This window comes from Alosa alosa, chromosome 21, assembly GCF_017589495.1.
Source record: "Alosa alosa isolate M-15738 ecotype Scorff River chromosome 21, AALO_Geno_1.1, whole genome shotgun sequence".
Classification (NCBI taxonomy): Eukaryota; Metazoa; Chordata; class Actinopteri; order Clupeiformes; family Clupeidae; genus Alosa; species Alosa alosa.
In genome coordinates this window covers 20,660,318-20,721,265 of record NC_063209.1, presented here as the reverse complement: position 1 = coordinate 20,721,265, position 60,948 = coordinate 20,660,318, and the positions used below count along the sequence as shown (strand labels likewise).

General features: G+C 43.4%; 3 protein-coding genes across 3 annotated transcripts in view; 1 reads left to right on the top strand and 2 right to left on the bottom strand.

Moving 5' to 3' along the window:
• The first annotated feature begins 2,307 nt into the window (after window positions 1-2,307).
• On the top strand, window positions 2,308-7,074 carry fbxl3l (F-box and leucine-rich repeat protein 3, like). The gene is made up of 5 exons (XM_048231341.1): window positions 2,308-2,542; window positions 3,008-3,377; window positions 3,833-3,955; window positions 4,242-4,413; window positions 5,364-7,074. Exons 2-5 carry the CDS (start codon window positions 3,009-3,011, stop codon window positions 6,005-6,007), a joined length of 1,308 nt encoding a protein of 435 aa, XP_048087298.1. The 5' UTR covers window positions 2,308-2,542; window position 3,008; the 3' UTR covers window positions 6,008-7,074.
• Window positions 7,075-7,077: 3 nt separating this feature from the next.
• Window positions 7,078-39,977, bottom strand: atp10b (ATPase phospholipid transporting 10B). The gene is given in 22 exon segments (XM_048231340.1): window positions 7,078-8,696; window positions 9,529-9,716; window positions 10,106-10,210; window positions 10,322-10,402; window positions 10,856-11,056; window positions 11,557-11,682; window positions 12,057-12,133; window positions 12,507-12,767; window positions 12,770-12,818; window positions 14,094-14,278; window positions 14,625-14,751; window positions 14,941-15,047; window positions 15,518-16,079; window positions 17,272-17,520; window positions 24,468-24,712; window positions 25,469-25,721; window positions 26,222-26,349; window positions 27,642-27,773; window positions 28,434-28,540; window positions 28,636-28,721; window positions 29,864-30,068; window positions 38,005-39,977. Coding segments are annotated over 22 exon segments (4,077 nt in total). The 5' UTR covers window positions 38,418-39,977; the 3' UTR covers window positions 7,078-8,506.
• A 5,099-nt stretch (window positions 39,978-45,076) lies between these two features.
• gabrb2a (gamma-aminobutyric acid type A receptor subunit beta2a) overlaps window positions 45,077-60,948 on the bottom strand; it is a 38,956-nt gene continuing 23,084 nt past the window's right edge. The window contains 4 exon segments of the mRNA XM_048232196.1: window positions 45,077-45,775; window positions 52,741-52,881; window positions 53,709-53,953; window positions 56,385-56,555. Of these exon segments, the coding sequence (XP_048088153.1) occupies window positions 45,410-45,775; window positions 52,741-52,881; window positions 53,709-53,953; window positions 56,385-56,555 (923 nt within the window). The 3' untranslated portion in view covers window positions 45,077-45,409.

Below are 60,948 nucleotides of genomic sequence, written 5' to 3'. Positions count from 1 at the left end.
TATAGCAAAAGACCTCAGTTGTGTTTGAATGTCAGATTGGTTTACTGTTGTTATAGCCTAATGCAAATGGTTCACAAGTGGCATCCCATATCTTTCATCTGGGAAAAAAAATAACTTTTTGAACAGTTTCTGATAATCAATGTTCAGACAAGAACAAAATATAGGCCTACAAATCATTCATCTTGACTCAGAGCCCTCAGGTGATGTTTTCTTCCAATCAGACCACATAGGCTACCATTTATTTTATTGCTCAAATGAGAACACTAAGTACCGTTTATTATTATTATTATTATTATTATTATTATTATTATTATTATTATTCATTTATGGCATGAACTATTTTTTTTTTTTCAGTACAGGCAGGTGGCTGACATGAGAATTCTTGACTTTTTTGCCTATTAAAGATCTGAAGTGTCTATGTGCCCATCGTTTCCTAGCCTTGGGGTCGGGACCCCATTGAAATTCAAATGGGGTCGGCTGAGATATTGGGTAGCCTATCTTACAATTGACCAGTACATTACATAAAAATTTATACATTAAATAAAAAATATATAAAACCTCTGATGATATCCAAGTTAAGCAACTAATCGGATTCTTCATTACAATCTAGCTATGTAAAAATGAGACATCCCACATGAGATCATCATAATGCTTGATCAACATTCCAAACAAAGTAACAAAACAACCAGGCGAGTTAGTCAAACAAACAAATTAGCTTGCTAGGACATTTGGGGAAAATACCGCTCTCAGCTGGATGTTACAGCATGAGATGCGCTCTCTCACATAACATGAATGATTGGGGTCGCCAACGTTTTGTGACATCAAAATAGGGTCACCTGCCAGAAAAGGTTGGGAACCTGGGGTAGCCTAACCTCATCAATTCTACACATCTTTACTGCCCCCTGCTGGTTCAATAAGTCCACTGCTAGCTAGAGTAAACAGAAGTGTAATCATGGAAGTGTAGAAGTGTTATCAGTTGAATGACTGCGGCCCAAAGGTCAATGAAGAGTGAATTGTTCTAAATATGGGCCAACTGACATCCAACTTTGTCAGACACCCTGGTCCACAGATTTAGTCTTGCAATTAGACTACAGATCATCTAAACATTTGTTCTGGCCTGGCTATAGCCTACCTTCTGTGTCCTATCCAGGAATGTGTTTATTGTTGTAAATTGGCCATCATTATGTTGCTGCATTGTTTCAGGTCCCTCTTGCTCATCATCCTCTGTGTGTGTGTGTGTGTGTGTGTGTGTGTGTGTGTTGTGTGTGTGTGTAGGCTGTGTGCGTGCAAGCATGCATGCATGTGTTTCAAAGCAGAGCAGGATGCAAGTTCATCCAGTAATTAATTGGGTTATCCTTGCTTATGATAACAAATAATATATCACACAACTGCACACAGGCAAATTGGCAGTAGCTTACATTAACCTAATGAGATTATTGTTATCAACAATCTATGTATAGAGACCTATGAGATATGTAGACATTTTTTCATGAAATATATTGGTTTGCAGGCTATGGTAGCGCAGTACAACAATCACTTGAGAATGCCCAAAACCACACACACGTAGACTATGCATTAAGATACCTACAAAATTGGTAGAATTTGGTAGAAAACTGGTAGAAAAATCTTGAATTTCCCCTTGGGGATCAATAAAGTATCTATCTGTCTATCTATCTGTCTATCTATCTATCTATCTATCTAAATTGGGGTTTCACCCGTCTACACCCGTGGGACAGAGATGTGAACCCTCTGATCGACAAACAGCTTTGCTTTCTATCATCTCGGGTGACTGATTAGCCTCGGCTTTGGGAGTAGCCGGTTTCTATGCGGCTCCGCTGTGTGACGTCTCTCTTGACACACTGACCTACTTTACAATTGCATGTGCACTACCGCCCGCCCTCTGTCGCTACGCTCCATGGAATAGTAAACGAATAGTAAACCAATAGTAAACCCTAGCGATTTCATTTCGACGCCTATTTCAATTGTAAAGTCTATTTCAAATGTACAAAAAAAAAAAAAACATTGTAAAAATACCATGCAAGTGGGGCAAAGGTTTTGAATGGCTGGTCTTGTTCTGTGAAGGGGTTGTTCAGACTCACGGCTATGAGGGTGAGTGCCCATATAATAAACGTTTCGAATCCACATCCAAAACTGCTATCGTATTTCATATGTGATTCATAAACCATGCTTGTGGTGTAATAAACCCTGACCAGGGGAGACCCAATGTAGTTCAGCCAAATCCATGTTTTTCCCTATTCACGTGCCACTAGAATCCCCCGCCCTCCTCCCTTTCCCGCGTCTGTTCTATCTACCAAGCTGTTGAATAGCCTAGCTACTGCCGTCTTAGTTAACACCAGAAGTTGGGCTTATAATGGGGCACGGCTGTTAGGTATTTGTGCGCTAACATTCAGGAAAGATCGACTGCGATGCCAACGGGAGTAAATGAGTAAACATAGGCTAGCCTACTACTCATAATAAGACCTTACGATTGATTTGCAATAAGATGTACCTGACGTTTGTCGAGGGACGCTAAAAAAATCAAGTGAGTATTTCCTTAGATCTCCATTTGTCTTTGGCAAAGTTTGGTGTCGTTACTTTCTATTCAAGTTGGTGTTAGCAAGTTGGTGACATCTTATTGCAGTAATAAATTTCTACAGTTACAATGTATGCGTTCCACTGGTAAGCTATGTCTGCGATATGCGTAGGCTAGTAACGCTAAATGTTCAACGTTAGTGACTGGCTGCTAACTCCGACCTACATAACTTACACTGCCTACATAACGCTAGCACGGGGTAGTTGTGGCATATCGATGCGATCCCATGTGAAATCACAAATGTTGGGAATTGTTCTGCCAATCCTCCTACAACGGACTTCTTTTTATACTAAAACCAATCTCTTGACATCTCATTATACATTGGTTAGCCCCGTGTGGGTCACGTGTTTGCCATCAGAATTGTTTTCAGATGTCGTCCTATGCAAACTCATTTTGTTTTGAATAATGTTACAGGATGATGAAAAGAGCAAGAGTAAACATCACATCAAAATGCCAAGGCTTTCCCAGCGCCGATGGCCGCATTAAAAGACAAAAAACAGAGCTCCTGGGACCCTTTTTGGCACAGAGACCAGCGGAGGACTGGGGCAATTTGCCACATCATGTGGTCCTGCAAATCTTTCAGTATCTGTCCCTAGTGGACAGGGCCAGAGCTTCATCGGTGTGTCGTCGCTGGAATGAAGTCTTTCATATTCCGGATCTGTGGCGGCGATTTGAGTTTGAGCTAAACCAACCGGCCACGTCGTACTTGAAGTCCACACACCCTGATCTCATTCAGCAGATAATTAAGAGGCACGCCCAGCACCTGCAGTATGTCAGCTTCAAGGTAAGGGAGATCACTTGTCATTCCAATCTTGAGACATCTTTGTGTCTCTGAGTTAATGTAGTTTAAGAGGTACGAAAACAACCTCTGTATCGAAGAAGAACAATTTCCACAAGGAGGCGCCAGTTTGTAGGAAAAAAAAAACCCACATACCATAATATGGTGTGTGTATGTGTGTGTGTATGTATGTGTGTGTGTGTGGAGGGGGCGGATGTGAACAAGAACTTTGTCCTTGGGTTTACTCAGCCCTATCTGTGTTTTGGCTGTCTGATCTGGTTGCTAAAACCATTCAGCACTGTTTTGGCAGTGGCCCGGATGACAATATGGAGACCTCATAAACATTTAATAGCTGTTGTCCTACAACCTACCCAAAATAGCACGTCTAACAGCAAAGTGAGTGCAATTTAAAATTCTCCAAACTGCTTTACGTTTACATCATTATTTTTTGTGACCTCTAGGTAGACAGCTGCACTGAGTCCGCAGAGGCAGCATGTAATATCTTGTCCCAGCTGGTGAACTGCACCATAAAAACACTGGGTCTCATCTCAACAGCTCGGCCCAGTTTCATGGACGTGTCACAGGTATTACACTTCAGTGGACCACACAGTAAATCATGTGAACATAATGTAATGATGGCAGTGGCAGTGCATTGTGGGTATGTGATTAACACAGTGCTTGTTGGTATAGGTTTCTGTTACTACATGCCTTTGTGCTGTGGACAAAAACTGTTTTTCTAGTTCATCCACAAAGGAAGGCTGTGTGACCGCATAGACACTTCACCTAGTTCAGGAGTGTGTTTGTTAAACGAGACTCATAACCTCAAGTCCGGGTTTCACCCTCCGACTGTTCCTCCTTCTCTTCTTGCAGTCACACTTTGTGTCGGCACTGACGGTGGTGTTTGTGAACTCCAAGTCGCTGTCTTCCATTAAAATTGACGACACGCCCGTGGACGACCCCTCCCTGAAGGTGCTGGTGGCGAACAACAGCGACACGCTGAAGCTGCTTAAGATGAGCAGTTGTCCCCATGTGTCCCCAGCCGGTAAGTGCTGAGATCTGGCCTCTGACTACTGCTGTGGGCGTGCTGTTAGGACACGCTATCAGGGATAGAGACAGAGGGGGGCATAGAGCCAGAAAGATAGAGGAAAGTGTGTGTGTGTGTGTGTGAGAGAGAGAGAGAGAAGCGAGGGAGCATAGGAGCATGGGTAATGGTGACTGAATGAGAACAACAGATTTGTTTTCAGTATGGAAATCTCAGAATCACTTTACATTACGCAGCTCTTATTACAATGTAACTATTTAATCTAATGTAGTACATCCAGGGACAAAGAGCAGCAGCACATTTAACACTCTGTAATTTAATAATTAAAAGTGACGTGAAGGATAGAGGTAGGGAGGTGGGTTAGGGTGGAGACAGTAGGTCATATCGGTACAGGACCAAACAGGACAGTAAGTGTGTTCCAGTGTTTGGGCAGGGTTCATGTTGTCACAAAGGTTGTCATGGAAAACGTTCTCAAACACCCTTTCACAGACCAGAACGGACAGTATGTGTTTGGCAGTATTACCACATACGCAAATGAGACAAAATTAAATGTATAAATATGATAACAATGTCAAAATCTACATGGCTGAGTTTGCAAGAGTAGACGCTATCTCCTTTTTAACATAAATGTCTTTTTTACTTTTTTACTTTAACTTCATTAATGTACTTTTTATAGCACACAAGTTAAAAACCAATAAACACACTCTTGGCTGTGTAAATAATCATTTTAAAAAAGTGGTTTGGACTGGATCATACACAATTCTAGTCAATCAACATATCCCGTCTGATACACAAAACAAAAGGGAAGATGATTTAATTGGCTATTGACCTCAGATATCAACAACCCTTTTGCTGGAATTGCAGACTGCACCTTTGAAAGTTATCATTATTGCTATTAAATAACGATCGTTCTGTCTGGGAAACCCCCCTTCCCCTCACACCTGTCTCAGGTATCCTGTGTGTGGCTGACCAGTGCCATGGCCTGCGAGAGCTGGCGCTCAATTACCACCTGCTGAGTGATGAGCTGCTGCTGGCGCTCTCCTCGGAGAAGCACGTCCACCTGGAGCACCTGCGGATCGACGTGGTCAGCGAGAACCCGGGCCAGACGCACTTCCACGCCATCAAGCGCAGCAGCTGGGAGGCGCTCGTCAGCCACTCACCCAAGGTCAACATCGTCATGTACTTCTTTCTGGAGGAGGAGGAGTTCGAGCCCTTCTTCCGCGAGGAGACGCCCGTCACGCACCTGTACTTCGGCCGCGCCGTCAGCAAGGACATGCTGGGCCGCATCGGGCTCAACTGCCCGCGGCTGGTCGAGCTGGTGGTGTGCGCCAACGGCCTGGAGCCGCTGGACGAGGAGCTGATCCGCATCGCCGAGCGCTGCAAGAATCTGACGGCCATCGGCCTGGGCGAGTGCGAGGTGACGTGCAGCGGCTTCATGGAGTTCGTCAAGAAGTGCGGGGGCCGGCTCACGCAGCTGTCCATCATGGAGGAGGTGCTCATCCCCGACAACAGCTACAACATGGAGCAGGTCCACAGCGAGGTGTCCAAGCACCTGGGCCGCCTGTGGTACCCCGACATGATGCCCACGTGGTAGGCCCGTGGTACCCCGACATGATGCCCACGTGGTAGGCCTGTGGTACCCCGACCCCCCGGTTACACGCACACACACACACACACACACACACACACACACACTCTCATGTGTACATGCGTACACCTTACATACTGTACATACTGGACATCCCCATCATCACACTTGGAAGACACAGACTATGACTTTGCTGTTCCGGAACTCCTTTGTGTGGTTGCCCTGTAGAAATTTGCAGAGATTTCTTTTTTTCTATTCATGTTGGTCTCTGTGGGTTATGTGTCTGTGAGATTGAAATGAAAGAGATGGGTTTGTGGACGTTTGATGGTCAGTGATGTCGGTTATATGTAATGACCTATTCTGTCTGCTTAGATAGAATTAGGTTCTGTATTTTCTGTCTTTTTCCAGTTATAATTATGCTTTGATATGCATCTGTTTACTATTTAATTAGACATTTCACTGTGTGAAATAATTGGTACGGCAATCTATCAAGTGGATTATATCTTTTTAAAACTTGTACATATTTATGTTATATGTCTTGTTTCATGAATAACATTTGATATTCTTGTTAAAAATCTTTTAACGGCAGACTTTTAAAGCTTGAGGTGTTAAAGAAATCTGTGCATTTACATTTTACAATTTAGACACAATGTCTATCATTAAAAAAAATGTCATAGAGGTTTATACTGCACCTTAAGCAAATGCATTTTTTTAATGTAAGATTTTGTATGTGTAGTTATCGGACAGTGCACTATTTTACTTGAAGCTGCCGAAAACAAAGCAAAGGGATGCTCATATTTTCTCTTTTGAAAAGGGGAGTCAGTTTTTAATATTAAGGGACACCTTTCTGTTTCAGCTGTTCCACCACATTTTGTGTTTGCCTTTTGTGCAAATGTGATGTTTGTTTGGTTGTGCCATGATCACAGAACATACTTTCTTTTTTTTACTAGGGTTTCCTACCTCCTTGTAATTAAGAAAATAAGTTTCTGTGAACTGACATGTATGTTAGTAGCTAGTCAGTAAAAGACCATATCTGAGAAACTGCAGAAAATAAAATTGTACTTTTGACACTGGACTGGGTTTGTGTTCACTTTGTGCCCCTACAGGGACGTTTTATTTCGTTAATCGCTTGCAGTACTAGCAGTACACAGTAGATGGCAATGGCGCTCTATCACTCCACTGAGTGACATCATTACGTAAAAATGCAATGAGTTCTGCAAATAGAATCAGCTCAAGAGTGAGAGTGTAGCCTCCTCGCTCCTTTTATTAAGAGTCAGAGCTACAGAGGACACTTCAATTACATTCTGCGAGGCCGAATCGTAAAAGGTGAGCCTTTTCCCAATCCATCACCAACACCGTTCCTTTTGGCTGCAAGAAAACCCGCGCGCTCATCATAGACCTCCCGCACTTGAGTGCGAAGCGCGTCAGAGCAACGTCAGCGGGACAATTAAGCATTCTGATGCAGGGGAGGATGATCTTTCATGCCTGGCCGTGGAATTTCACACTCGGCACATCTGTACGTCTAACAATTAAAAATGTAACGCAGAGCAGAATTAATCCATCCGACCCCACAACAAAACACACACCACACAGGCGCGCACATCCTAACTGGAAGAAACCTGAAACCTGGGTGTTTATTTTATTTTATTATTATTATTATTATTATTTGAAGGGGGTTGATGGTCTGTCACCATCCCGCGCAACATGCTCTCAATATGGATACATGAACCAAAAATACCAGAACATTACGTAACATCTGCAAACCGCAATTATTTCCTGAGCTGCTTGGAGCCCCAGTGAATACAAATTGGCTCTGCATGTTGCCGAGGGAAGAGAAGGAGCTCTGTAAGTGAGGAAGATGGATATGGCTAATGCCTCTGCCAAGCATTTCCTGTTCAAGTTTTTCTTATGTGTCAGCAATGAGTTGAATCGATCAATGGAGACAGATCTGTTTTTTTCAGTGCTTTGAAAGCTACTGGTGGCTTCTGAAAAAGCCTTAAGGAAGTAACAGGTTTCCTGTAATGCTTTTATCCGGGAAGACTATAACATTAAAACATATACAACAGGATACTCCATTTAAAATGGAGTGTCAGCTGCAGCAAACTGGCACAAGGCACAGGAATTAAATTAATCTTTACATAAATATTTTTTGCCTCCTTGTCCAAAGAAAAAAAAAAAAAAAAAAAGCCGTATTTGTAGTTGTCGCTGGTGGTATGTGCAGTGTAGCTCAGACATCCTTCAAAAGCATCTTTCCCTGTGTACAAAACATTAAAAGCAATTCTATATTTACCAGACAACAACAACAAAAATGAAGTCATACAAAAATAACGCTCAGCGTGTTTCCTCTCCCGTTCTTTCACTTCTTCTCCGTGTCCCCCTGGGGCTCTCCCACACCCCAGAGAGATGTCCTCCGGGATGGCGCCCCTCTTCCTGACGGCTGATGCCCAGTCCTGTCACAGTTTTTTTGGAGAAGCTGGGTGCCGATGGGGCTGGGGTGTGGTGGGGCTATGCCAGTGTGGGTGAGGGTGGGGGTGAGGGCGAGGAGAGGCTGGAGAGGGTGAAACGAGGGTCGTTCGGGGCTGCCGAGGCGTTGATCGGGATTGGCTCCTCCAGGGAGGGGGGCATGCGGTCCAGCTGCCGAGCGAACAACAGAGGGGAGGGCGCCAGCGTTCCCCTTAGAACCTGCACTATGTACCTGAGAGATGGAGGAAGGGGGGGAGAGAGAGAAAAGGAAGAGATGGTGTGAGAGATGGAGACGGGTGAGGGAGAGAGAGAGAGAAAGCAAGAGAGAGGGAGGTGGAAAGACAGAGAGAGAGTTATTGAAGGAAGAGAGAGAGAGAGCGAGAGGGATGAGTGATTTTGATAAGAAACAGAGGCAAATGGGAAGAGGAAACAGGGCAGTGAACGGCAGCAAAGAAATAGAGAAACAAAAATTGAAAGACAACAGGAGAATGCAAATGGAGTATATGATAGCAAGAGAGCAAAAGAGAGAGGGAGAGATGGAGAGAGAGAGGGAGGGAGAGAGAGATGGAGGGAGAGAGGGAGGAAGGTGAGGGGGGGGGAGAGCAGGTGAGAAAATAAGCCAGTGGATATGATGCTGGTCTGACTGCCAATGAGAAGCGTGGTGAACAGGAGGCCAGTGCTGCTCTGCATGCCTGAGAGGCCAAATCAGCCCCTCCTGACCTGGTCTACATCACACACACTTACGGGGGTGGGGCGCACATGCTCAGAATACACAAGCCAAGGGTGTGTGTGTGTGTCTGTGTGTGTTCACATGTGTGTGCCTGTTTAATGCGAAGGGGGGGCTGAGGACAACGTTCATTAAAGCTCATTAAAAAGGTCATCCCACTACAAACACAGACCTGAAGGTTATACCCAAAGGACTTTACATCTTTTGTCCTACATACAGTACAATTCAGGTTCATTTGCATCAAAGTAAAGAGACCCCCAGTGCCTGCTCCTTAAACAAAAACAAAAGCTCAATGTCAGCCAGGGGAAATGAGAGAAGGGTGGCGTAGGGAAATTACTTGGGCAGCAGAGCCACGACGATGGTGATGAGGCACGTGAGGTAGAACATGGGGTCGGCCATTTGCTGCTGCATGATCCAGTAGGGGTTGGACGGAGGGTTGCAGGTCACGCAGATGGCACTGTAGGCCAGCGTCACGCCAAAGTACAGCAGCACACTGCCCACCATCACTACCCAGTGCACCACCGTCTGAAAGAGGACGAGTCAAAGAGAGAGAGAGAGAGAGGGGGAGGGAGGAAGAGAGAGAGAGAGAAAAAGAAGGACAGAGAGACTGGGGAATCAGAGAGGATGTTTCTGATCGTTATGCAATCATCTTTTCTATTCCAGTGGACACGGAGTGAGTTGAGTTAAAAAGTTCAAAAGGGCCTTCGAAAATGAAATCTGGGATCTTAACACTGGTTTGCATCATACGGTGTCAGTGGTATTTATGTTTCTTTGTTTATCTCATCATACGGTGTCAGTGGTATTCATGTTTGTTTGTTTATCTCATGTTTAAGCTAATCACAGTATTTGACTCTAGGCTGGGAGCATTTGAGAGATTGGGTGTACTAAAATGGTTGATCCAGGAAGCTACTCACCCATGCATTTATCTCTATGGCTAGATGAAGGATTATAGTAAACAGAGACACTGTATTTATTGGGTTTCCGAATGCGAAGATGTCGATGTCAGAGCCCTGGTAGGTCTTGGGAGGGACAAACAAAAAAGACAAAATTAGAAGAAAAATGATGAAGGGGCAGAGATCAGCTGGGGATTGTCTGAAGAAACGCAACTTCATTGTTTTTCCCCGACTCACCAAATATGGGATGAAGAAGCAGACCAGGCTCTGATAAAAGGCATCCAACATGCCGATCCAAAAGGCGGAGCGTCTGTACCCCTGCAAATAAGAGCAGCAACCCCTCTGGTCATATCGTGTCCCACAGCAATATCGCACAGCTGTCGGTTGTTGCTAGTAATGTTATTTCCCTCTTGTTGTGTTATCTTTGCTAATTCTATTTCTGACTCGCTCAATTCAATATCTGGTGGTCTGGCAACAAGAGTTTGAGAGCAGGGGAGCATAATGGAACATGCAGACAAGGCCAAATGTGTTCAGCAAATCTGTCTTTGATTGCTTTTCCTTCCATTAATTGACAAACACCTGGATAGGAGCGTAGGTAGCAATTGTAGGGCCCCTGGAAATTCAGATTTCTGTTTTTTCGAAACCCCCATCCGCCCACACACACACACCCTTTATTTGCCCCTATATAGACAGCAATCAATAACAAAGTGTGTGTGTGTGTGTGCGTGTGTGTGTGTGTGTGTGTGTGTGTGTGAGAGTTTAACTACACACCGCAGAGTGCTGACCAATCTTGTACAGCTCAGGGATGGAGAGCAAGGTTGTCGCGGAGACGTCTTGGTCCATGATGCCGTGCATGATTGGGGGCACAGAGGTGAAGAAGAGGTTGAAAAAGATCATGAGCCAGTAGTCGATCATGGCCGTGCCAGAGAACCCGCAGTAGAACTGGTACCAGAACAGCAGGGCCACGTACGCCTGGGGAACCATGGCAAACGACAGGAGAGAAGGATGACGAAGAACAGGAGAGAGGAGGATGTTGTTACAGTAAACAAATGTGCTAGTATTGATGGTGAGAACTGATGGTGAAGAGCAAATGGACAGATGAACAGCACTTTTATGATGGAGAGAGAGAGAGCATACAAGTGCATCTGGAGAGAGAGGACACAGGTGCATCTCCAAACACTGGAACAGCATGGAACAGTTAATCTTTTCCTGTAATTTATGGGCTTTTTGAGATGCACCTGTATGTGTTTTCTGATTATGTTGTTTATGAGTTTTCTATGTATTTCTTTATAGTATATCCTGCAATACAGCAATACAGTATGTACCTGTAGCAATTTTGTTTTCTGGCACTAATATATTCCCCTAATTAGGTATTTTATGCTAGTGATATAAATACACAAAAACACATTTTTATTTATAATCAAACACATTTTATTTTCAAACTGATAATTATAACCTCTGAGGGCATTTACCAAGTTCTTGTAGAAGAAGTAGATGACCATGTTTGACAGTCTGGAATAGCACCAGTGCCCATGAACCAGAAGTAGCTTCCTCAAGTGTTTGAAGCGAGAAATCGCAAAGTCGCTGGCCATGACAGCCTGTGAACAAGAAGCCACATTATTGTTTTGTTTTTTTTTCTGTTATTTCCGAATCGTCACATGCCTTTTAAAAAAAGAGAGAGGATTTAAGATCTGGTGAATCATGGACAGGCACAATTAGAGCAGCTTCGCATCGGAGCATGAAAGCCTTGTGGGTGAGTCAGGTGATACACCCAAGCCAAGAAAAACAGAAGTATGTAAAAAAAAACCTGCCTCCCTGAGTGAAGGGATGTGTGTGTGTGTGTGTGTGTGTGTGTGTGTGTGTGTGTGTGTGTGTGTGTGTATATGTGTGTTTGTATGTAAGTGTGAGATGGGAGAGTGGTGGTGGTGGTGGTGCTGTGTAACTGCTAAAGGCCCCGAAGGTGAATACAAACCTGCATCCCCTCTTGACCAGATATTCCGATACCAACGTCAGCAGCCTGGATCATGTTCACATCATTCGCTCCGTCACCTGCAGATAAAGCATTAAAAAAGAAAGAGAGAGAGAGAGAGACAGAGAGGGAGAGGAGGGGAAAAAAGAAAGGTTTTAAAAGAAATCGTTGCCATGGCAACCTTTTCTCTTTTCTTCCTCTTCTTCCTCTTTTTTTTTCAAATTACACGACGAACACACAAACAGCTTGTCAGGGCTGGAGAGGGTATCTTCAAACGAGGCAGCGAACAGTGAAAAAGCCAGAGTAGATGCTCTGGCTCTCTTAGGCAGAGTCAGAACTCTAAGCGTCACTCTCCTTTGATCCCTCCAATAAATAAATAAATAAATAAATACATAAATAAATAAATAGAAACAGCGGGGTGTTTGTAGTTAGCACAGAGCTAACACTAATTACCGATGGCAAGGGTCATGACCTGAAGCTTGTCGCGCACCAGCTTGACCACGGTGCTCTTCTGCAGGGGCGTCACCCGGCAACAAAGCACCGAGCGGCAGCAGCGGCACAACTCCACAAACTTTGACCTCAGGTCCTCCTCCTCAAGCACCATGCCAAGCGTCCGTCCGTCAATCATCAGGCCAATGGTGGGGTCATCGCCCAGGCCCATGGACCCCTGGCCCCCGAAAGTCTCAGCAAAGCCCCTGCAGTCCGGCCCGGCCCGTACCTCCTCACCTCCTCCAGTGTGCACTCCAGGGTGGACCTGCACACGGCCTGGAAGACAAAGCAGCAGCACTTTCAGGAACTCGTCTCCCCATCGCCTCTTTACCACATGCCCGCCTGCCCACCCTGCGGATATTTGTGGGTTGTTATCGTGTCCAAATGGGAAATCCTTCTCCCTGCAGATCCCTGTCAATAATCACCAGTAAACAGTAGCGGCACAAAACCCTGAGTCTTTTGGTACAGTCTGGGTTGTTATCAAGTGATGCTCTCCCTCTAGACCCAGTCCGCTGCCGCTGCGCCAAACTCTGGGACCATTTATGTCCAATATAGCCGCAATGAGTGACGGTAGCCTAAGGACTTCTGTTGTAATGAAGATATTTGGGTTAGGTCTATTGAAATACTGTTTATTGCCTGACTGTTCTGTGTAGTCCAATGCCTCTGCAGATTAATTGGGCGTAGGACAAATACTTTGAGCTGTTTCTGCAGTTTCTAGTTCTCCCCCACAGCTGGTCCTCAGCAAAGGAAGTCTGGTCAGAAGAGGAGAGAGAAGAGCTGTGACTATTTGAACCCTGTCTGGACTGAGCTTGAGAAAAACGTGGCGAAAGCACTCCAGCTTTGAGTTGCACACAGTGTACTTTCAATATGGGACAAGGATTTAATTATATAATAACTAACAAACTGATTCAATTAGACCCCATCTCAAGTAAGCCCGAGAGGAATGCACTGTGTCTGGGTAAGAAAAAAAAAAGAAGACAAAAAAAGAAAGAAGAAGGGAAAAAATGAGAACAGTTTTCTGCTCTTCCAGATCTGTGGAAATGGGATTATGGTTCACCAAAATGAGAAGCTCATTGCAGCCAATTCTGCTTTGCTTTAGTCTTTCCATTAAAAGGCTTTGACGGTGACATGTTAGATTTGCCAAACGGGGGAAAAGGCTGTTACGGGAATATGAATGCATTTTAATGAGGAATGTATTTTAGTCCTCGATGTGACTCTCTCTTTAAACCAATCATCTTCTGACCCCCGAATCAACCAGCACCCACACACAGAGCGAGACTATGAGCTCGCTGTGCAACCACTGAGGCCACCGAGGAGGACAGGGAGCACTTTGGCTTGGCTATGGACATCAGACAACACTATTTTGGTATCAGCACAATTTCAAACACTCTCCATTAAACCTTTGCATCGGGGCCAAAAAATCAATACAGAGGGATGAGACGCAAAAAAAACGAAAGTGCAGCGGGGGCGCTTTTAAACAGAGCGAGCGAGCGAGGGAGGGAGGGGGCAAGGGAGGGAGAGACGGAGGGAGGGAGGGAGGGTGTGGGGCACCTTGTTGTCTGTGTTGAGAGTGAACACCAGGTCTCTGTGGTCCAGCAGCTTGCAGGAGTAGGCGATGTTGACGGCTGTCTCGGGCTTGTCCCCGGTCAGCACCCAGACCTGCATGCCAGCCTCCCGCAGGGCTTCGATGGTTTCTGGAACATTCTCCTGGAGACGATCTTCAATTCCTGTGGCTCCTGTGTCCAGAGTAATGCTTTTTTACTACATGAACTAACGACAAAGACATCAAGGTCTCTCTCTCTCTCTCTCTCTAACACAGGCACAGACAGACACTCACACACAAACAGATGCACAGACACACAAATACACACAACACACACACACACACAAAATAGATGGATGGACACACAGAGACACACACACACACACACACACACACCCACCACCTCAAGCACCCTACAGCCATGGAATTGAGGTTATGCAGAAAGATGACAGGTTTATAAAAGACAAACAGGCCACCGCACAGGACAGGAGCGAGGGCTGGATTTTGTCATAGGCACAGATATCGTGCCCTTGGTTCACCTATCAGAGTTAGGCTCGTCTCCAGCTGCACAGCAGTGTCCATAAGAAGCTCCTCTCTGTTCTCGATGGCTGATATCGCTTGCTGTCTTACCAATGACCAGTCTTCGTACTCCTTCTGACTTACAACCTGAGAAAGAGTAGGACGTTAAGAGTTTGGAGGAGAAAAAGCAGGATGGAGAGAGAGAGAGAGAAAGAGAGGATAAAATGCACAAAGATGAAAAAAAATAGTATGCTAATAAATACATTTCACTGTTGTGCTAATGGTAACACAAGATTTATACTGTTGACTCCATCACGTAGTTTTGTGTGAACTAACCTTTTTGGCAAAGCACAGAGTGCGCAGCCCATCTCGGGCATACATGTCCAGATGTCTCTGTGTGCTACTGCAGACACGCTTCCTGAGCTCACGCTGAGACACGCTCTCTGCAGTCAAGAGAACATTTCCAGTGAGAAGATATGGAGAAAAAAACTGTATTGTCAGTCACTGTACTGAAAGACATTTATAGGAGCTAAAAAGTCCCATAGACAACGATATACAATGATATTATAGCAGCAGCATAGACAAAGCAATGATCTAAATACAGGCAATTATGAATTTTACATTTGGATAAATTCCACGAATTAACTGAATAACGATCAGCATCCAAAAAGCCAAACAATAATTGACTTGGAGATGAAACAGCCAGCGTTGCATTTCAGGCACACCCTAACGATTCCAGCGAGAACTCCACAGGGACATGTTAAGACATCTTCACACAGAGCTCGAACAGAGAAGCCGAGTCGATAACCTAATCAGTGGTGTGAATGTGGCTACACAAAGCTCATTGGTAATCAATCGAGAAACCCTCTCCCTCAGAGGTCACGGTGAGGAGGCGAGGAAGTGTCATCCGTACCGCCAGCAGGCTCGCCCAGCAGCTCCATGACAGCGGAGTCGGCTCCTTTGGTGTAGAGGAGGATCTCGCGTGTGCGCGGGTGACGCACCAGCACCGACATACGCTTTCGGGTGGAGTCGAAAGTCAGGATGTCGATCACCTCGTAGGTGAGAAGGGCGCCGCGGGGCAGGCGGACGGTCACGCGGTCCGGCGTACGCTCCAGGAGGGTGAAGCCGTAGGCCCTCGCCGCGTGCACCAGGGCTGCCTCGTCGGGGCTCTGGGACTCGTAGCACACGGTGTCGGGTGACGCTGGCCCCGGCTCGGGCCTCTGTCTCTGGGCCTGATGGGGGGTCACCTCGGGCTGTGTTTTGGGGCTCCCTCCCTCGGGGGTAGTGGTGCAGACATCGGGCGTGTGCAAAATGTCGGGGGGCTCCTCGTCTGCGGCGAAAGGGTCTGCCAGGGGCTCCTGTTTGCCAGTGAACACTTTAAACATGCTCCGTGGGGACCGCATCTTCTTCAGCAAGCCACGCAGACGCCCCCCAAGAGTCTGAGGTGCGCAGGAATTGTGACGCCCTTTGATGACCTGCACCAGACAAAACACACGTAAGTAAACACATAAACAACAACATTACTCAAGTTACAGGAATGCAGTCAGTGAGTGTTTGGGGGGAGACGGTGTCCCTCTACAGGCCTTGTCTTAGTCTCACTGTCAGATCATTTCTAACATCTGAAATCAGAACTTTCCAACTTAAACAGCGCAGCTCGCTCTGAGGAATCAAATGACCCATAATGGCTAACATGTACTGTAACAACTTTACAAGTGAGGCCTCTTTCGCTCTTTCAGCTGTACTTTTCCACCACGGTCACAAAAGAACTGATAGTCCGTCTCCTGCCGCCCCAACAAAAGTGATATAACACTTCACTACCGGTAATCAAATTAATTAGGGGTGACCCTGATTCCACCGCCAAATGCCTGTGTGTCGCAGGTCTGTGGACAGAAGTGATTTATTCCTCAGACAAAGTCATTTGGTCGGAGTCCTCAACTGCAATTTGGGATATTAGCGTTGACCAGCCCTGAGAGGGAGTCAACTTGGCACAAATCTTCTTCGCCCGAGCTCGCAGCGGGAGCGTTGCGACGAGGAGGAAGTGGAAAGGACCATTAATTTAATTGGAGAAATTGCTCAAATGCACTGATCTCCCTGGCCCTGTCTGTATCTGTGAGAAAGGGAAAAAAAAAACTCCTGGCTCTTTTTGCAAAAACGTCTTTAGTGCAGGGCTGACAGGACGCAGCAATCTCAGCTGTTTAACAATAAACTGGGCACACCATTACAGTCTGCCTCAGCAATGGCAGCTGAAGATAATGAAGCTGGTCTGCTGGTGCTCCTGTCAGTTTGACATTGGGAAGATGCTGGTTGGGAGGGCTTGTGTTTATTCCATTCATTTTTCTTTTTGTTTAGTTTAGTTGATGACTCACACTTCTTGTGCATGTGTGTGTGTGTGTGTGTGTGTTTGTGTGTGTGTGCGCAGGTATGTGTGTGTGTGCGCGTGTGTGTGTGTGTATGTGTGCGCGCGCGAGCGTGTGTGTGTTTGTCGTGGGTGTGTGTGTGCACGTGCGTGTGTATAACACTGTTTGTGTGTATGCATAGCATTGTGTGTGTGTGTGTATATGTGTGTGTGTGCGTGTGTGTGTGTGTGTATAACACTGTATGTGTGTATGCATAGCATTGTGTGTGTGTATACTCCTACAAGGTCACGGTCACACAGTACATTCTCACCCTCTGTCTCTGGGCTGTTGCTGTGGAAACCAGAACCGTGTTGCAGATGGCGAGGGCCACAAGGAAGTCCAGGTGTGGGCTCCACTCGGGGCCAGGTGTGGGCGCCAGGTGAGGGCCAGGTGTGGGCGCCAGGTGAGGGCCAGGTGTGGGCGCCAGGTGTGGGCCCTGGTTGAGGGGCCCTTCCTCCCACTGGCGCTCAGCCTCCAGGACCTCCTGCTGGAGCTTGCTGTCTGGGACCACCACCGTCTCCTGCAGCGGGAGAGAGACACAGAGGGGTCAACACCAGAAAAAATATGGAAGTAGATGTGTGGATGTGTGTGTGTGTGTGTGTGTGGTTTGTACTTGTATGCATACTAGAATATGGATGGTGTGTGTGTGTGAGTGAGTGTGTGCTAACATGCATGCCAATATGTGAATTTGTGTGTGTGCCAGATAGTGTCTCTGTTTATATGTGTGTGAGTGTGTGTACTTGTGGGTGTTTTTTTGCACATGCTTGCGTGGATGCCGATGTGTGTATGTCAGGACATTTGCATGTGCACGTGTCTCTGTGTTTTAGTAGATGCCTCTGTGTGGGTGAGTGTGAGTGTGTGTGTGTGTGTGTGTGTGTGTGTGTGTATGTGGTGTGTGTGTGTTTGTGTGTGTGTGTGTGTGTGTGTGTGTGTGTGTGTGTGTGTGTGTGGGAGGGCCGGACAACACTGGAGCGGGGGTGGGCGAAATTCAAAAATAGCCAAACACTGTTATGGAAATCATGCGATCATGGCTTATCGACCATGAGAGTCGATCCAATAGTGGCTGAGCGCGCGGCAATCTGCACACCATCAGCGGCTCCTGTTTCATGCACCTCAGCAGGCCCATATGTCGGCCCACGGAAACAGAGCCATCCGGAGCCAGAATGGCTGTGCTCTTCACTGACACCAAACTGCTCGGCCATCTGCGGGCCAGACGGGCGTCATGACGCCGTGTGTCGCTCGGGTGATGAGGATGAGGAGGATGACGAGGACGATGATGGATCATGTGTGGACTCGTGCCGACCAGAGCAGAAGAACAGTGGGAAAGTTTTTAATATGGTGGGGTGTGTGTGTGTGTGTGTGTATGTGTGTGTGTGTGTGTCAGGTGGGGGGTTTGGTGAGGGTTGATCAGGTTTATGACGAGCACATGAGCCTGATTAACAGCACAGTGTCAACATGAGCAACTCATTTGTGTGTATTGGGGGCGTGCGTTTGTGGTGTGTGTGTGTGTGTGTGTGTGTGTGTGTGTGTGTGTCAGGTAGGGGGTATGGTGAGGGTAGATCAGGTTTATGACGACCACATGAGCCTGATTAACAGCACAGTGTCAACATGAGCAACTCATTCGTGTGTGTTGGTAATTGGTGTTGTAATGGTGTATGTTTGTTTGGTTTTAGAAAGTACTGTAAGCCCACTGCCGTATTTTAGTTAGAGAGAACAAAGCTTCAACATTACCAATTCATGCTAACGTATTTTGGTTGAATGCCAGAGACTATTTTTGGTTACTAGCTGCTACCTACACACTGGTGAATAAACTTAAAGAAAGAATCCTAACTCCTTTGTGTCCTATGTGGTTGAACTTCCATAGGCTATGTTGGTAATGTGTTGATAATACTGTTGGAGGTCCTTATGCCGACCCAAGCCAACTTGTGATGTCATCGTAATTGATTCGGCCGCCATATTGGATTTAATCAAAAACACGTACAAGTTTTCGCAGGTCACAAATTTCAGCGGATCCTCACCAAAATTGGCAGAGACCATCTTCAGACCATAGCCTTTCAATATGTTGCTTTCTGGAACAATTGACAAAAGCATTCGCCCGTAACAGCCAATCGAAATTGGTGGTGAAGCCGCCAAACAGGAAGTGAGCTCATATCTCAGCAACCCTGCCATGTATCATAACCAAACTTACTACATGGATTCATGACCCCATTAGGAGGACACTCAAAATTTCTTTTTTGATGTGAAACTGATGACAACATGTTCCATCCAGTTCATTCTAATGCGTGCGTGCAAGGGCGGGGCGTGCCAGGACGGGGTGGGACGGGCAGGGGTGATTAGGTGGGGGGCTGGCTGGCGGAGGCAGTGACAATACTCAGCCCTGTTTCAGCCCTACAAAATCAATTATGTTTTGATATTAAACTTCTTGAAAGTGTTGATGGCGGGTATCTGCTGAATTCCATCTTGTCACCGTGGCTACTCCGGCCTATACTGCTTGGCCCCCTCATTGCTGCTTGCAGCTATATTTCATTCTGATTTTTTGTCAGTCAGTATGTTTACATGCACAGGTAAGTCGAGCTACAGTTATTGCTCGGCTGGGATTTGACCATAGACCACTGTCATATTCGTAGACCAGTGTTTCTCAAAGTGTGGTCCGGGGATTACTGGTGGTCCGCAAGCTATCCCAAGTGGTCCACGAGCAGACGTGGTAAAATATAATATAGATGAGTTGTTTGCTATATTGAACCAACTTGTATGTAAAAACAGTTCTGCAACACTGTCTATATGTAAGATATGCCAGTTTAAATCATACAGTATGAATCCACACAATAAGCAAAGTGCAAAGACAACTAGACTGCATTTCCGGCGGGAACTGCGAAAGTGTGCTTGCCCTGGTCCGGTCAGCAACGTGAGCAGACAGTGGCATACGCTATGCTGAACCTGGCTTGATCCAGGCATTGTAACGGTGCCTTTCAGTGTTGGAGCAGTGGCAATATCCCAAAAGCTCTAGGAGAGGGCTATTCAACTATTGGCTTGCGGGTTGAATGTGATTCGTTGGATTTTACCTTTGGCCTGCCTTTGAATTTAGCTTCTATGACTGAGATCAAATCAATAAAATAAAATGACAGCAGTGACTGGCTGCAAAAATAAATAATGTCACGTGTCTTGCGCCTCTCAAACTGGGCTATCAGGTAACCTACAGAGGAATTGAAATTATGAAATATGACCAAGGCATTAAAAGCTACTTGTTTGTCAGGATACTTTTTCACTGATTTATTTAAAAAAATATGAGCTATGAGTGTGAATGTTATATATTCCATCCCACAAATTATGTTTTACTGGTTTATTTGACAAATAATCTATATGGATTTGCTCTATAAAGACCGTGATGTCTGTTTGGGATTGTTTTGTGAGCCTGGGGTTGTTTTGAGAGCCTATTGATGTAGCCTATCTCAGAATAAAGGAATACTTCATATTACTCTAAACCACCGTCTGTAAATCAACTGTATACTACTGTCTACATTGCACTATATTTCTTGACCTGTCTCTGTATGTTTCATCACCTTTCTATACTTTGCCTCACATTGCAACACAGCTCAGATCTTTGGTTGCTATGAAGGCCAGTCGCTCTAAATGGATGGTTGATATGGCCAAAGGCCAGTTCTATCTCTGCCGTTGTCAAGCGGGCATATAGTAGAATTCTGATTAACCTTATCTTATTTAAAACATCTCTATTTTACTTATCCCACTTCCATACAGTGGGTCCCATTAAGAAGTGGCCACTTCATTCGGCTACCGTGATTCACACAGCAGCATTAATAAATTAATCTGTCACCATATGCCTATGCTTACGCTTGCAAAGAAAACATTTTAATTTGATCCACATGAAACGCTACATTTCATTTACATGTTGACAATGAGTAGGCTAGTTTTGATTGTTGGTGGTGTTATTGCATGCCTACAATGCAAGTTCCCTCGCGATTGGAAGCTCCTGTAGACAATAGTAGACGATTTCAAAACATCGCGTTAGGGAGTCCTTAGGAGTCCTTGCCACTTCTTTTTAAGCCGTCACAGACGTGGGTGCTACTTTTAGGGCTAAAGTGCTTCGTGAATTACTGTTGGTAAAAAAAAAATAGCAGTCCTAAAGTTACACGATCTAAGTTACGAAAGTGCAAGCATCTCATATCAAATGACCATGGCATTACGCTAAACAACATAAATCCCAATTAGCAACATAGCACTACATCTCCTCCTCCCTATAGCTAGCCACACAAGAAATTAATGATACTAAATCTCTACTTAGCATGCTTCTCCGCTTTAGCATTCTAATAACAGAAGGGGCACATTTATGTTGACCACTACAACATGACTCATTATGTCTGTAACGTTAACTGTATAAAACACTTACTTTCATAAAGGACGACACCATCCAGCACATGGAAACCGATATTTTAGGTTCTTGGCCACAAACTCAAAAACGTGTCTCTCTGGCCCTGTTCTAGAATCTTTGCTCTGAAGGCTGTGTTGCTAAGGCAACATCAAATAAACTAAAATGATAGTCTTTCAGTATTAAATGTGTACGTGTGATTCAATGGATGTGTGTGGTTTGCAATTAGAATAAACAAGAAATAACATTTCCAATAATTTCCCATGATAAATTACATAATATTTGCACCTTCCTTACTTGGGAATCTCACAATCGTATTTCAAGTAGGCTACACTAGTGAAATGTAATACAACGTTGCCACCTAGCTGCCCAGATAGTTCTAGGCTATTTAACATTAACGTGACATTGATTGTTTATTCTTTCGTCAACTCCATGCTTTTAGGAAAACAATCTTTTATCATAGTACCCTCTTCAATGAGCGATTACCAGCTCGTTTTTGTAACAGAGATAGCTGTTTATTATCCCTAGATTTACAGAAACACCTATTCATATTAATGTCGTAGCCTATGGAGTGCTGCCGACCACTGTTCATGCCTTGCATGTCTTTACAACAAAACAACACAGTAAAACCTAAATGCCCGTAAACATATGCATTTGCATACTTGTAACATTTTTAATAATACTCTCCCATCATGATATTTAACAATAATGAAAAATTTAATTTGAATACCAATCAATGTGAAAACAACTCTATTATGTAAGCTATATATAGCTACTGTTCTCCTTGCTATTTCAGTTCAGAAGTCCATACTATCCCATGGCAGAGCAAGGATTTCATGATAGGCAAGGTTGCCTGGAGACATTGTGCATACATGGAAGACATTGTGATAGAAGGTGAATGGTGTGAGTTACCAAGTACCCATGGGTGGTTTGCCAAATGATGGAAACTTTTGGAATATTTCTTTTTTTTTTTTTTTGCCTATGCACCCTCACACTGGAGTCCCCAGTTCATATACAAAATTTGGTATCGATATGTGACAGTGTTCCTGAGATATGGATCTACTTCCTGTTTCGAGAGCTTAAATCCGATTTCGTTTTGTGTGGCTTAACGCTTTTTTGAAAATCAAAAAATCCTTCTGCTAACATTTGTGAGGCTTGGTCCAAGGATAATGTACGTCAAGTTTCGTGGCTTAGGACCAAATTTTGTGACCTGTGAAAATTTAGTTTCGCTTTCTGTTCAATCCAATATGGCGGACGAACGGCACGCCCCCTGATCGCCATCTTCACGACCAACTTACACCGGTACTGACCGGACGTTTTAAAAGTTGGAACGGTGTCTCTGTCTCAAAGGGCCTAGGTGCTAGGGCTGACAAAAAAATTAGGAGACGGGAAAAATAATAATAAAACTTAAGAAGAACAATAAGTGTGCTGCTTTGCAAGCACACTTAATAAGCATGGTGGTTCAGTGAGTAGGCCTATTGTGTAGACTAATTATAGGCTACTGTTGAAGTAGGTCTAATTTTTTTTTTTTAGCTAGGGTTAGTTAAGTGGTCCTGAAACTGAAAAAGTTTGAGAAACACTGTCATAGGCCAAAGTATTAATGTTTTTTACTCCGCTTTGCTAGATGGCGATATGCTTCAAATACAACACATTCCCCAAACAGACTCTCCATCTTAGCCATAGCTAACTTGCTAGCTTAACTTTCCATATTAGCTTACTTTTGCTAGCAAACTTTGCATCATCAATCTAACTAGTTAAATAGTTGACATTACATGATGAACATTTTCGTATGGACATTCTGGGGATGTTAATTTGTATGAGAGAAGCTTCAACTTCTGGGTATGTAGCGTTGTGGTAGAGGGAGCCTTAAAGCTTAGGTAGTTAGCTTGCTAACTCTGGCATAAATCTCCAGTGTTCTTGTTCCATGTAGTTTCGCGGTTGCAGCCACAGGGTTACAGCAACAGCGTGACTAGCCTACAGGAAAGCAGTTGTATGAACTCATTCGAATATTTTGAAAACGTAACAGCTAGATATTCTGTCTTCTCATTTTGTAGACTAAAATGAAGAGAGATTTTATCTTAGTTTTTTTTTATTTCATGCAAAACATTTTAGTCTCGTCTTTTTTCGTCAACAATAATGCATCTTAAGATAGTCTTAGTCAGTGTTTCAGGACATTACTGCCGTCTCGTCATCGTCTTGTCTTAGTCAGAAAAAAAAAGGTCGTTGACGAACATATTTCCTCTCGTCTCGTCTGACGAAATTAACACTAGTGGTGTGTGTGTGTGTGTGTCAACATGAGCAACTCATTCGTGACTGTTGGGGGCGTGTGTTTGCGTGTGTGTGTGTGTGTGTGTCAACATGAGCAACTCATTCGTGTGTGTTGGGAGCGTGTGTTTGCGTGGTGTGTGTGTGTGTGTCAACATGAGCAACTCATTCATGTGTGTTGGGGGCGTGTGTTTGCGTGTGTGTGCGTGGTGTGTGTGTGTGTGTCAACATGAGCAACTCATTCGTGTGTGTTGGGGGCGTGCGTTTGCGTGTGTGTGCGTGGTGTGTGTGTGTGGTGTGTGTGTGTGTGTGTGCATGGTGTGTGTGTGTGTGTCAACATGAGCAACTCATTCGTGTGTGTTGGGGGCTCCCACTTCGTGTCAGCTACCCAGGACCCAAAATCAAACAATTAGTCTGCCAGGACGCCAAGCAAATCACCAGTTAGTGTGCTGTTGTGCTATGCTGCATATTTGTGTGATATGTAAATTGCTATATTCATAAATGTGCGTGTGTCTTTGACAAAGTGTCTCAAAGTCACTTTTCAAGCACTGAAGTCAGATTATTCTGGCCTACACCACAAGACAAATGATGATGCTGCAGCACCATGGCATTTCAAAGGAATGGGAATAAACAAAGCATTTGTCCTGTCTACAATTAGAACCGAGTAAGAAGGCCACAGTGGAAAAAAAAGCAAGCTAACTGTCTGATGAAGCACCAACTCTGTCCACGTTGTCCGTCACGTTAATGCCTTGTCTGGAGGGACGGACGCTGTTTGTGCCATCTGAGCTGCTGTCCCACTTTTCCCTGCATCCACTCACCAGGGGGCTGCTGAAGGCCAGGTCTCCGTGAGCCCCCGCCGCGTTGACCTTCGACCTCTGGTTGCTGCCAACATCCGCCTTGGCGCCATGAGAGCGTCTGGTGGCCTCTGGGCGGCCCTCCCCGGAGCCCTTCTCCTCCTCCTCCTCCTCCTCGGCGAAGAGCGAGGGCTGCTTCTGCCGCTGCTGGAACAGGGTCACCTCGTCGCCTGTCGCCTCCGTCTCGCTGAGGACGGCCAGCCGGGCAGCTGTGAACCCAGAGCGAGAGATTAGCGGCCGAGAGGAGAGGCGCTGACAAGGAGGAGGGTGTTAAAGAGACTCTGGAGATGATAGACACACCACAGACGCTCACACTCACACAAACACATACAGTACACACACACACACACACACACACACACACACACACACACACACACACACACACATACAGTACATAAACACACACACACAGTACCTAAAAACAAACACACACACACACACACACACACACAAATCGGATGGCTACAAATTGTTCTTGTTAGTGTATTTGAGCACAAAGCTTAACACACACACATACACACACACACACACACACACACACACACACACACACACACACACACACACACACACACACACACACACACACACACACACACACACATATATAGTACATAAACACACACAAACATATACACGCATATACATACACACACACACACACACAAATCGGATGGCTACGAATTGTTCTTATTAGTGTATTTGTGCACAAAGATAACACACACACACACACACACACACACACACACACACACACACATACATCAGCTACCAAAACAACAGCTACCCAAATACAAACCACTACTAACCGTTCTCACTGTGAGTACTAACACACACACACATACACACATACAGTACATAAACACACACACACACGCACACACGCACACACACACACACACACACACATATATACATCAGCTACCAAAACAACAGCTACCCAAATACAAACCACTACTAACCGTTCTCACTGTGTGAGTACTCAGTGGCCATGATGGTGCAGCGGCGGAACACCATCTTGTTCTCGGTCAGTGTGCCGGTCTTGTCGGAGAAGACGTACTGGATCTGACCCAGGTCCTCTGTGATGTTGAGCGTCTGGCACTGGACACGGGTGTCTGTCTCCTGGTCGTACAGGTCGACGTCATGCGAGATGAAGAACACCTGGCCCATCTTCACCAGCTCAATGGACACATACAGTGAGATGGGGATCAGTACCTGCAGAAGGGGAGGAGGAGGGGAGGTGGGGAAGGGGGATCCGATTTGGGGCGTGAGAGGAGCAAAGACCAACGCAGTTTCATCTTTACATTTTCAATTTCAATTAAATTTCACTTATAGAGCACCAAAACATTACACGTGTCTCATGGCGCTTTACAGAATGTTAGACAATCAGAGAAAAGAAAAGAAGGCCCATTGGTAACAGGGGCGAGGAAAAACTCCCTTTAAAGAGTAGGACAGATTGACTGAGAGATTCACTGTTGCAATCTTGTAATTGTTTACATTTATTCATTTTAGCACTTTTCATCCAAAGTGACTCACATATGTCAATTATATTACTGAAATGAAAGCGTAGGCACTTACAGAATAATAACAAACAACACAATCCTCTGGGTGGGTGAGGTTAATGTTTTGATGCAATTTCTTTCTTAGATTAACTTGTTCTCTCAAGGCTATGAGGAGTGTTATTAGAGAGAGGCTCATTAGAGAGAGGCTCACACCTGCAGCAGAATGATCATGGTGAAGAACATGTAGAAGCCTGCCACGGTGGAGGGGATGAAATGGCCGTCACTGTCAGGAACCAAGTACGGAGGAACACTGGAGAACGACTCCAGCCAGATAGTATGACCTGTACAGAGACCAGGGACAGACAGAGAGAGAGAGAGAGTGAGGGAGGGGGAAGATTAATTATAAGTCCATATTAGAGAGGGGGTGAGAGAGAGAGAAACAGAGTGAGAGAGAGAGACATATGACTGTGAGTGAAAGAGGGATAGAGAGAGAGAGTGATTGAGAGAGAACTATTCGTGGTTGGTGTGTCGTTCTTTTCTTAGCCAGCAGTCAAACAGACAGAAGGAGTGCAATGACTCTCTCCAAGGTCACCCTATCCCTCTCTCTAAGGCCACCCTGTCCCTCTCTCCATTGTCACCATGTCCCTCTCTCCAAGGTCACCATGTCCCTCTCTCCAAGGTCACCCTGTCCCTCTCTTGAAGGTCACCATGTCTCTCTCTCCAAGGTCACCCTGTCCCTCTCTCCAAGGTCACCCTGTCCCTTTCTACAGGGTTTCCGGGCACTTGCCCTGGATCATGACAAGCTTAAAGGGAGAGCTCAGGCAAAAAGAGACACACCCTCACACCTCACGTCTATTCCAAATAGTCAAAAAACAGTCAAGAGTCACTGGCATCTCACTGGATGGGAAAAGAGGTGCTGACATCTATCCTATCCAGAGAGAGAGAGAGAGAGAGAGAGGGAGAGAGAGAGCCAGAGAGAGATGGAGAGGGAGAGACAGAGAGAGAGAGGGAGGGGGAAAAACTGTTTCTACAGGCTCATTTTTCATCTATGTGTGAACTATCCCTTTCTGAAGGCTCTTCAACAGCCTAATGGTGGCTATTTCAGTTATCCAACAGTGATCCAGCTGGATAGCTGAAAAATATTGGACAATGACCCATACAGCCTTGTAGTATTGGTACCCTTTGGTCATGATTGAAAAGGCTTATACAAATCTATCTTAATCATTATTTATCATAACATTATATAGAAACTCATTCATTTTAAGGTTAGCCAAAAATTCTTTAGAACACCATGTCTGGTTTAGTATGAGAATAAAGCAATCATCACTGAAGTCACCTGCTGACCATTTACCAACATGTCCTACAGGGCATCATACAGACACCAGGGTAAACATCTCAAATCTGCAATGCCATGTACTTTTTTGGCTCGTGTGAATGGAGTAAATACTGTCGACAGGAAGTGTCAAAGACTGTCCTCATCACTCACACATTACCAGAGCGCAAAACAACCACAAGCACAACAACAACAAAACAACAACAACAACAACCCCTCCTCACAGAGCGAGCGCTGTGGATCAGCCCACAGGTGCGGATCAATGAGACGAAGGTCAGTGTCAGTGTCAGTGTTCCGTACCGAGGGCTCCGACGAGACACAGGGTGAATAGCAGCAGCACGCAGTACAGCACGTCAGAGTTCAGCTTCCGCTCCAGCTTGCTCCGCTTGTTCCTGGCGCCGCTGTTGTTGAGCATCGACTTGGTCTCGTGGCCTGTAAATAAGTAGAAATCAGCCGGAGGAGAAAGGGTGGGGTGAGGCACAGAGTGTCTCTCTCTCTCTCTCTCTCTCTCTGTGTGTGTGTGTGTGTTTACATGCATGTGTGTGTGTGTGTGTGTGTGTGTGTGTGTGTGTGTGTGTGTGTGACTTAAACACAGCACCACAGGGGTTGGCGCTCAGAGCAGCATAAACACACAAATATAATCGACTCTTCTGACCTGACATGACTGCTTATAGTACTGGCTCTCGTGTGCTTTTGCTTTGCTGTGTGTAGCTATACAGTATCACACGCATGAGACAGGAAATGGTATTCCTGTTTTCTGGTATATGGTCTATTGAATGTTGAAAATGTGTTTATTCAGTGTTGGGTCACCCCGTGTGATGTAATGTTAACATTTGACAACAGAGTGGAAGCTATGATGTTAGAAAGAAAGAAATGAAAAAGGGAGAGAGATGTTGAAAAACAGAAATCTGAGAAAGAAAGGGATAGACAGAGAGGGGGAAAGAGTGGAATGAGAGAGTGGAAGAGAGAATTTAAGAACCAGAGATGAACAAAAAGAGAGACAGAGAGGATGAGAGAGAGAGAGATAGAGAGAGAGAGAGGAGAGAGAGATAGAGAGATAGAGAGAGAGAGAGAGAGAGAGAGAGATGGTACCTGCATAGACCACAATCCCCGTAGCCTCGTCTGTATTGCGTATAGTGCATCCACGTAATAAAAGACTATCAATTCCAAAGCCCAGTTTCTTCTTATCAGGCTTCTCTCTACAATATTGCAAATGACTCTGGTCAGAAATGTGTGCATATACTTGAGGTTAATAAGAGGGAGAGCACTTACAGATGTTTTGCTTTGTACTCACATGTAACCACTGAAATGATTGAGGTCATTGTTTGGTTTCTCACAGACTACTGTGCTTTTGAAGCCAGCAGGCTTAAAAGGAGAATCCTGAAAAATAAAAATAAATTATACACTAATAAAATGATACACTGACTAGTTTAAAACTTAAAACCAAACAACTAAAACACAGTGTGACACAAGGTATGTACAATACATTTGGTTTCAAATCTTTGTACCGGTGTCTTTCATGATGAAGCAGAACAAAGGTGATAACAGCTGTTTTACCAGGTAGACAGGGCAATGAAATGACCTAAATAGCCTCTCCTTTCTAGAAATTGTAGCCGCACCTATAAACACCACCCCTTCCATTTCCGTAGGTTGGTGTACAAATGTCATCCTAATTGCTGCTATTACATGCTGTGTGACGGGTTTATCAAGAAAGGAATTGCCATTTTAGCATTGTAAAATACTATCAGGCAAACAACTGTCAGTACAGGTGTTGAAATCACTGGTACACACATCAGACGTGTTGAAAGGAACCGGTACAAAAAAGCATTCCTGCAACGTGAGCATTCATACTGATGTAAACAAATAACTGGTCATTCCAGAACATTCCACATAAACACGCATGCTGTGTGGCTGAGTGTGTGTGTGTGGCTGAGTTTGTGTGTGTGGCTGAGTGTGCTGCTCACACACAGGAGAGTCTTCTCTGAGATGCAAACCTCAGGGACTGGTTTGTATGTCTACAACCCCCCCCTCACCCTTCACCACCATGCCCCCAAAACTGTTTGCCACTGGACTGGGGATAAGGAGGCCATGACAAGAGCCATCACCCAGCACAGTAACAGGCACTCAGCAGAGACTGCACCCAACGCACAGATGAGCATGATCACCATGATGCAAAGGGGGAAAAAAACACCACTGCTTTTCAACAGAACCTTTTTAAATCAGCTGCATTTTTTTATAAAGCTTTTATAAAGCTGGAATGTGTGGGGTCATTCTCTGGTTTAAAATTTATTTTTAAATGAGTTTCTTCAAGATGGGTCTTTCGACTGAAACATGGCATTTCTATACAGATATAGAGCAGTTTATTCATGTTTGTTTGAGATACATTACTTGACATGTCATGATTATCATGACTAATTATCATGACTACCATTGTGTGTGTGTGTGTGCGGGCGTATGTGTGTTTTAAGTTTGCTTAAGCTTAACATCTTCTGGCAGTGAAGGCAATCTGATTGATGTCTTACCGGCGCTGGGAAGCCTGGCACCACTTTCCGCTGCTTCAGGTTGGTCTCCCCGTCCAGGTTGGATGTCTCCATCAGACACACGCCGTTGGGGTCGGACGTGTGGAGGAGGAGGATGTCAGCGGGGATGGTCTCGTTGGAGACCACCTTGACAAAGTCACCCACCCGCATGTCCTTCCAGCGGCGCTCCATGAAGCCCATCTCTCTCCTGGGGGGGGGGGGTCAAGAGATACATGACATCATCATCAGTGCTGAGGCAGACACTGATTTGCTCTGAGCATGAATGAAGAATGAACGCATCGCATCTCATCAAACTGATAGTAGAGGAGTTTGAAGAGGTTTCAAATTAAGTGTGTGTGTGTGTGTGTGTAGATGGAGGATAGATAGAGAGACAGACAGATAGATATTAATGGATGGATAGATGGATGGACTACAAAAAGAATCCAATAGTTATGGGATGTGGGTTTTATTGTATCTTTAGTTTTTAAGTTGGGTTTTATAGACCACATTTTCTTTTCACTACATACTGACAGAGTTGACATTCAGTTAATTTTCTGTAATTAAACATTGAACTGAAGATATCAGTTAGAAAATAAATGCATATAAAGATTTTAAGCTTTACCATGCAGGGCTCCAGACTAACTTTTTGCACTGGTTGCACTGGTGCGCCTAACTTTTTTTCTTAGGTGCATCAGCACAAAAGTTAGGTGCACCCAAATTTTCAACCACATTGCATTTAACACCGTAGCAGGTTCACTTTTTTCCTTTAATTACTGTCCTATATAGGTTGTCCTATGACTTATGATTTACAATTCTACAAGAAAAGTAACTTAATGAAGTGTTGGTGCTTTAAGTGCTTCACTGAGCTGAAATGTAAACTTAAAACATCTCAAGATGAATTAAATAAAAATAACAGTGAGTAAATTAACAGTGCACGTCTTTTAAGGGCTTCAAATCTCATGGCTCAATGTCTTACATACCCTTCATGATCTTTAGGCCTTGGCTAAACCAGCTCGCCATGCATCTTCCATAGAAATGTATTTGAGCACAATTTAAAGAGATGTTCCAAGTAGCCTGGGGGATTTTTATGTGATTTTCCAATGATGATTGCAATAATCATTTGACAGCACCACAATGCAATTTACTTTTTAATTTTAGTATTTTTACATTTTCAATAAGAACATCACTATGGTTAATGCAGTAACGAAATGGAAGGCCTATTATAATAGGCTTTTGCAATGACTTGCCATGCTAGATCTAAATGTGTCCATTCAATTCACCGTACACAGTTATAGATGCAGGGAATATTTGGGCTTTAAATGTAGCAGCGATATTCGGTTTGCGCCAAATACCGGATTAAATTGATTGATGCCATCAGAATGAGTTTACACAACTCGCGCGCAAAACGAATATTGCTGTTGAAAACCGGGTTACTCCCTGCATGTAACTGCGGTCAATGACGCACTCCTTTTCGGCGATATCTGTATCTCTGTCGTTCGGGAAGGCCTTGTATGCATTGTTCGCAATTTTAAGACGTCTTTTCATCTGCAATGACTCCTATAAATTTGGCGCAAGTGGCATTCCTGTACGTCGGGTTTACGTTCAAACTATTTTTCTGGTGAATAATTATTTCGGACTGAACTTGGTGAAGGGAAGTTTCACTAGGCCTATCGTAGGCAACGATAAACTTGATCATCATCTCGGGCTCGTCTGATCGGTTTGCTGCTGCCAGCCGCCGAAAGGCAGTGGGGAGAGGGGACATTTATCTCGGCCTATGTGACCACACTGTAATGCAACTACATCCACACTGTTTATCTGACGGGTCTCTGACCTCTCTCTCTCTCTCTCTGCAGCACACGCATTTTCAAATGTACACACAGGCACTGGGCCACGGCCAATCAGAGGGGAGGTCCCGCCCTTCACTATCTGTGATTTGTTTAAACCACGATATTGGCCAAATATGTGTCTGTTATTGAACCAAAGGTAGAGTTTCAATGTGGACACGTTTTCCTCTCTCGAATAGCTGATCGCACCGGTGCGACCTCCGATTTTTTTTAGCCGCACTTTTGAAAAATTAGGTCGCATATGCGACCAAATTGGTCGCACTCTGGAGCCCTGCCATGTTATAAAGTAGATGTGGAATAGATGTACGGCGAAAAGCTCTTTCATGTCTTTGATTAAAGGCAAGGATGTCTAATTGCCCCAGATGTCTACCCACCCTAGTTATTGCCCATCAATAAGCCCACGATAACCCAACATATCAATTACTCACTTTATAAATATTATAATTACTATAAACTATTATTCAATTACGATGCACCAAAAATTCTTACAGTGATCATATTACAGTAGCCTACAATACAGCCTAAACGTCATGCGCCCTGCCTTCTCCGATTCAGGTCATGAATCCCTCCAGGTGTATCGGGATGCTGGAGACTGGTGCATGTGGTCAGGCAGGGTTGAAGCGGACGAACGTAAGAGGATGAGGATCAATCCTGGTCCCCCGGGGACAGACCGAGAGCCTCCGCCTGAGGGCATACGGCCCATTGACCATGTCCTTATACATGAACCCAGCAGACTCTCATACAGTGTCCACGGCTGCCAGGCCTGACATCATAATGATGCTTTGATGCTTTACTGGACTTCAGTAATATTCGGATGATTTGTTTTGCCTATATCTATGGCCTTCTGCCTGTGTAAGCTATTTGGCTGGAGGTTGTGTTTGAGCAACGCGTGGGGTTGGGGGGTTGCCTTTGAGCGGGGTGTGGGGGTGGGGTGTGCTCCAGTCCTCCTGGGAAGAAAGAGCAGTGTGTGAGCCTCTGCCCTGATAGTGGGGTACGAATTGTATTTCCGTAGGATTTTTTGCTAAAATTTATATTTTTGTTTTATTTGCTTTATTTGGGGTCCTACTGTTGAAAAAATGATGGGGTGCAAATTTTCGGACTCCGTTTTGCCCCCGGGGGGCCGCTTTGTCACCTTGGCCAGGATACTGACCACACACGACATCTACTAATAATGATCACATTTTCACAATCTTGGTGTCAATTTAGGGGTTATTGAGGATGCTGAGTCCATTTATGACAGTTTCATTGTGATCAGAAGTTGTTATGACTCATTTTTTGCAGTAATAAAGGCAAATCCAATGGGGCAAAGTCGCCAAACAGTAAGTGAGCTCATATTTTGGGAACACTTTGATGTATGTTTACGAAACTTGGTCACATGACAACTGACCCCCTCCCAAGGGTACACAACACATTTGGTGTAATTCGGCCACTGGGGGCGCTATAATTAGCAAACCTGCGTTTAGGGGTTACAGTATATCATGATGATGTAGGGTTAGCAAAAAAAAATCCAATGGCTAGTCATACTCTTCATTCTGATATTGATGATCATTGCAAATTTTCCCCACTCATTATAAACAATTGGCCATATTGGATTTTTCTTTAAAGAGAACTTTATTTGGCCCCCTCACTGCTGCTTGCCATTTTTTGTCAAAGATAACTATTTCAACACAAGATATATGTGTTTTAATACTGTCTAATGACACAAAGCTGAGAATCACATTGCTAAGATACAGACAGAAGATACAAGAAGACAAAATTATTATTACTCGGACCAGTCTTTAAAGGACAAAACACGCAAGAAAAGAGCAGCAACATCAAGGGAGTTTGAAATTCATCTGGAGATGAAACTCACAATGTCTCTAAAGGAACTTTTGAAGAGGCAGATACACTTATTGCTCATCAAGCAATGGTGTGTTCAGCTGAGACTGGCTGGAGTGAAGTTAGAGTTTGGTCACATACTGATGTCCTAATCCTTCTGCTTGATCTTGTTGCTGGTAAGCACCTTGGACCTCACACTCATCTCAAGTTTCTTACTGGTAAGGGCACAAAATATAGAGAAATTGATGTGGTAGAAAGAGTGCAGATTATAGGACATCAAAAATGTCAAGGCCTTATCGGTCTCCACAATTTCTCTGGTGCTGACTGGGGTGGTAAATTTGTGGGCGTCAGCAAAAAGACCTGGGTTGATGCCTACATAAAAACTTGATGATGATGATCCTGTCATCAGTTGCTTTAAGAAGCTTGGTGAAGGTCCATTGCCATCTAATCTCATCAATGGTGAACTTCCCCAACAAGTCAGAGGTCTAGAGCAGTTTGTCTGCAGTGTCTATAGGTCAACTGGTCACACAACTCTACCAAAACTGAGGTGGGAGCTATTTCGGACCAGGAACTTGGAGGGAGAAATGTTACCTCCATCACGAGCTGCCTTGTTGCCTCATATCCTTCGTGCCAATTACATTGCCATGTGTGATAAATCCTACATTTCAAACTGTCCAGTTCTTCCTCAGATTGAAGAAAATGGTTGGACTTTTCAAGAAGGAGTTTATGTTCCTGTGACATGTCTTACACTCCCTGCCCCTAGAGCTGTGATAGAGTTGACAAAATGTGTGTGCAAAACCCAATGCAAAACACTCAGGTGCACTTGTCACAGACATGGAATTCCCTGTACTCCTTTTTGCAAATGCTTTGCTGGTGACTGTGAAAATGCGACCAAGCATACTACAAATGAGGATGATGCTGATGAATGATCGATTTATGTAGAAGTGTATTTCTAAGGTGTTTTATTTCCTGTTTATGCAACTTTATATTAATAATTAGTTCATTTATCAATTAGTTCATCAATTAGTTCAGTACTTAGTTAATGTACACTGCCATTGCAGTAGAGCTATAGTACATTTTGTATTAGTTTTATTTCAAAGATGTTAAATGATTGATTGCTTTATTAGCTATTGTAAAGGAAAATATCAGATTGTTCACCAGATTGTTAAAAAACACAAAAAAACAACAAAAAGTATCTAAACACATATCTGCTCACTGAGGCCTTTAGTCTCTAACTCTTTCTAAAGCCGCTATATCTAACAAAGTTATTATTATTATTATTATTATTATTATTATTATCATTACTATTATTATTATTATATAAATTACTCTTCAAGTTTATAGTGTATTAACATCTTGAGTGCACATAACTTAGAGTGTATATAATCAATTTGACCAAAAAATATGATAAAATACCCTAGAAAAGCCTAAACCACTACCAAAAAATGAGACATAACAACTTCTGATCACAATGAAACTGTCATAAATGGACTCAGCATCCTCAATAACCCCTAAATTGACACCAAGATTGTGAAAAGATTGTAACTAAGATTGTAACTAAGATTATTAGTAGATATATGTGTGCAGTCATTATCCTGGCCAAGGTGAGAAAGCGCCCCCCAGAGGAGGGGCAAAATGGGGTCAGATGGGGTTTGCACCCCATCATTTTTCAACAGTAGGACCCCAAATAAAGCAGATAAAACAAAAAAATCAATTTTAGCAAAAAAATCCTACGGGACCATTATTTCATGACAATTCGTACCCCACTATGAGGGCCAGGGGCCCTGTGTGAGCCAGCCGCCTCCAAACACAAAGCCACAGCGCACCGCCGCGCAGAGTGACAGGGGCCGGCAGGTATGCTACTCTACACGTAGAGCAGGACTGGGCGGGGGCCCGTGGGCACGCATACTAACACGGGGCCGTGTCCTTCTCACACCCTGCGCCAAACAAAAGCAGACACGCACCAGCAGCCTCCACTGTGGCTCGCCCACGGCCCTTTAATAGAGTCTTTAATGCTACGCTACGCTAATGCTACGCCACGCCAGGTGTGCGCATGTTACATAAACACGCAGAGTGAGCGAGTAACTGACTGCGTGTCACTGGATGTGACTAAACAGCAATCTGTGACTCTTGCTGACTCATTGTCATTGGTGCAATGCTATTAGCGATGCATTGAGGTACAATGACGTGGACATTTAGCTGATTGATAAAGCTATTTTGTGTCTCACTTCTGCTGGTATTAAGGGATTAATGAACAAATGTATGATTCATACAAGTGAATAAAAAATAGGAACTCTCATAAAAGGCAAAATCAGCACATTCTAACGCTGGCTTTTCTCCAGCAGGGCTATGCGATGTCTATTTCAGATAGAGCTCTTCTGATATTGAGATAAGGATATCTTCAACTAAAAATGGCTCCTTGAAGCATAAGTCACCTGACTTTTTGTAGGGCACAGCTGTCAAGGTATAAATATGAGCCTAGAGCATTGTGACATCATAGTATTCCTGTTTCTTACCTGTTTTTGTCGTTGTTCATATATTGCCATTACATTTGCCTACATAATATACTGATTACATTTTTAGAAATTATATGAACCTTAAAGGAATGTATACATAAACAGATGGTTAGGGGTTCCATTAGTGACATGGTGTGAATCATTCTAGCCAATAGTTTTGATGATGTAAGAATGTCAAGGATTGGTGTTTTGAAACAACAGCTGTTCATGTGATATCCTAGTCACCATGTTGTTAAATCACATTGAAAACGTGGATTGTATGAAAGAAATCAATGTGGCCTATGTTACTGAACACCTGAAGTTGAGCCCATCAATATATTACATTACATTACATTTAACAGACACTTCTTGACCAAAGTGACTTACATAAGTCAGCTATATTACAAGGGATCCCATTGTCCCCGGAGCAACTTGGGGTTAAGTGCCTTGCTCAAGGGCACAACGGTGTAAGCCGGGAATTGAACTGACAACTTTCAGGCTACTGCACGCTAGCCCAGGTCCTAAACAACTACACTACCACCGCCCCAATATATGACGAGGCCTGTGCATTTTAATTTTAACATTACAGAAGTATACAATCCAATGTGCAGACATGACTTAATGGAAAGAAACAAGTTGTTGAAGGCTTTGGCAAAGCCATTCACAATTCACAAAGCAAGCACGCTAACTACATTCCACAAAGATGACTGAAATGTGGACCAGCAAGATCTCACAAAGTCAATGTCACCAGGCCGTGTCACTGGCCGTTCTCCAGGAAACGTTGGGAAAACAAAATCTTTGAAAAGACAGAGAACTTAATGTGCAGAATGGCTTACAAAAGTGCTGTTTCTGTGAGTCATATGAATGACAGCATCTCAACAGATGCAGAAAAGGGCTTTGACAAAGCTCCCCTCAGAGAGGTACGCATACTTGCATATGCTTACACCACTTTAGTGCCAGCTTAGCACACCTTCCAGTAAGCCGTCCGGTGGTAAAGAGTGTAACACACGTTTCTATGCCCCTGCATAAATCGATTTAAGCAGTTGGTCATAGATTAAAGGTACATCTGTTAAACCCCCATGTCATACCATGAGATCTTTTCAAACAAGTTCTAATCTATCACACCATAAGGGAATCCACCTGTCTGTTGCTAATCAGCTATAGTGAAAAACAAACTGTAATTTAAATATATACTGTATAGAAAAGTGAACAGTAGAACTGCATAGGGACAAATAGACAACACAAAGCATAAAGTCTGTCTGTGGTCCCTGTCATTTATCAGACGTTATGTTTAGATACCGGTGTAGTGTTTCAGCTGAAAGAGAATGCCTGTGTTTTAATGACAGCACAGGAAGAAGTGTTTTGGGTTGCTCCTTTTTTTCCGCTGTTTCTCCTAGTTATTCCGTTTTCACATTTGGTGTTTCTAAAATAGATTTAAACGACCTGCACACTGCCTTGCCTATGATGCAACACAGAGATGGGGATTTCATCAAACCTGCTCACAATGCGTTGGTTGCCAGACATTGTTGTGAGGCTCTTCAAAAGGAGAGAAATCTCCCACTCAAATTTTATTTCTAGGTCAAAAATTCCCATGGGGTTTTGAAACACAGATGAAGTAAAACACACACTCACACACACACACACACACACACACACACACACACACAGAGAGAGAGAGAGAGAGAGAGACATACACACACGCTCATGCACACACTAACACAGAGAAAAACAGAGAGAGACAGTTGTTCACACATGCGTACCCAGTACTTGTCATGAGCAGACTAGAAATGCAGTACGCTGAGAATATAAAAAACAGATACACAATTGCACAGATAGGCTTCTGCTCCGTAGCCAATCTACTCCAACCACCTCTTGTACACTGATACTGTAAAAGAGCCATAAGATGTCCAAGCAGCCAGCCCTCTCACTGCTCTGCGTGAGACGGGAAAAGAGGAGAGGAAGAGGGGGAGGGAGCATTGCCGTGTACCTGCTGTAGACGGAGCATGGCAGATTGTTGAGCTTCTGGTCAGTCTGGTACCTCCTGAAGTCCTCCCAGCCGTCCTTGATGGCGGTGAGTGCCAAGATGACACAGATAGGGATGAGGGCCACCTCCGGCTGGAAGGCGTTCACCACCGGCACGAAGTTGAGCACGGCCAGGCCCACGAAGTAGATGTTGGCCACGCGGTGGAACTGCTCGTAGAGGTTCTTGGGGACGAACGACCACAGGGTGTACTTGGTGGTCTTGACGGCGTTGCCTTTGTACTGCCGATTGGGCTGCTCTTTCTTCTTCAGGTCCTCGTAGGGCAGGTTGGACACCAGCGTCCGTACGGTGCTGTCCTGCTCCTGCCGCCGTCTCCCCCATCGCCGGCCGAGCAAGGCCATCGGGTCCATCCACCTCATGGCCGCGGCGCCATCCCTGCACTGAGGGGTCACTGCGGAGGTGTGGTGTAGGTCAGCACCCTGGGGATTAGGTTAGTTGGGGGAATCCACAGCACAGCACAGCTCTCTCTTTCTCTCTCTCTTTCTCTCTCTCTCACACATACACACACACACACACACTACTCCACGTGCACAACTGACGACTGACAGGAAAGCCAGCCTGATGGCACACCTGAGCACGCCTTGCTAGCCTGTTCTTCTCCACCTTAACTCAGGTATGTGGTTTAAGCCTGCCTGTCAAAAAGCCTGCTATAGTTGTGGGATTGACGACGCAAGGGAAGATAAGATGTAAATTTGATATGAAATTTAAATTTGATATGAAATAGTTGAGGATAAGGTAATGGCCTAATAACCCAGTTTTAACAGGAATGAGTTCATCAATCACTAATGGCCCTATAAGGTGAGATTGTTTCATCACATGCTAGGAGAGTGTTCAAATGTTCATTGGTCAATCTGTGAAACACATTCTAAAAATCATTATTTCAATACAGAAACCAAGGTAATTCATATGTATCAGACACATATTATAAAGTTTAGAAAATGTTGACAATAGCACTCACATAGAGAACACATGTGAACACTAACTATCCTGTTGTTAATGGATGGATATGTTGCTAGACCTGTTCTATAACTTCTGCAAGTAACATGGCATGTCTCTGAGAATAACTTTTTTTCTGAATCATACTAAGAGAATGTTGGAACTGTCGGATGTTGGAAAATTATATATGTTTTAAATTATCCAATATACTTCAGCTTTACACAATTGCGTAGCAATTCGAGCTTAAAATGAGCTAGGCATAAAAAGGCATAAAAACATTTGAATAGTCTCTCTGACGACTATTCCACAGCACAGCAGCTGCAGTCTACCCAAGAAATGTCCGTGAAATCTGAGTAAAATGACTACTAGGCCCATTCAAAGAGGTAATGACTGTTCCCCATCCTAAACCTACAGTGGCATCAATAGACGTTTAGGAGTAATAAGCAGACAGGATACTGAACCAATATAGAGCAGGTGAGAGCCATGGGAGTATCGTATTAACCGTACTGGAGTGGCTGGCCCTTCTGCTTGGCAACACGGTGGCGCAGCTGCGACAACCACAAAGTCTCTTCCCCCACACGCTCTCCTCCTCTTCAAGTCAGATGATGCAAAGGGTTGTGGAACTTTATTTACGCCAGTGACATGAAAGCATTAAAACGCGGAGAGCATCTGTTTTTTTTGTCTCTTACATCTCCCCCTAATGCCCTTTCAAGAGCGCGAGGGGAAATGAGGCCCTTCGCGTTACCGTACTGCATCTGTGTATCGTAGCGTGATGATGGCAGCGCTCTCGTTCGCTGATGGGTGAGAACAGGCCCGCGCCGCTGTTGCGTTTGTCTTTAACTATGCATGGCTAAACTTAAGACAACGGAACACGTATCAAAGAGCTGTACCGTACGGTCGCAGTTGTTCCCTGCTGGCTTTATGATTGTTATTGCATGGGGGACTCGAATGAACAGAGTCGCCTAAAGCTGACTCTACCCCCTGTGACTCATTTGGGTAACAAGCCACTCTCAACTCACCTGTGCGGTTTTCACTTGCAGAGCTGTGTTCCTAGGTTGTGGCCACTGCGGAGTCCTATCAAACCTAATGCCATGTTACATGCCATGGGAAATTTAACAGTAGACTAGAACAAGAAATAACAGCTTGTGCCTAGTTCAAATTCCAAGGCCCGTTTCAAATAAAACACAGAAAATGTGCTCGTTGCTAAGGTATCATTCTTGGATTGTTGCGTGGCCGTCTTCTTTTCCCTTCCTTCCCTATTTCTCATATCATTGTTCCGGGTAATCTTGACCTTTGCTGTTTTTAATGTCCCCCCTAACCACAAAAGGAAGAAAAAAAAAAACAACTACAAAGGAATAAGATCTATTGGAGCATTGGCATTTGGTATCATATGGACATAGAGATACCATCTGTGCAAACTAACTAGTGATCTATTTATGGAAACAAAACGGCTTAGCCCTTCCTGGAGCAGAACAATAAACAGCAAGACAATAAACATTAGGCCTAGCCTACATTTTTCCAACACCAACACAGCTTATTGACGTCAACAGAGGAAGCTCATAAACATTGATGTATTAGCCTATAAGCAGCTTCATGTGAAAACTATTACAAGATAATGTTAGCATTCATATTTAGCTCTCGCCTCTCCTGTAAAGGTGATTTATTCATTTTTGTAGGTGAAAATTATTACTGACCTATTATAATGATGAAAATATAATAATTCATAGTATGGATTCCTTGTTTCAGACTTTTTTTTTTACATTTTTATTCTTATGTATCGGATGGACCACCAAAATGCATAACATGAACATTAACTTTTTTAATTATTGTGTCCAAGTTACAAATTGAGTCTGGTCGTAGAGTTCTTTCATTTTCTTTTTTTCATTCTTTATCCAGACCAAATGCTTGCACTGACAAACAAAAGCAATTGACTAATCCCAAGCCCCGCTTCCCACTCAGTCCCACTGTTGCCACAAACAAACTCAGTTACCATATGCCACTCTGGTCAAAGCCCCATGAAGTTTAGTTGTTAAGAAGTTCTTACTCACGATCTCAGCTGTTAGGCCTACTTTCATTTCTTGGACCACTTGCAGGCCAATTTGATTAGCCATTGGTTTGCCAGCGCGTCTCGTCTGATTGGGTGTCTAAGGGAACCCCAAGGACATAATGTGAAATACATTGATTTCTTTTTTCCCCCCAACAGGGATGTTCCATGCACTGGTGACTGCCACCAGCAATCCAGTGTGCCATAGCTGCCACTGCCGGTTTATAATCTTAACGGGAAGATGACGCAGAGGATGCTGATGCTGTATTCCACATGACCAACTAGACTTGAGCATCCCTTTAGCAGTAGCATCACCATGGTAACCACCCTTCAACGCCCAATCGGCAGATTGTAGGTTTCTTGCACAATCTGATTTAAAGAAGAAAAAAAAAAACATAGGCCTACTGGAGTAGTGTTTTGGCCTCACTAATGAAATACCTTGTCTACCTTTCTTCTGAGGCATGGGCTTACCGGCAGATTGACTGTCAAATATTGGATGTAATTTTCACCTCATAGCAGAACGGTGTTTTTCTCTCTTCTCCCCCTCCCTCAAAAGCAATTCTCACAGTCCCCTAAAGAAGGAAAAAAGATAATTAAGATTTTAACACCTTGCTTCCCACTGCTATGAATAGGAGGCTCCTGGCAATCCTCTTTGCAGTGCACAAAATGGCTTTCACTGCAATTTAGAAGGTTTCATCTGCATCAGATTCCCAAACCTAGGGGTTGGAAATATCACCCATTGGATCAGTCAACACAGTGATTAAGGTGACATTTTCAAATACAAGCTTCTGGCTGTGGTTTATAGTGGCAATCACATGGCAAAGTGAATTTTCCTCTCTCTCTCTGCATGTGCATGTGGGTATGTGTGTGTGTGAGAGAGAGTGTGCATGAGAGTACGTGTGTGTGTGTGAGTGTGCATGAGAGTACGTGTGTGAGAGTGTGCATGAGAGTTTGTGTGTGAGAGTGTGCACGTGTGTGTGTGAGTGTGAGTGGTGAGGGGGGCTTAGAATTTATCTCTATTTCTGCCTGGCTTTCATGTTGCAGTCCCAGTGGCCTGCAGGGCCTCTCCTCAGCTCCAGGTCCAGGGTGTGCTGCACGTTCATGCCTTCCTGGGTTAATGTCCCCCGTGGCTAACTAACTACCGACTAGAACTCACATTTTTTCTCTCTCTCCTCTTTTTTCAGACACACACACACCAAAACGCACATTCTCATGCACACACACAAAACGGATATTCCCATACACACACACACCAAATATGAAAGCCAATATACACACACATGCATACACACCAATACACACACACACACACACACATAGAGAGAGAGTGAGAGACGGATGTGTTGCCTTTTTCATCCATTATGCATTCTCTGGGTTCCATCTGCATCCGCTGTTATTCAGTCAGTCATGAGGCTCACAAAATACCCACCGCAGCATCATCCCCAGACAGCAGTGGACTGAGGCCCATGTGTGGCCCTGATCCGGCTCACTTGTGGCCCGAGTATGGGTCTGTGCCAGCCACTATCTGGGTCAGCATTCATGAATACATTTTATGTTTAGCGTGCACCATCTCTCATTCTTTCTTTCTCTCTATTTCTCTCGATCTCTCTCCATCCATTTCTCTCTTTCTCTGTATGTCTCTGTGGTTCACCACCAGTATCTTCTGGCAGATTGTAAACAGACCATATGGATTTGTCTGTAATTAAAACATCCGGCACTGGATGCTTGACTGCATCATCAGATCGAGATTATATTATTATATTATACACCCCACAACTTCAACACTGCTATTGTCAACAGAGAAAAGAAAAAAAAACTTCAGTTTTCAGGTCTTTCAACATCCGTTAACCTATCATGAGAACCCAGACTGACAGGGGTCTCTAAACTGGGTGCCTTTGGGGCCGATGATTGTTTGCCCCCTCACCATTCACCAGAAGGCTAAAATATCACACATACACTCAATGATTTAATCTAGATTTGAGAATATATACAAAAAACACCTACATGAAATACAAGGCATTAACAGGCGATTGTACTTGAATAGCAATTGTCAAGTCCATAGGTGCTTCAGATGCATTGCAAGGGACCTGCAACAGCTAACAACCACCTAGACACCATCTTGTGCTCAGTAGGATTACCACACAGTTGCCTGTAATGTGGGGAGGAGCATTGAAATGAAGTTGTATTGCAGACCATTTAGGTCTATTTATATTCTATTTAGGACTATTCATATGTCAAATCCATGTCAACTCACCAACACTGTGACATAAAGACTGTTAGCCTACATCCAAGACATCCAGATCCAGGACCAAATCTGGGACATTCCTTTCCCAGAATTCGCTTCCCATTTGTGGAAATTTCCAAGAAATACATTGAAAACAGGCATGGACTACACAGTCATTTCACCATTCTAACATATGATAAAAGCTCAGAGTTCAAATGGCTAAACAACAAAAATAGAATTTGTTTCATTTTAATAATTTAATTTAGATACATTTTTTTGTAATTGTTGACAATCATTACATAAGATATATTTACAGGTCATTATGAAATATTGTTATAATTTACAGGAGTTTATACAAAAAAATGTTTGACAGATGTCTTGATTATAGAATCCTGATGCTGTCATATTTTGTGATGGTAATTTGAGTGGATTAAGATCTATTTACACATAAATTCAGTATTAGATAAATCTTATATTTTTCATGTACATATATGTGCTCTTTGAGGCCTTGGAAAAAATGTTCTCAATGTTGGTTGATGAGAATACTGTACTTAGTTCCCTTTTTAAACCGAAGTAGCCAACATTTAGAAACTTAATACACAAAAAAAAACCTTTAAATAATGATTAATTACATTAACATTTGAGAATACCTATATAATTATAAAATTGTGTACCTTTTTTTAAACATCATCTACGGTTATGAAACTTAAATCTATCGATTATGACAATGGTTTACAGTTGATACCAACACACCTTCTTGGCCTGTGCTTTGGCATGGTCAAAGGCCGAAAACACGACTCCTCTGTGTCTGTTTCCAGCTGTGTGTAGCACGATGTGAAAGGGGACACACTGAAGATGGAAGGGAAGCCATGAGAGGCCTCAGGGCTACGCCAAACACTGGTATGGTTGTTTTTTTTGTACAGAAGAGAGGTGAGGACTGCAGCGATAGATTCAAATCAAATTGGCCAAAAAAAAGGGACTAACGTTCTGGAGAAGCCCAACTGGACCATGAGTCCAAACGCAGAGAGAGGTGGGAGGGAGGGTGGGAGAGGTGCCAATTTAAAGTCCGGGCAGTGCTTTGTTTATCAGTGTGAGGGTCGTTTATGTCCAGCATTTCCATAGCTTGATGTCTCCTGTCCAGTAAAAATGCCATGGATAGTCAGGCGGCCAATGGCAAAGAGTTCTTCTCGTTGGTCTTTAAACATGACACCCTGCTAAAAACCAAACGTTTCTCAGACTCCGACCCTGTTTGTCATTGGGCTCTGAGGCAGTGATCTGCATGGAATTTGAAAGAACTCATGTGAAAGAATAAAATATATTTTTTTCTCAAAACTAGTTAAAATTAAAAATGCATTGTGCTCCATCTCAATAACCGAGATTTAAATTATATCAAACCGAAGCATGCTTTTCAAAAAGATGTTTGATATATATAGCGACTATAGGAAAAAAAAGGCTTTCAAGGAGGACCCCTTAAAAGATCAGTTAGTAACCTTTCCTGGATGCAGTTGGCTTGGCTACGAAGTAAATAGGTATACTAACCCGAAAAACAAAGTTTTAAAAGTATATGCAAACACAAGCATAAATATTTGAACCACAGAATATGCTACGAATGACAAATATACGTGATATACTGGAACTCTGGAACAGGCTTTGCAATATCGCATGTCTTTAAAATCTCTCTTTCCACACTATCCACGCGCTTCGTCAGTCATTCCAGCATTCTCAGGATAAATTCCGTTAATCCCAACTCCTGCTGTCAGATCCTTCTTCCAAAGGGTCTTTCCTCCCTCATCGTTGTTGTTTTCATTGTTTTGAAACAATAAGCAAAAAAAAACAAAAACAAAAACAAAAAACTGGAAAAAGAAAAAGAAAACGTCAGTGCACTGTTCTTTTTCGTTTTTCCTTTTGTTGCGTCCCCCGGCCACACACACACACACACACACACACACACACACCCACACACACACACACACACACACACACACACACACCACACACACCCACACACACACACACACACACACACACACCCACACACACACACACACACACACACACACACACACACACACACACACACATACATACATACACACACACACAATTTCTCAGTTCAGCCCCAAACCGCACAACTCCTCCTACTCCTCTTAGTGGACGTAGTAAAGCCAGTAGACTACGTTGAAGAAGGAGAAGACAGTGGGGAAGATCATCCGAGACCACTTGTCGATGGAGTTGACGTCGGACAGGTCGGGGATGTTGACCTTGAGCTGGGAGGCCCGTCGGCGCAGACGGCTCTTCTTGGTGGCATGGCGCTCCAGCGCGCTGTGCCCGTAGTTCTGGCGGGCCAGCGCGGCGCGGCGGTACTGCAGGGTGGAGCTGTCGTACGCCAGCATGGTGCTGCGGGGGTCAACGCCGCCTCCTCCGCCGCCGCCCAGCGCGCGCGACAGGTCGGACGACACCATCTCGTTCTTCATCTCCAGGGTGCCGAGCAGGATGTTGTCGTCCGGGTTCATCTGGAGGGCCAGAGAGAGAGAGAGAGAGGTGGAAATGGAGAAAGAGAGAGCCAAAAATAAAGAGGCAAAGGAGGAGAGAAAGAATGACAAGGAGAGATGGATAGAAAGAGATACAATGAGAGAACAAGAGAGAGAGAGAGAGAGAACAAGAGAGAGAGAGAGAGAAACAGAGGCAGAGGGCACTGTGGGTGTTGTGCTAGATGGGTCTTTTGTGGCAAATTTAGTCATCGCCTGTGGACTGATGGGTGTCTGTCTGAAAGTGTTTCTTTGGCTTTGTACTTTATACAAGTGTGACAGCATTTTATACTCAATTTTTAAATTGACTGTTCAGGAAATATCGGCAGAGTAGGAGTCTGTCGTTCATAGAATCAGACTATCTGGAATGTGATTACATGTTAGAAACACAGTGTATATAAAGTATACATAAAAGTATAATAGTGTTAAGATAACTAAAGTGCAAGACCCTAAGGAGTTAAAGGATAATTCCGGTGTGATTTTGACCTAAAGTGTCTTGAAACATGATACCGAGTGTGAACGTATGTCTCATAGCTCACCTCAGCTTGTCCCCTGCACTCAGAAATCTGCCGCTAGTTAGCCAATGCTACCAGCAGTGTTTCGTTGTGGTGCCTCGGGCATCGGCCTAGCCATGCAAATAAATCACTGTTTTACACCATTTATGAGGCTCAAAGTAGCTCCATACTTCATTGGTAGACTTCCGAGGGCATTGACATTTAAAACGAGACATGGAGAACTTTTAAAAAGCACTGGTAGATTATTTACAAGACGATTTATACAGACAGTACCTTAAGGAATTTTACCGTCTGACGCCATCTTGAATTTAGTCACGACTCGAAAATATCATGCTCAAAGTTATCAATCCAGATCAAGCAGGATTTATTAAGGGAAGATACTCCACGGACAACATTAGAAGGTTGCTGAACATTACTAATTACTTAAAGGTGAATCAAAGGCCTTCTCTGCTTCTATCTTTGGATGCAGAGAAGGCCTTCGACAGAGTTGGGTGGAACTTCCTCTTTAGTGTATTGCATAAATTAAATATGGGAGATGACTTTATTGAATGGATCAAGGCAATCTACCAAGCTCCAAAAGCAGCAGTTATAACTAATGGTTTGACATCTGTTCCGTTCAACTTGATGAGAGGTACGAGACAAGGGTGTCCACTGTCAAGCTCATTGTTTGCAATAGTGATTGAGACATTAGCAACATCTGTACGAGATAATATCAACTTAAAAGGAGTACACATTGGCAAAGACGATCATAAATTATCTTTATATGCTGATGATATAGTCTTATATATTGAGCAACCAGAAAATTCCTTACCACACTTAGCACAATTGAACAATTTGGAAAATTCTCTGGATATAAGATAAATTACAATAAATCCAATGCATGTCTCTTACATATGAACCCAACAGAAGAAATGCAGAAATTATACCCTTTTAAATGGTCACCAGAAGGTTTCAAATATCTAGGAGTACACTTCACACCACAACTAGTTGATTTATTTAAAAAGAATTACATTCCCCTTACTAATGACATTAACAGCGATCTATGTAGATGGGCCAAACTACCTTTATCTCTTTTAGGGAGGATAAATGTCATCAGGATGGATATCCTTCCTAGACTGAATTTTCTCTTTCAAAATGTACCTTGCTACTTGTCTATAACATTCTTTAAAAAACTGAACAGTCACATTTCAAAATGTATATGGTCCAATAAGAAACCAAGAATTAAACTACTGACCCTGATGAAACCTGAACCCATGGGTGGTCTAGGTCTCCCCAATTTCCAACACTATTACTGGTCAGCCCAACTAAGAAACATACTATCATGGTCATTGGGAAGACCAGACTCTCATTGGGTACAAATAGAAGCAGGATATGTTGACCCAATACCTTTACACTCTCTCATATTTATCAAACATTTTAAAAAGATAAAAAACATAGGGCAATATTTTACTGTTGTAAACACATTATCTGTTTGGCGAGGCTGTTTAAGAAAGTTTGGCACTGCTAAATTCATTTCTGTATACTCACCTATCCATCAAAATCCTGATTTAAGAAAATGCTTGCATTTAACTGATAGATGGAGACAATTGGGGATAAATCAACTCAAAGACATGTTTCATAAAAACTGGAAATTCAAAACATTTCAAGAACTAAGTTCAGAATTTAATTAGCCTAACTCAGATTTTCTCAAATACATGCAAATCCAGAGCACTATAAAATCGCTTATTAAAGAAAACAAGTTAAATTTCGAACTGACTGAATTGGAAGAGAACCTAATAACACCATCTACTATTAGACTACGTTTACACGAAGCAGGGTATTTTTCTAAACGAATATCTGGCCATCTACGTTTGCAAATAAAACTGCATTTACACAAGACCGTTTTTTTGTGTGTTTACACGAACCCGTGTACATACATGCTGTCATGAGCACGCCAAACCACAGTGGCAGTCTAATAGGGCTTTGACTTTGGCCCAAAAATCATATTCGAAGTTCGTTTGTTTATTAATATTAAAATTTGAATATATTCGAATATGTATTAATAATATTTTAACCATTAAATGTCTCCAGTAAGACCGATATTGGTATCAAACTTAAGTTCTGTATGTTCTGTCCACCAGAGGGCAGTGTATCAGTCAATGTCAATAGACTATGTGCACGAGGTTAAAATTGTTAAAATTGTTATTGAGATAGGGCTGGGCGATAAAACGATAGCGATATGTATCGCAATAGACATGTAATCGATATCAATAAAAATATGTTCGATAGAACATTCATAATTAAAAGCAACACACACCTCCTGCCTTACGTTGTCCATAAATAAATAGGCCTAGGCTAAATATATCTTGCATTGTAGTATGTCAAACTCTACCAGAGTAGGCGATAGAAGTAGGCCTACCTCAACACAGACTCTCCTTACCCCGTACACTCTCTCTCTCTCCCTCTCAACAGGCGCATCCCTCCTCAGCATGCACAACATGTAATCCAAACATTAATCGTGCAAGATGACTGGCTAAATTGCTATTAAATCCGGTTAGCATCATTAGCAGGCTGCACGAATTTGTTTAAAACTGTTGCATTGCACTGTTCTAATCATCTCAATCCCGATGCAAATGGAAAAGTATTTTCCAAGACTCAAACGGGCCTGTCCCAAGGAGAAAAAGTATTCATTTGAAACTTAAACACACATAGGGAAACTGAACAGTCTAACCAGACTATGATACACTAGCAAATTAAGCTAACGTTACTTTGTTTACAATATTTCCAGGCTTCAACCAGTGCTGCTTTTAATTCAGACTTATCTGCACATTTATTTATTTGAGTGTTTTTCATGATTGTGTTGCCATTTCTTTTCCCTGTTTGCTTTGATTGATAACTGAGGTGATAACCTTCCTCTGATTTTAAAGTTTAAAATAAAAGTGTCTATTATGTCTATGTGTGAGCTCACTAAGCGTGAACCAGCCAGATGCTAACATCACCTACAGGAGCCCAGATGACCAATAATAGCCTTGCTAATGAGCTTGTGATTTTACTTCACCAGGCGTGAAAAAAAAACTCTGAATCTGAATCGAAAATAACGTTTACAACCAAATACATTTATAGAAATTATCTCCATAGGCTAGAGGTTCGAATATTAAGAGATCCCTAAAATTTGTTCGAATATCTTTAATTTTAAAAATAATCGAATTATATTCGAATAACGAAGTTCGGAGTCAAAGCCCTACAGTCTAACCGTTAGACTCTAACGATAAGCTCAAGCTCACATTAACCAATCAGAACCCTGAAAAGTCGCACGTGAGAACATGTAAATGTAAACATTGCTCGCACATTTGGTGTACTTCTGTCACATACTGTGACGTTGGCTGCCCAAAACTCCGTTTACCACAGTTTACAACCAAACGCATAAACGAAGTTTTCCAAAAAAAATCACTTTGGCGGAGTTTTTGGATAACCGCTTTCTGGGCTAAATTCTCCGCTTATGTCTAAATGAAAGGTTCAAACGTAGGGAAATGTCTTCGTTTATAAAAAAACACATGCTTGTGTAAACGGGGTCTTAGAGGCCAAATTAGCAAACTGTACAACATTTTAAATCAGAAATGGCAAACAGTTTTCCCAGCAATTCTAAAGACCTGGGAAACGGACTTATCCATGAAATTTGAAGATAATAATTGGCAAAATATATGTGATAGAATTTTCTTCCCATTTACTAGCAACAAGATTAAAGAAACAAATTTCAAATTCATTCATAAACTCTACCTTACTCCTATGAAAATGTATAAAATCTCTAAAGAAAACTCACCAAACTGCCCAAGATGCAAAATCAAAGAAGGTACATTTTTTCACATGTTCTGGCACTGCGACAAATTGAACAATTTCTGGAAAATGATTCATTCAAAAGCTGTTTTGGAACTAGAATTTGAGATGTCCCCATGCGTCTATTTACTCAATGACATAAGCAGCCGCCATTTGGACCAAATGAAATGCAGATTGTTGATTTCCATCACACACTTTGCAAAGAAATGTATTCTTCTCTGGTGGAAAAACAAGCTTGCACCAACATTCAATATGTTTATAGAACAGATCTCTCAATTTCTTCCCCTAGAAAAGATAACACTTGAAAGTCACAATAAGGGTGACCTATTTCATGACCTTTGGAATCCACTACTTTCCCACCTGGAAAAGCAGGTCATATGAGAAATATCTATTCCACACACTCCAGTGTGATTATAATGGGGTGAAGTTTTTTTTTTTGTGTGCCTGAATGGGTATAGCTGCCGGTGTGCGGTTGCCAACCCTCACTCCGCAGGGAGGAGCCCAGGTAGGAGCTGGACACGCAGCGACCGAGACCTCTGGCTGTTGGAGTGGGCACGCTTGGGGGGGCTAGATGGCTTAATTTTGTCTATGATGTGTCGGTAATGTAATATAAATTAGAACTAGTTCGTTACTGTGATTTGTCAACGCACTGGTTATCTAAGTACTTTTTTTTTTTTTTTTTATTATTATTTTTTTTCTCCTTTTCCTTTTTTAATTGCTGTTGTCCTTTTTTATTAATATTATTTCCCCTTCTTGTGTATTAGTGAGAGTGGCATAGGTGTATGAGTGTGGGTGGGGGCCGTGTGTGTGTGTGTGTGTGTGTGTGTGTGTGCGTGTAAGCGTGTGTGCAGAGATGACTCAATAAGGATGCACATGTGTGTGTGTGTGTGCGTGTGAGCGTGCGTGCAGAGATGACTCAATAAGGATGCGTATGTGTGTGTGTGTGTGTGTGTGGAGAGGATGAGGGTGTGATGTGGATGTAGAGCACTTGCTTATAAAAACTGTTCATGAGATCCATTGAAATTTTTAATGTACATTTGTAAATGAACTCTTCTGTGATCGATTGAAAATAAAAAGATGTAAAAGAATTTAGTCACGATAAGTCGAGCGACGAGTATGAACGAACAGGTATGATAAGGTGTCAGATTCCAAAAATTATTCTGTGGAAATGCATGGATTCCAGTTGCTGCTACTGGAAGCAACTGAATCCATGCTTTTCCACTGAATTATTTTTGGAATCTGATCCCTTATAATACCTGTTCATTCGTACTCGTTGCTCAACTTATCGTGACTAAATTCAAGATGGCGTCGAACGGTAAAATTCCTTAAGGTACAGTCTGTATAAATCGTCTTGCAAATAAACTACCAGTGCTTTTTCAAAATTCTCCATGTCTCGTTTTAAATGTCAAGGCCCTCGGAAGTCCACCAATAAGGTATGGAGGTACTTTGAGCCTCGTAAATGGTGTAAAACAGTGATTTATTTGCATGGCTAGGCCGATGCCCGAGGCACCACAACGAAACACTGTTGGTAGCATTGGCTAACTAGCAGCAGATTTCTGAGTGCAGGGGACAAGTCGAGGTGAGCTATGAGACATACGTTCACACTCGCTATCATGTTTCAACACACTTTAGGTCAATATCACACCGGAATTCTCCTTTAAGAAGAATAAATTAACCTCAATATACTTTACACACTTTACAGTTAAACATTGTCAGTTGCATCATTAATAAATACAATACACTTTGCAAACCCAGCAAAATCAAACAATTCAATGGAAAAAAGTCATAACTCATTTCCGAATTTCAACCATGGTCTTGGTTAAAATTCTTTCTGCATGTAAATAGCCAGGTAAATAAAGGCAAATCAAAAGGAAATAAAGAAATCATGAGGAGCGGTAAAAAACTGGAGAGGTCGACAGTGACGAGCAGCTAAGCATAGATGGAGGAAAGGAGAGGTTCAAGGTGAAGAACAGGAGGGAGGAAGAGGACCGTGGAGGAGGAAGAGGCCTCTAATCTGTTGCCAGTGATGCTAGAAACAACCACAAACCTTCACAACATCATGCAGTCTGCTGAGTCACTCGCTATGGCTTTGGCCTGAAACGCTTGGCTTGACTAGCCTAGGACAACTACTGTACATCATCCAAGCATCAAGGCTAATTTCTGTTTTGTACGCTAGCTACATAACACTTGCTCAATTACTGTTGGGGGGAGAAAAAAAGACAATAAGAAAGAAAATAGCACGTGTTCACGTCAAGGCTATGTGGTCGTCATCGAGTAAGATAACCAAGACAAAAAAAAAAAAGAAGTCATCTAGAGGCTCTAGGCTTTTAAGACTAAGCTGGCAGAAAAGGGGTCGGAGGGAGACTAGAGTCAGGTGCAAACCGTGATCAAAGCAAGGGAGAAACAGAATGGTGAAAAAACAATGATGGTAGCCAGGAAATCCATTCATTCCAAAAAAGGAAAAAAAGAGGAGAGGGGTTGGGAAAGAAAACCAAAAAATAGCGTTGAGCTCTTTTGTTTTTATTTGCTTTGGACTGGGTATTGATGCAGATCCATCACACAGTCCTTCTTTTCTATTGTTTTTTTTAATTTTTTTGTTACTTCCAGCCAAGTGATAAGTACCTTATTTCTTTGCTCGCCTAGTCCTAATGCCGCGTCCTCTGCAAAGATCGGATCCCACATCGAGTCATATGCGTCAATTTCCCTCTGTTTCATTCGGGCATACAGAGCATCGTCTCTCTGAACTACATTTCCCATCAACCACTGCAAGCACACAAAATCATCAGGGTTACTTCGAAAACGGGAGCTTGCAACACTCAGAGATACAGAGAGAGAGAGAGAGAGAGAGAGAGAGAGGAAGAGAGAGAAGAGAGAAAAAGGATTTGGCACATCTAACTTATAAAACTAAATAAGATTATGACGGGAGGCGGTTTAAACGCTGCCAGCCATGTTGTGTTTTTTTTTTCTTTTTTCTCTTTTTTTCTTTTCTTTTTTTGGGGGGAGGTTCGCTCTGTGAAAGCTTGCCCTTGGAAAGAGACAGTGGGAACAAGCCCAGTGTACCGTACATCTCAGTAAATGAATGGTCACCACTTTCCGACTTTCCACCACCATTCACAGGGCAAAATAAGTACTGTGTCAGAATACATTTCCATTCCACAGTGGTTGTCTTACAGAACCAGAGTGGTAGCCTACTGCGGAAATAACATTAAAAAGAGAACAGAGCCAGGAGAGCATCCAGTGCTGTGGAGCTGCCACCAAGTCAGCAACCTGGAAGCGAAACTGTTACTGTTAATGGCAATTTGAATGAATTAGAGTACATCTTAGTGTGGGCATGTTTGTTTTGTGTGTGTATGTGTGTGTGTGTGTGTGTGTGTGTGTGTGTGTGTGTGTGTGTGTGTGTGTGTGTGTGTGTGTGTATGTGTGTGTGTGTGTGTGTGTGTGTGTGTGTGTGTGTGTGTGTGTGTGTGTGTGTGTGTGTATGTGTGTGTGTGTGTGTGTGTGTGTGTGTGTGTGTGTGTGTGTGTGTGTGTATGTGTGTGTGTGTGTGTGTGTGTGTGTGTGTGTGTGTGTGTGTGTGTGCGAGGCAGTACCTTGTTGGGGTCAGGCCTCATCTTCTCATTGTTGGCCAAGGCAGCTTTTTCCGCTGCCTTCTTCTGCCTTTGCGGCCCCCGTCCGAAGAAGATGTAGTTGACGAAGGCGTACTCCAGCAGGGCCAAGAATACGAAGACAAAGCAGCCCATCAGGTACATGTCAATGGCCTTCACATAGGGGATCTTGGGAAGGGTCTCCCTCAAATGTGTGTTGATGGTAGTCATGGTGAGCACCGTGGTGATACCTGGAAACCAACAACACCACCCACCATGAATAACATCATCTTCACATCACAGCCTACATCGCTCAAATTCTAGAACAGACCGGCCTAAATCCTGCCGCAAACCATCAAACTGGAGGCCATCCAGTTTAAACAGAGGCTGTTCCCTGATATCTAATACAGGAATTGTGCAGAATAGAGAGAGCCTTTGTGCGCATTTAAACAGTCTTAAATAAATGCAATTTGTTCAAGTGAATATGACCATTTCCATGCTTTATTATAAACATATTAAGGCCCTTATAGACCACTGGACATTAATCCGCTTAACAGCATTTCTCTCTGTTTGCACTCCTGCCCTGGCGGGAGGACCAGTGTGCATTGCTACACACAAACGTCTCATCTGGGATGTACACTACCACAAATATTAGGATAAATCTTGAATTATGATCACATGCTTTAATATCTAGCTTCCTTGTTCTATCCATTTTCTTGTCGTCATCATTGTTGCTGTAACCGTGGTGATCTCCAACCATGCAGTATTAGTCACAGCAGAATTCACCTGCCTTTTGCATTATATTATTTTTTTTCCCCCCGTTGCGTTTGTTTTTCCTAGTCATCTGCATGCACAATCTGTATTTGGTCAAATTCACACGTATAATAAATCACCCCAGTCAGGCACACTTGGGTCTTTGGCGTTCAATGGCCTTCAATGCCATTAGTCGCTGGCTCTGTTGCACTCCACTATCCTATACGGTTGGCCCGCCATAACTGGCCCACAGCTGGGCCAAGACTGGTCTGTGATGGGCTCTGCAAGGGCTGGTGTGGATCTTTAGAGCGAAGCTCACCCCGTGCAGAGAGACGGAGCAGTGGATGCTATGAAACACTCACTCAAGCAGATGGCCTCACAGAGAGAGCAGGAGGCAGAGAGAGAGAGAAAGAGAAGAGAAGAGAAGAGAAGAGAAGAGAAGAGAAGAGAGAAGAGAAGAGGAAAGAGAAAGAGAAGAGAAGAGAAGAGAAGAGAGAAAGAGAAGAGAAGAGAAGAGGAAAGAGAAAGAGAAGAGAAGAGAAGAGAAGAGAAGAGGAGAGAAGAGAAGAGAAAGAGAAAAGAAAAGAGAAAGAGAACTATTTAGAGTATGAAAGGGAGGGTGAGAGAAGAGAGCGAAGGATGAACAGAAAATGAGATGCACTTGGTAAAAGGAGGGGTAAACGGATCAGGCAAAACGAAAGGAGCACGAACACCCATGATCAACAGTGAAACACAGAGACAGATGCAAGACACTACAAGGTGCCAAGGGAAAAGGGGAGACACTAAGCATGGTAAACAAAGAGGAGGAAAATGGAGATAGAGATGGAAGGGTTGCAGAGAGAGAGTCACAGAGTGATAAAGACACACGGCTCAATCTCCAGCACCATCATTAGTCACCCACTTTATCTTCCTTTCAGGTGAATTAGAGTCAGAGAAGATGCGTGGGCCCCTCACGGTAAGAGCCAGGGACCCATTAAGCACGAGGGAACAAATCAGCCCCTGGCATGGGGGTTACGTTTGGGGGTTACGTTTGTCATGGAAACCAGCAGCGATACATCACCACGGATCAGCCACGTCTCCCCCGCTCGCCCAAACCAGATTGGAGGAGGCAGTGTTTGTCAGCCTGGTCCCATGGTTTGTCACAGCGAGAGCCACAGACAGCGAGCGCCATTAGGAGGAAACCCCAGCTAGTCTGCCTGGCGGCACCGGGAGCCTGGGAGGGGCATGAGTGAGCCACGCAGCAGCGGCAGCACTTTGCATTGATTATGTGAGTGACAGGCAGACGGCCCAATTAGGGAGCAGCCTGCCCACTCCGATCTCGACATGTCCCGGGTACTTAAGGGCCTTGATGAGACATCCCCTCTCAAGAGTGATGTCAGAGTGGATCCCAGAAGGCAGCTGCATATGGGCCGGGTTTGGCCCGCGTGCGGCGTGGATCTGGCAGACTCCGCTCCAGCGCTGGCAGCTTGCCGGGATATGACAGGTCACTAAGCTAACCACACAACCACCTGTTCTGCTTCTGAGTCCTCACTTCAGAGCTGCTAGCTGCTGCACTGCACTGCACTGACGACAAATAAACACCACCAAACTGGTCTTGCAGCAGGGAACGTCTGAATGTACATATTTGAATTTAAATATCGTCATGTATATCTGGCTAGATGTGCATGACAATGAATATCTGCAGACAACAATGTACAGATTCGGTCTAACTGAGAGAGCTCAGAATTTCAGCACATATTCCAACACAAGACAGCGAAGGCAAGTAGTGCTTATATGCTCAAGACCAATGCATGAAATGAAATAAATTATTCCAAATGAAACTTGGAAAATACTCTTTTTACAAAGTGTAAAAGTATACTCTTGCTAAAAAAAAACTAGGCGTAGTTACATATTCAACACTGGAATAATTTCCAGTGGGTATGAGCCCACCTAAGGCGACTCTGGCAGCCGAGGCGTCGTAGTTGATCCAGAAGGAGACCCAGGAGAGGATGGTGATCAGGATGGAGGGCATGTACGTCTGCAGGATGAAGTAGCCGATGTTCCTCTTCAGCTTGAAGCTCAGTGACAGTCGAGGGTAGGAGCCTGTGCAGAGAGAGGGGGCTAAATTAGTGAGAGCTAACACAGCTAACACTTAAAAAAACAATGGAGACCCATATCTATCTGGTTTCGTGGAGATATCTCATATCTATCTGGTTTCGTGGAGATATCTCATCTATCTGGTTTCGTGGAGATATCTCATATCTATCTGGTTTCGTGAGATATCTCATATCTATCTGGTTTCGTGAGATATCTCATATCTATCTGGTTTCGTGAGATATCTCATATCTATCTGGTTTCGTGGAGATATCTCATATCTATCTGGTTTCGTGAGATATCTCATATCTATCTGGTTTCGTGGAGATATCTCATATCTATCTGGTTTCGTGAGATATCTCATATCTATCTGGTTTCGTGGAGATATCTCTATATCTATCTGGTTTCGTGGAGATATCTCTATATCTATCTGGTTTCGTGAGATATCTCATATCTATCTGGTTTCGTGAGATATCTCATATCTATCTGGTTTCGTGAGATATCTCATATCTATCTGGTTTCGTGGAGATATCTCATATCTATCTGGTTTCGTGAGATATCTCATATCTATCTGGTTTCGTGAGATATCTCATATCTATCTGGTTTCGTGGAGATATCTCTATATCTATCTGGTTTCGTGGAGATATCTCATATCTATCTGGTTTCGTGAGATATCTCATATCTATCTGGTTTCGTGAGATATCTCATATCTATCTGGTTTCGTGAGATATCTCATATCTATCTGGTTTCGTGAGATATCTCATATCTATCTGGTTTCGTGAGATATCTCATATCTATCTGGTTTCGTGAGATATCTCATATCTATCTGGTTTCGTGAGATATCTCATATCTATCTGGTTTCGGTGGAGATATCTCATATCTATCTGGTTTCGGTGGAGATATCTCATATCTATCTGGTTTCGTGGAGATATCTCATATCTATCTGGTTTCGGTGGAGATATCTCATATCTATCTGGTTTCGGTGGAGATATCTCATATCTATCTGGTTTCGTGGAGATATCTCTATATCTATCTGGTTTCGTGAGATATCTCATATCTATCTGGTTTCGGTGGAGATATCTCATATCTATCTGGTTTCGTGGAGATATCTCTATATCTATCTGGTTTCGTGAGATATCTCATATCTATCTGGTTTCGTGGAGATATCTCATATCTATCTGGTTTCGTGGAGATATCTCATATCTATCTGGTTTCGTGGAGATATCTCATATCTATCTGGTTTCGTGGAGATATCTCATATCTATCTGGTTTCGTGGAGATATCTCATATCTATCTGGTTTCGTGGAGATATCTCTATATCTATCTGGTTTCGTGAGATATCTCATATCTATCTGGTTTCGTGGAGATATCTCATATCTATCTGGTTTCGTGGAGATATCTCTATATCTATCTGGTTTCGTGAGATATCTCATATCTATCTGGTTTCGTGAGATATCTCATATCTATCTGGTTTCGGTGGAGATATCTCATATCTATCTGGTTTCGTGAGATATCTCATATCTATCTGGTTTCGTGGAGATATCTCATATCTATCTGGTTTCGTGAGATATCTCATATCTATCTGGTTTCGTGAGATATCTCATATCTATCTGGTTTCGTGAGATATCTCATATCTATCTGGTTTCGTGGAGATATCTCTATATCTATCTGGTTTCGTGAGATATCTCATATCTATCTGGTTTCGGTGGAGATATCTCATATCTATCTGGTTTCGTGGAGATATCTCATATCTATCTGGTTTCGTGGAGATATCTCATATCTATCTGGTTTCGTGGAGATATCTCATATCTATCTGGTTTCGTGGAGATATCTCATATCTATCTGGTTTCGGTGGAGATATCTCATATCTATCTGGTTTCGTGAGATATCTCATATCTATCTAATATGGGATATCTCATATCTATCTGGTTTCGTGAGATATTATCTCATATCTATCTGGTTTCGTGGAGATATCTCATGACCATCTGTTTCCGTGGGATATCTCATATCTATCTGGTTTCGTGGAGATATCTCATATCTATCTGGTTTCCTCGTGGAGATACCTCTATCTATTCATTTGGTGGAGATATCTCATATCTATCTGGTTTCGTGGAGGACATCTCTATATATCTATCTGGTTTCCTGCGGAGATATCTCATATCTATCTGGTTTCGTGGAGATATCTCATCTATCTGGTTTCGTGGGGATATCTCATATCTATCTGGTTTCGTGGGGATATCTCTATATCTATCTGGTTTCGTGGAGATATCTCATATCTATCTGGTTTCCTGTGGAGATATCTCATATCTATCTGGTTTCGTGGAGATATCTCATATCTATCTGGTTTCGTGGAGATATCTCATATCTATCTGGTTTCGTGGAGATATCTCATATCTATCTAGCGCTTCACACAACCCAAGCACGGGATGACATAACGTCTTAAATGTCAAAAGCCGGACTATCAATATTGATGAGCGAAACACAGGAATTAAAAAGTAATGGGAGATTTCTCCCTCTTCCCCCACCCAACCCCCGCCAACGCAACAACACAGGCAAACATTCTGTAGCAGAGCGAGTTGCCGGAAGGATGGGAACAGAGAGGGGTGTGTGTACAGTATGTGTGTGTGTATGTGTGTGTGTGTGTGTATGTGTGTGTGTGTGTGTGTGTGTGTGTGTGTGTGTGTGTGTGTGTGTGTGTTTGTGTGTGTGTGTTTGACTCGGGAGCGAGCGTGCGTGGCGCTCGGAGGAGCAGCGCGACCGCAGCGATTCCCTCTCAGTCTGCACCAGCTAGTCTGCTGGAGCCTCGTAATGAGAGCCAGTGACCTATTTAGTGCGATGAATAATTAACGGGCCAAGCCTGCCGCTTTTCCACACGTTTAAGATAGTTATCTCTGCCTGGCTAAGCCATCCAGGTAGCGTCAGCAGCGGACAGAAGGAGCCCCCCCTCTGCTAGGTAGTAGTGGTGGGGGGGATGGAGGGATGGGGGGTGCCGGAGGTGGAGTGTATGGATAACTTAACCCCTGCAGGGTCCTCACTGGTAATGTTTAATTAAAGGTATTCCAAAGGAAACCACGGAGAGGAATTTCCAAGGCATGGAGACCACACACACGCGCACACACAGGCGCGTGGGGTGTGTGCACATGCGCACACACGTGTGCAAATGAAAGAAAAAAACACATGCATGTTACACCTACAAATGTAAAAACTTCCCACAATGGTAATACAAATCTGCAAAAAAACAAACATAAAAAAACATCATATAGTTAAGGCCAAGCAGAAAAGGCCAGATGCCACCTATTGTTATTGTCAATTTTCAAACATAAAAATTGTTATCACCGTCACTGCATTCTACAGCTTAGCTGGAATGGAATAACTGTAATGTGCCATGATTGTGTCGTCACCAGTATGGTATTGAAGAACTGATCAACAATGGGACTGGCTTTAGCAAGACTAGATAGTCTACTACCAGCAGGCCTTAAGGAAGTTCAGCCTAACCAACATTGGATAGATAGATAAAGTATCTATCTATCTATCTATCTATCTATCTATCTATCTATCTAAGAGATCTAAGCATAAAAGTTTGAGAAAAAACCTTTTGAGCTTTTCCAGCAATACCGAATGTGAAAAAGTAAGTAGTAGCATTACCGGTATATGGTCAATTCTTGGGAGTCATTTCTCAAGAATGGCTTAAATCTTCAATCTTCAAACCTACAATAATGTAGCCTAACGTATTCCACAAAACACAGATGTACATTTGCGTACACATAAACGTACACATTTGTATGATGTTTGTGGGAAGTTATTAGGTCTGTGGCTGTAACACACATGCTCAAGCAGGCACACTGAGGAGTCCTCGTCCCCACACAGGCATACAGTCTGTCTGGACTGCTGTCTCAGGGACTTGGAGTGGAACAAGACAGATAGATAGGCAGGGCTGGGCTTATGAAGCAGTCTCCTTCCTGTGTGTGTGTGTGTGTGTGTGTGTGTGTGTGTGTGTGTGTGTGTGTGTGTGTGTGTGTGTGTACATGTACGTGTACGTGTGTATGTTGTATGTATGTATGTATGTGTGTATGTTTGTGTGTATGTGTGTGTTTGTGTGTATGTGTGTATGTTATATGTATGTATGTATGTATGTTTTTATGTATGCGAGTGTGTGTGTGTGTGTGTGTTTTGTTTCTCTGCGTGTGTGCGCACACGCCTTTACTCTTGTTCCATTAACTCCTATTATCACTGAGCCACTGCCTTTGCCAGAGAAAAGTCATGTGACTGATTTATGTCAACATGGCTTCTGTGTGCCACACTTTGAAGGTGGCTTCCGCTCAGCGCTTGGGTGCAGCCACCGATTAAATCTTCAAGGAAAAAAAGCGCGCGCGAGAGAGAGAGAGAGAAACAAGAAAATGGAGAAGGGGGGAAAAAGACA

Excerpts from the sequence above, each read along its gene's own strand:
- fbxl3l (XM_048231341.1), top strand. The coding sequence starts at position 3,009 with ATGATGAAAAGAGCAAGAGTAAACATCACATCAAAATGCCAAGGCTTT. Across the intron at positions 3,956-4,241 it reads GTTTCATGGACGTGTCACAG|TCACACTTTGTGTCGGCACT; the intron begins GTATTACACTTC and ends CTCTTCTTGCAG. Across the intron at positions 4,414-5,363 it reads TCCCCATGTGTCCCCAGCCG|GTATCCTGTGTGTGGCTGAC; the intron begins GTAAGTGCTGAG and ends CACCTGTCTCAG.